The 72,089-nt window shown below is 35.8% G+C and overlaps 1 protein-coding gene, 3 long non-coding RNA genes and 1 pseudogene across 5 annotated transcripts; all 5 read left to right on the forward strand.

Moving 5' to 3' along the window:
• Window positions 1-2,256: 2,256 nt before the first annotated feature.
• Window positions 2,257-4,779, forward strand: LOC113287575. Its single transcript, XR_003330142.1, has 3 exons — window positions 2,257-3,526; window positions 4,277-4,330; window positions 4,542-4,779. It is a non-coding gene; the product is annotated as an uncharacterized LOC113287575 (long non-coding RNA).
• A 1,274-nt stretch (window positions 4,780-6,053) lies between these two features.
• LOC113285666 lies at window positions 6,054-8,449 on the forward strand. Its single transcript, XR_003328849.1, has 3 exons — window positions 6,054-7,120; window positions 7,871-7,924; window positions 8,130-8,449. It is a non-coding gene; the product is annotated as an uncharacterized LOC113285666 (long non-coding RNA).
• Window positions 8,450-23,761: 15,312 nt separating this feature from the next.
• Window positions 23,762-26,211, forward strand: LOC113287576. Its single transcript, XR_003330143.1, has 3 exons — window positions 23,762-24,958; window positions 25,709-25,762; window positions 25,974-26,211. It is a non-coding gene; the product is annotated as an uncharacterized LOC113287576 (long non-coding RNA).
• Window positions 26,212-39,411: 13,200 nt separating this feature from the next.
• LOC113287577 lies at window positions 39,412-45,474 on the forward strand (annotated as a pseudogene).
• Window positions 45,475-50,703: 5,229 nt separating this feature from the next.
• Window positions 50,704-53,266, forward strand: LOC113287578 (protein RICE SALT SENSITIVE 3-like). Of its 2 annotated transcripts, XM_026536365.1 has the most exons (7): window positions 50,704-51,146; window positions 51,270-51,320; window positions 51,444-51,575; window positions 51,705-51,810; window positions 51,930-51,971; window positions 52,069-52,125; window positions 52,285-53,266. In XM_026536365.1, the coding sequence occupies exons 1-7, from the start codon at window positions 51,016-51,018 to the stop codon at window positions 53,083-53,085; spliced, it is 1,320 nt and encodes a 439-aa protein (XP_026392150.1). In that variant the 5' UTR covers window positions 50,704-51,015; the 3' UTR covers window positions 53,086-53,266. The 2 variants fall into 2 exon arrangements, with proteins under 2 accessions (XP_026392150.1, XP_026392151.1); XM_026536366.1 differs by lacking the exons at window positions 50,704-51,146; window positions 51,270-51,320 and having other exon boundaries at window positions 51,465-51,586.
• Window positions 53,267-72,089: the final 18,823 nt, after the last annotated feature.

A 72,089-nucleotide genomic window follows, 5' to 3' on the forward strand; every position in this document is an offset into this window, starting at 1 on the left:
AGGATCATGCGATATATTAATCACAGTGTAGGGTATGGCCTCTCTTATATTTTTGATATTAACACTGATCTTACTGCCTATTCAGATGCAGATTGGGCAGGATGTGTGGAAGATAGAAAAAGTACATTAGGGGGTTTCTACTATGTAGGACTGAATCTTGTAGCTTGGCATAGCAAGAAACAAAATTCACAATCCCTCTCAACATGTAAAGCAGAATACATCGCTGCAGGTTCATGTTGTACTCAACTTCTATGGATGAAACAAATGCTTGCTGATTATGGAATCAACACTGGAATAATGAGAATTTTATACGACAACACCAGTGCAATTCACATAACAGAAAATCCAGTTGAGCACTCAAGGACTAAGCACATTGACATAAGGTACCATTTTATCCGAGATCTTATGAAAATGGTATCATTAATATGGAATTTGTGCCCTCGGAACAACAATTGGCTGGTATTCTCACTAAACCATTAGATACTACTACGTTTCAAAACCTACGACAGTCTATTGGTGTCGTTCTGGTTCATTAGTCTTCCATAACTATTTCCCCTGCTCTTATTTAGATCCTTTGGGCAATTGAGTTTGGAACTTCTTGAGGTGTTAAGTTTTCCACATTTGTTTCTAAGTAGATGTATCTTCTATGTATCTTAGTGTCTTCTTGAAATCCTTCTTTTCTTGTAAAAGTAAGGTCGCTCTTGTTGTTCTTTCTGGAATGACATCAAATGGGGGAGAGTTCTTTTGAACTTGCACTTAATTTCCATATCTTTATAGGGAGTGCGGTTGTGGAATATTTGAGGAGTTATCTTGCATCTTTATAAACTCCATGATGAATGCATTTAGCTTTGGCTTTATGATTGCATCAAAACAAAGTTGATATGTGCTTTTCTTTGGTCTTGAAGTGTCTCCATGATAATTTCATTAGGATCCCGTTTTCGTACCTTTGCCAATTTTATTGACAAAAAAGGGGAGAATTAATATGTAGTTCACACTACAAATACATATGGTTTTCGGATCATTATGTAAGGGGGAGTGGTTTTCGTGTTGAGACGAAGTATTGACTAAGGGGCAGTGGTACACATCACCATAGTATTGTTGTCGAAGTTGTGATATGAGAACTTTGATGTTGTGTAATAATACTATGACACTATATAACAATGATCGAGAGCTTTTGTTTTCTCATTGTTATGGCTGCGGAACTTCAACAACGATGATGCTAAACTTATAACCTTTGGAATCATTGGAGTACTTGGAAGTGACGAAGATTTCGAGTAATGTTGAAGCACCAAGGAGATCAAGTATGTGGACGAGAATCTACAAAGTTTTATCTTTTTTGTAATCCATATGATAGTTTTGCCACTAAAATTCACAAAGGGGGAGATTGTTAGAGCATTGTTCGGTCGAACTCGCATACGTTGCTATCTCAAGCATGTTTGTCAATATTAGTGATCAAAACTATATGTCTAGATTTCTAGTTTACTTATGACTAAGTCTCGGTCTAGGATAGTTAAGTGTAGTTGAGCTCCAGACTCCATCGCGATCATCTTACAAAGACGAAGAACTACTCGAGGAACCGGTGGAACTTCATCCGACTAAAAGATATGTGGAGACTTGAACTTATCTATCACTCAAAAGTATATTCTATCTCCTACTCTTAAGACAAAGTCGTATAAGTATGATAGTTTTCATACATACGCATTTGCTATTTCGAGACGAGTTTACTCGCCTATCTTTTTCTCGAAATATGTGTTGGTAATCTTTCGCTTTAACCATTTTCATCTTTACCCGTGACGAAAGTCATGATGACGTTTCAATCTTGAAAATAGATTTGATGAGGATAGTCATGAATAACGATTGTTATAACATTATATAAGAATATTTCAATGATTGAAATGTAGATTTGATGTAAAGACCCTTGAGCTCGTCAACGCTATTAGACTAGTCAAGTGACGAATTAGCCGATGATAACTCGATTACTTTAACACGAATGCTAATTATTATAAACTAATCTAACAACGATCTATATTTGAATTTAGTACCACTAGATAGATCTCGAAAAGTTAGGCGGAATGGTCTACTCGAACGGGTCGTTCGGATACCGGATGAAGAAGATATCTCCAGAACCATGTAAAGGGTAAAATAGTCATTTTATGATTTAGCCGACCCATCTGCCCTTATCCTTTTGAGGAGTGTCCCATTAACCATCTTTGGTGTTATCTAGACCACTTCGAGAAGATAAACTCTCGTATTTTCTCTTCTTCTTTATTCCTTTCTTCTTTGTTCTTCTTTATTCCTTTCTTCTTTCTTCCTCTTTCTTCTTCAACTTCTGTTCGTCGCTCCGGCGATTATGTGAGATGATTCTGAGGTCTAAATTGAAGAAAAACTTGGGGGAAACATTAATAATTAATTGCTAGTGGTGATCTGAGATCGGGAGAAGGAGTGGATGTTGCTGTAAATTGAAGATATGATTTCTGAAGTTAGAGTTTGTGTAGAATTGAGATGTGAATCGTGTTGCTGATAGATGAGTAAGAAGAGGGTTGTTGTTTAATTGCCATTATCGAGTTGTTCTTATGGTGAATCAAAGTTAGGGTTTTCATAATAAGTTCAAGGAAGAATTAGAAGATGAAGATGATGTAAAGGGGATTGAATTAATGATGGGTTTGTTCCTAATTAAAGTATGGCTGGATGTAGTGAAGTTAATTTGATGTTGGAGCTGTTCAAGGGGAAAATTAAGGAATTAGGGTTTCATGTTCTTCCCCAAATTGATAAAATAGGATTGAGAATTGATTTATGGTTCATGGGTTGAATCACAAATGAAGGAGAAGAATCTGAAGCCACTGTTTGAGGTAATCTCTTCTTACCAAATAGAATTGAATTGAATTTCATATTTTGGAGTGTGTTGAATTGCAAGCAATGAAACTGGTGCAAATATAATGAGATGGTGGTGATGTAGTTAAAGTTCAGTGATTGGTATACATTGAGAAGAAATAAGTGCAGATGTTAATGTAAATGGGTATGAGCAGATGATGGTGGTGTTAACTGAAATGGTAGTACTAGATATAAGCTGGGTCTGATGTGTATGAAGGTGACTGTGTATTGTTGAGGATGAGGTGTTGAAGTCAGTAATTAAAAAGAATGAGAGTTGGATTGTTGCTGATAGTGGTGACCTAATGGATTCCAGGATGTTGAGATGGAGATGCAATTGGTGTTAGTTTGTGAGATGATGAAGTTACAGATTGTGCAGGCATTAATGAAATGGAGGTGTTGATTGACCCGCATCTGAATTGTTGTGAGTATTATAGTTAGTGAATTAAAATGAGATAAAGATGGTAATATGATTGATTGTAGTGGTAGTGTTATAATGGGGACGCAGGTGATGCAAGTAAAGCTTCAGATGAATGTTAGGAGGTTACAGATAATGGTTTTGGGTGACTGCAATGGTTAGCTGGACTGAGGTTACAATTATAGATGGGTTGTAGGATTAATTAGTGTATCAAGTGCAGGCTTGCAACTGCTATTGCAGGTAATTTGTATTTGAATTTAAAGTGAGTTACAAATTTTATATGCTTTGAATGAATGATTGAAATGATTCAGATGAAATTGTATAATCCGGTAGAATTGATGTAATGAAGAAGAGGTTAGCATTGTTAAGTTAAGAGTCTTTGTGTTTGCTGTGTGGTCTGTAACCTATACAGTCTTTCTGACTGAACTGATCTAGACTGACTTAGATCCTTTTCTTTCTGACTTAGTTTAGCTGACTGAGTTGAACCATGTTGACTCACCGAGTTTCCTGTCTAGACCGAATTGACTCAGTTGACCAATTCCTGTTTGACTTTGACCTTGACTGTTGACCTGACCTTAGATGATGACTGTTAGATTGACCGTTAGAGACTGTCAATTGACCAGATGACCAGGCCTTAGATTAATGGGCCGGATTAATGGCTTGGGCTTAGGGGTAGTTTTACTAGTTTGATGATTTGGGCCTCTTGTGGTCCGAATTAGCCTTTGGCTTCTTCTAAAAAGTTGTAGTTATTCATAAGACTTGGATAATGGACTATGGAATCGACCTAATAGGAATAGTAAACTCTTAGTTATGTTAAAGGTAGAGAATGAGATATCATAATGGACTTAGAACCATTAGATAGTTCACTTAGCCTATAACTAAAGGTTTGTATGAAATTATGTTATGATTCTTGTGTGAGCCATCTTGGCTAGTTTCTTAGAGTTCTTATGTGATTAACAGTTAGTATGTATTAACAACGATTGATTCAAGGATGAACCAGTGGATCATGGATCTCGAGGTAGGCGTGGCTTGTCATCCAAAGAGGTGGGAATACTTTTGACTCTTTTGTGATCATTGTTGTTTTCTACTACTGAAGTTTATGTTTAACAAACTCATGCATTATCTGATTGTGTTTAGTGTTAAGGGAAAACAAGAATTGTTTTCAAATCATTTCCAATGATTGCATGAAAGTTAAATGTTATTCCTACGGGGAACCCCTTTTAGGGATTATGTGCTCACCCATTCCCACTTTCAGTTTCAGAGACAGATCAGAGTTGCGCAGCGAAAGCTTCGAGAAGTTGATTACGTTATTTAGATTGCTTCCGCTATGTTTATTTTGTGTTTATATTTTATTTGTAAATCAACTCACTATTGTATATGTATCATTTGAGAGGAGTTCTTGTATATATATTTCTGAGTGGGGTTAGTTTTGGATTAAGTTTTGTAGCAGATTTATAATTAAATGCTTAAGTTTATGATTTGGTTTCTTAGTGTCTCTTTATTTAGTTAATCTCTTGGATTAGTCAGCTGCTAGCTTTGGAGGCGCTACAAACTTGGTATCAGAGCTCACTATTAGATCTTACGTGGGAAAAGATAGAACTAGCCAGTGCCAGTTAGTGAAATAGATTAGTTTAGAACTGGGTTGGGTTGTGAGATAAATTTTAATCACTAAAAACTATCAATAACTAAAAGATTTGTTTGGTGTACTCATTTGTTTGCTTATTTTTGTATATATTTTATGAGATTTATCTTAGTAATTTAAGAGTTTGTTAATCCAGCACTGGGGAATAGTGAAGGTCGTGTTTTCTCTGTTCGTAGGAAGGCATTGTTGGGCTTGGCCAACCTTGACAAGGCAACTGCATTCAGAGACGACCGATCATAGAAGTTTAGTGTGATTTTTTGAAAACCGATAATTATAAATTCACTTAGAACTAAATTGGTAAGAATCTCTCTTGTAACTAGAGACAATCATCTTATAGATAAAAATGAGTGTAAAGATCCTAAAGATTAGAATTTATAATTTTCCATTATATAAATTAGTGCAAGAAACTTAGACTTCCCTACTTGATAGAACTTAAATCAGCATAATTGAACCTAGAGCTACAAATTTTAAATTTTAGTTGTAGAAAGCCATATAGGTTTGTGTTATGTTCTTGTTGTTTGTGCTTAGACAAGAGATATGATTATTCTTTAAGGTGGGGAGTTTTGAAGACCAGAAGGGTGATTCGATTTTCGAGGACGAAAATATATAAGGTGTGGAGAATGTAAAGACCCTTGAGATCGTCAAGGCTATTAGACTAGTCAAGTGACGAATTAGCCAATAATAACTCGATTAGTATAACACGAATGTTAATTATTAGAAACTAATCTAACAACGATCTAGATTTGAATTTAGTACCACTAGATAGATCTCGAAAAGTTAGGCGGAATGGTCTACTCGAACGGGTCGTTCGGATACCGGATGAAGAAGATATCTTCAGAACCATGTAAAGGGTAAAATAGTCATTTTGTGATTTAGCAGACCCACCTGCCCTTATCCTTTTGAGGAGTGTCCCATTAACCATTTTTGGTGTTATCTAGACCATTTCGAGAAGATAAACTCTCGTATTTTCTCTTCTTTTTTTTCTTCTTCAACTTTTGTTCGTCGCTCCGGCGATTATGTGAGATGATTCTGAGGTCGAAATTGAAGAGATACTTGGGGGAAACATTAGTAATTGATTGCTAGTGGTGATGTGAGATCGGGAGAAGAATGAGTGGATGTTGTAAATTGAAGATATGATTTCTGAAGTTAGAGTTTGTGTAGAATTGAGATGTGAATCGTGTTGCTGATAGATGAGTAAGAAGAGGGTTGTTGGTTAATTGCCGTTTTTGAGTTTTTCTGATGGTGAATCAAAGTTAGGGTTTTCATAAGAAGTTCAAGGAAGAATTAGAAGATGAAGATGATGTAAAGGGGATTGAATTAATAATGGGTTTGTTCCTAATTAAAGTATGGCTGGATGTAGTGAAGTTAATTTGATGTTGGAGCTGTTCAGGGGGAAAATTAAGGAATTAGGGTTTCATGTTCTTCCCCAAATTGATAAAATAGGATTGAGAATTAATTTAGGGTTCATGGGTTGAATCACAAATGAAGGAGAAGAATCTGAAGCCACTGTTTGAGGTAATCTCTTCTTACCAAATAGAATTGAATTGAATTTCATATTTTGGAGTGTGTTGAATTGCAAGCAATGAAACTGGTGCAAATATAATGAGATGGTGGTGATGTAGTTAAAGTTCAGTGATTGGTATACATTGAGAAGAAATAAGTGCAGCTGTTAATGTAAATGGGTATGAGCAGATGATGGTGGTGTTAACTGAAATGGTAGTACTAGATATAAGCTGGGTCTGATGTGTATGAAGGTGACTGTGTATTGTTGAGGATGAGGTGTTGAAGTCAGTAATTAAAAAGAATGAGAGTTGGACTGTTGCTGATAGTGGTGACCTAATGGATTCCAGGATGCTGAGATGGAGATGCAATTGGTGTTAGTTTGTGAGATGATGAAGTTACAGATTGTGCAGGCATTAATGAAATGAAGGTGTTGATTGACCCGCATCTGAATTGTTGTGAGTATTGTAGTTAGTGAATTAAAATGAGATAAAGATGGTAATATGATTGATTGTAGTGGTAGTGTTATAATGGGGACGCAGGTGATGCAAGTAAAGCTTCAGATGAATGTTAGGAGGTTACAGATAATGGTTTTGGGTGACTGCAATGGTTAGCTGGACTGAGGTTACAATTATAGATGGGTTGTAGGATTAATTAGTGTATCAAGTGCAGGCTTGCAACTGCTATTGCAGGTAATTTGTATTTGAATTTAAAGTGAGTTACAAATTTTATATGCTTTGAATGAATGATTGAAATGATTCAGATGAAATTGTATAATCCGGTAGAATTGATGTAATGAAGAAGAGGTTAGCATTGTTAAGTTAAGAGTCTTTGTGTTTGCTGTGTGGTCTGTAACCTATACAGTCTTTCTGACTGAACTGATCTAGACTGACTTAGATCCTTTTCTTTCTGACTTAGTTTAGCTGACTGAGTTGAACCATGTTGACTCACCGAGTTTCCTGTCTAGACCGAATTGACTCAGTTGACCAATTCCTGTTTGACTTTGACCTTGACTGTTGACCTGACCTTAGATGTTGACTGTTAGATTGACCGTTAGAGACTGTCAATTGACCAGATGACCAGGCCTTAGATTAATGGGCCGGATTAATGGCTTGGGCTTAGGGTTAGTTTTACTAGTTTGATGATTTGGACCTCTTGTGGTCCGAATTAGCCTTTGGCTTCTTCTAAAAAGTTGTAGATATTCATAAGACTTGGATAATGGATTATAGAATCGACCTAATAGGAATAATACACTCTTAGTTATGTTAAAGGTAGAGAATGATATATCATAATGGACTTAGAACGATTAGATAGTTCACTTAGCCTATAACTAGAGACTTGTATGAAATTATGTTATGATTCTTGTGTGAGCCATCTTGGCTAGTTTCTTAGACTTCTTATGTGATTAACAGTTAGTATGTATCAACAACGATCGATTCAAGGATGAACCAGTGGATCATGGATCTCGAGGTAGGCGTGGCTTGTCATCCAAAGAGGTGGGAATACTTTTGACTCTTTTGTGATCATTGTTGTTTTCTACTACTGAAGTTATGTTTAACAAACTCATGCATTATCTGATTGTGTTTAGTGTTAGGGAAAACAAGAATTGTTTTCAAATCATTTCCAATGATTGCATGAAAGTTAAATTATTCCTACGGGGAACCCCTTTTAGGGATTATGTGCTCCCATTCCCACTTTCAGTTTCAGAGACAGATCAGAGTTGCGCAGCGAAAGCTTCGAGAAGTTGATTACGTTATTTAGATTGCTTCGCTATGTTTATTTTGTGTTTATATTTTATTTGTAAATCAACTCACTATTGTATATGTATCATTTGAGAGGAGTTCTTGTATATAATTTCTGAGTGGGGTTAGTTTTGGATTAAGTTTTGTAGCAGATTTATAATTAAATGCTTAAGTTTATGATTTGGTTTCTTAGTGTCTCTTTATTTAGTTAATCTCTTGGATTAGTCAGCTGCTAGCTTTGGAGGCGCTACAAACTTGGTATCAGAGCTCACTATTAGATCTTACGTGGGAAAAGATAGAACTAGCCAGTGCCAGTTAGTGAAATAGATTAGTTTAGAACTGGGTTGGGTTGTGAGATAAATTTTAATCACTAAAAACTATCAATAACTAAAAGATTTGTTTGGTGTACTCATTTGTTTGCTTATTTTTGTATATATTTATGAGATTTATCTTAGTAATTTAAGAGTTTGTTAATCCAGCACTGGGGAATAGTGAAGGTCGTGTTTTCTCTGTTCGTAGGAAGGCATTGTTGGGCTTGGCCAACCTTGACAAGGCAACTGCATTCAGAGACGACCGATCATAGAAGTTTAGTGTGATTTTTTGAAAACCGATAATTATAAATTCACTTAGAACTAAATTGGTAAGAATCTCTCTTGTAACTAGAGACAATCATCTTATAGATAAAAATGAGTGTAAAGATCCTAAAGATTAGAATTTATAATTTTCCATTATATAAATTAGTGCAAGAAACTTAGACTTCCCTACTTGATAGAACTTAAATCAGCATAATTGAACCTAGAGCTACAAATTTTAAATTTTAGTTGTAGAAAGCCATATAGGTTTGTGTTATGTTCTTGTTGTTTGTGCTTAGACAAGAGATATGATTATTCTTTAAGGTGGGGAGTTTTGAAGACCAGAAGGGTGATTCGATTTTCGAGGACGAAAATATATAAGGTGTGGAGAATGTAAAGACCCTTGAGATCGTCAAGGCTATTAGACTAGTCAAGTGACGAATTAGCCAATAATAACTCGATTAGTATAACACGAATGTTAATTATTAGAAACTAATCTAACAACGATCTAGATTTGAATTTAGTACCACTAGATAGATCTCGAAAAGTTAGGCGGAATGGTCTACTCGAACGGGTCGTTCGGATACCGGATGAAGAAGATATCTTCAGAACCATGTAAAGGGTAAAATAGTCATTTTGTGATTTAGCAGACCCACCTGCCCTTATCCTTTTGAGGAGTGTCCCATTAACCATTTTTGGTGTTATCTAGACCATTTCGAGAAGATAAACTCTCGTATTTTCTCTTCTTTTTTTTCTTCTTCAACTTTTGTTCGTCGCTCCGGCGATTATGTGAGATGATTCTGAGGTCGAAATTGAAGAGATACTTGGGGGAAAATTAGTAATTGATTGCTAGTGGTGATGTGAGATCGGGAGAAGAAGGAGTGGATGTTGTTGTAAATTGAAGATATGATTTCTGAAGTTAGAGTTTGTGTAGAATTGAGATGTGAATCGTGTTGCTGATAGATGAGTAAGAAGAGGGTTGTTGGTTAATTGCCGTTTTTGAGTTTTTCTGATGGTGAATCAAAGTTAGGGTTTTCATAAGAAGTTCAAGGAAGAATTAGAAGATGAAGATGATGTAAAGGGGATTGAATTAATAATGGGTTTGTTCCTAATTAAAGTATGGCTGGATGTAGTGAAGTTAATTTGATGTTGGAGCTGTTCAGGGGGAAAATTAAGGAATTAGGGTTTCATGTTCTTCCCCAAATTGATAAAAAGGATTGAGAATTAATTTAGGGTTCATGGGTTGAATCACAAATGAAGGAGAAGAATCTGAAGCCACTGTTTGAGGTAATCTCTTCTTACCAAATAGAATTGAATTGAATTTCATATTTTGGAGTGTGTTGAATTGCAAGCAATGAAACTGGTGCAAATATAATGAGATGGTGGTGATGTAGTTAAAGTTCAGTGATTGGTATACATTGAGAAGAAATAAGTGCAGCTGTTAATGTAAATGGGTATGAGCAGATGATGGTGGTGTTAACTGAAATGGTAGTACTAGATATAAGCTGGGTCTGATGTGTATGAAGGTGACTGTGTATTGTTGAGGATGAGGTGTTGAAGTCAGTAATTAAAAAGAATGAGAGTTGGACTGTTGCTGATAGTGGTGACCTAATGGATTCCAGGATGCTGAGATGGAGATGCAATTGGTGTTAGTTTGTGAGATGATGAAGTTACAGATTGTGCAGGCATTAATGAAATGAAGGTGTTGATTGACCCGCATCTGAATTGTTGTGAGTATTGTAGTTAGTGAATTAAAATGAGATAAAGATGGTAATATGATTGATTGTAGTGGTAGTGTTATAATGGGGACGCAGGTGATGCAAGTAAAGCTTCAGATGAATGTTAGGAGGTTACAGATAATGGTTTTGGGTGACTGCAATGGTTAGCTGGACTGAGGTTACAATTATAGATGGGTTGTAGGATTAATTAGTGTATCAAGTGCAGGCTTGCAACTGCTATTGCAGGTAATTTGTATTTGAATTTAAAGTGAGTTACAAATTTTATATGCTTTGAATGAATGATTGAAATGATTCAGATGAAATTGTATAATCCGGTAGAATTGATGTAATGAAGAAGAGGTTAGCATTGTTAAGTTAAGAGTCTTTGTGTTTGCTGTGTGGTCTGTAACCTATACAGTCTTTCTGACTGAACTGATCTAGACTGACTTAGATCCTTTTCTTTCTGACTTAGTTTAGCTGACTGAGTTGAACCATGTTGACTCACCGAGTTTCCTGTCTAGACCGAATTGACTCAGTTGACCAATTCCTGTTTGACTTTGACCTTGACTGTTGACCTGACCTTAGATGTTGACTGTTAGATTGACCGTTAGAGACTGTCAATTGACCAGATGACCAGGCCTTAGATTAATGGGCCGGATTAATGGCTTGGGCTTAGGGTTAGTTTTACTAGTTTGATGATTTGGACCTCTTGTGGTCCGAATTAGCCTTTGGCTTCTTCTAAAAAGTTGTAGATATTCATAAGACTTGGATAATGGATTATAGAATCGACCTAATAGGAATAATACACTCTTAGTTATGTTAAAGGTAGAGAATGATATATCATAATGGACTTAGAACGATTAGATAGTTCACTTAGCCTATAACTAGAGACTTGTATGAAATTATGTTATGATTCTTGTGTGAGCCATCTTGGCTAGTTTCTTAGACTTCTTATGTGATTAACAGTTAGTATGTATCAACAACGATCGATTCAAGGATGAACCAGTGGATCATGGATCTCGAGGTAGGCGTGGCTTGTCATCAAAGAGGTGGGAATACTTTTGACTCTTTGTGATCATTGTTGTTTTCTACTACTGAAGTTTATGTTTAACAAACTCATGCATTATCTGATTGTGTTTAGTGTTAGGGAAAACAAGAATTGTTTTCAAATCATTTCCAATGATTGCATGAAAGTTAAATGTTATTCCTACGGGGAACCCCTTTTAGGGATTATGTGCTCACCCATTCCCACTTTCAGTTTCAGGACAGATCAGAGTTGCGCAGCGAAAGCTTCGAGAAGTTGATTACGTTATTTAGATTGCTTCCGCTATGTTTATTTTGTGTTTATATTTTATTTGTAAATCAACTCACTATTGTATATGTATCATTTGAGAGGAGTTCTTGTATATATATTTCTGAGTGGGGTTAGTTTTGGATTAAGTTTTGTAGCAGATTATAATTAAATGCTTAAGTTTATGATTTGGTTTCTTAGTGTCTCTTTATTTAGTTAATCTCTTGGATTAGTCAGCTGCTAGCTTTGGAGGCGCTACAAACTTGGTATCAGAGCTCACTATTAGATCTTACGTGGGAAAAGATAGAACTAGCCAGTGCCAGTTAGTGAAATAGATTAGTTTAGAACTGGGTTGGGTTGTGAGATAAATTTTAATCACTAAAAACTATCAATAACTAAAAGATTTGTTTGGTGTACTCATTTGTTTGCTTATTTTTGTATATATTTTATGAGATTTATCTTAGTAATTTAAGAGTTTGTTAATCCAGCACTGGGGAATAGTGAAGGTCGTGTTTCTCTGTTCGTAGGAAGGCATTGTTGGGCTTGGCCAACCTTGACAAGGCAACTGCATTCAGAGACGACCGATCATAGAAGTTTAGTGTGATTTTTTGAAAACCGATAATTATAAATTCACTTAGAACTAAATTGGTAAGAATCTCTCTTGTAACTAGAGACAATCATCTTATAGATAAAAATGAGTGTAAAGATCCTAAAGATTAGAATTTATAATTTTCCATTATATAAATTAGTGCAAGAAACTTAGACTTCCCTACTTGATAGAACTTAAATCAGCATAATTGAACCTAGAGCTACAAATTTTAAATTTTAGTTGTAGAAAGCCATATAGGTTTGTGTTATGTTCTTGTTGTTTGTGCTTAGACAAGAGATATGATTTTCTGTAGGTGGGGAGTTTTGAAGACCAGAAGGGATTCGATTTCGAGGACGAAAATATATAAGGTTTGTGGAGAATGTAAGACCCTTAGATCGTCAAGGCTATTAGACTAGTCAAGTGACGAATTAGCCAATAATAACTCGATTAGTATAACACGAATGGTAAGTATTAGAAACTAATCTAACAACGATCTAGATTTGAATTTAGTACCACTAATAGATCTCGAAAAGTTAGGCGAATGGTCTACTCGAACGGGTCGTTCGGATACCGGAAGAAGATATCTTCAGAACCATGTAAAGGGTAAAATAGTCATTTTGTGATTTAGCATACCCACCTGCCCTTATCCTTTTGAGGATGTCCCATTAACCATTTTTGGTGTTATCTAGACCATTTCGAGAAGATAAACCTCTCGTATTTTCTCTTCTTTTTTTTCTTCTTCAACTTTTGTTCGTCGCTCCGGCGATTATGTGAGATGATTCTGAGGTCGAATTGGAAGATACTTGGGGGAAACATTAGTAATTGATTGCTAGTGGTGATGTGAGATCGGGAGAAGAAGGAGTGGATGTTGTTGTAAATTGAAGATATGATTTCTGAAGTAGAGTTTGTAGAATTGAGATGTGAATCGTGTTGCTGATAGATGAGTAAGAGAGGGTTTGTTGGTTAATTGCCGTTTTTGAGTTTTTCTGATGGTGAATCAAAGTTAGGGTTTTCATAAGAAGTTCAGAAGAATTAGAAGATGAAGATGATGTAAAGGGGATTGAATTAATAATGGGTTTGTTCCTAATTAAAGTATGGCTGGATGTAGTGAAGTTAATTTGATGTTGGAGCTGTTCAGGGGGAAATTAAGGAATTAGGGTTTCATGTTCTTCCCCAATTGATAAAATAGTTGAGAATTAATTTTAGGGTTCATGGGTTGAATCACAAATGAAGGAGAGAATCTGAAGCCACTGTTTGAGGTAATCTCTTCTTACCAAATAGAATTGAATTGAATTTCATATTTTGGATGTGTTGAATTGCAAGCATGAAACTGGTGCAAATATAATGAGATGGTGGTGATGTAGTTAAAGTTCAGTGATTGGTATACATTGAGAAGAAATAAGTGCAGCTGTTAATGTAAATGGGTATGAGCAGATGATGGTGGTGTTAACTGAAATGGTAGTACTAATATAAGCTGGGTCTGATGTGTATGAAGGTGACTGTGTATTGTTGAGGATGAGGTGTTGAAGTCAGTAATTAAAAAGAATAGAGTTGGACTGTTGCTGATAGTGGTGACCTAATGGATTCCAGGATGCTGAGATGGAGATGCAATTGGTGTTCGTTTGTGAGATGATGAAGTTACAGATTGTGCAGGCATTAATGAAATGAAGGTGTTGATTGACCCGCATCTGAATTGTTGTGAGTATTGTAGTTAGTGAATAAATGAGATAAAGATGGTAATATGATTGATTGTAGTTAGTGTTATAATGGGGACGCAGGTGATTCAAGTAAAGCTTCAGATGAATGTTTAGGAGGTTACAGATAATGGTTTTGGGTGACTGCAATGGTTCGCTGACTGAGGTACATTATAGATGGGTTGTAGGATTAATTAGTGTATCAAGTGCAGGCTTGCAACTGCTATTGCAGGTAATTTGTATTTGAATTTAAAGTGAGTTACAAATTTTATATGCTTTGAATGAATGATTGAAATGATTCAGATGAAATTGTATAATCCGGTAGAATTGATGTAATGAAGAAGAGGTTAGCATTGTTAAGTTAAGAGTCTTTGTGTTTGCTGTGTGGTCTGTAACCTATACAGTCTTTCTGACTGAACTGATCTAGACTGACTTAGATCCTTTTCTTTCTGACTTAGTTTAGCTGACTGAGTTGAACCATGTTGACTCACCGAGTTTCCTGTCTAGACCGAATTGACTCAGTTGACCAATTCCTGTTTGACTTTGACCTTGACTGTTGACCTGACCTTAGATGTTGACTGTTAGATTGACCGTTAGAGACTGTCAATTGACCAGATGACCAGGCCTTAGATTAATGGGCCGGATTAATGGCTTGGGCTTAGGGTTAGTTTTACTAGTTTGATGATTTGGACCTCTTGTGGTCCGAATTAGCCTTTGGCTTCTTCTAAAAAGTTGTAGATATTCATAAGACTTGGATAATGGATTATAGAATCGACCTAATAGGAATAATACACTCTTAGTTATGTTAAAGGTAGAGAATGATATATCATAATGGACTTAGAACGATTAGATAGTTCACTTAGCCTATAACTAGAGACTTGTATGAAATTATGTTATGATTCTTGTGTGAGCCATCTTGGCTAGTTTCTTAGACTTCTTATGTGATTAACAGTTAGTATGTATCAACAACGATCGATTCAAGGATGAACCAGTGGATCATGGATCTCGAGGTAGGCGTGGCTTGTCATCAAAGAGGTGGGAATACTTTTGACTCTTTTGTGATCATTGTTGTTTTCTACTACTGAAGTGTATGTTTAACAAACTCATGCATTATCTGATTGTGTTTAGTGTTTAGGGAAAATAAGAATTGTTTTCAAATCATTTCCAATGATTCATGAAAGTTAAATGATATTCCTACGGGAACCCCTTTTAGGGATGATGTTCTCACATTCCCACTTTCAGTTTCAGGACAGATCAGAGTTGCGCAGCGAAAGCTTCGAGAAGTTGATTACGTTATTTAGATTGCTTCGCTATGTTTATTTTGTGTTTATATTTTATTTGTAAATCAACTCACTATTGTATATGTATCATTTGAGAGGAGTTCTTGTATATATATTTCTGAGCGGGGTTAGTTTTGGGTTAAGTTTTGTAGCAGATATATAATTGAATGCTTAAGTTTATGATTTGGTTTCTTTGTGCCTTTTTATTTAGTTAATCTCTTGGATTAGTCAGATGCTAGCTTTGGAGGCGCTACAAACTTGGTATCAGAGCTCACTATTAGATCTTACGTGGGAAAAGATAGAACTAGCCAGTGCCAGTTAGTGAAATAGATTAGTTTAGAACTGGGTTGGGTTGTGAGATAAATTTTAATCACTAAAAACTATCAATAACTAAAAGATTTGTTTGGTGTACTCATTTGTTTGCTTATTTTTGTATATATTTTATGAGATTTATCTTAGTAATTTAAGAGTTTGTTAATCCAGCACTGGGGAATAGTGAAGGTCGTGTTTTCTCTGTTCGTAGGAAGGCATTGTTGGGCTTGGCCAACCTTGACAAGGCAACTGCATTCAGAGACGACCGATCATAGAAGTTTAGTGTGATTTTTTGAAAACCGATAATTATAAATTCACTTAGAACTAAATTGGTAAGAATCTCTCTTGTAACTAGAGACAATCATCTTATAGATAAAAATGAGTGTAAAGATCCTAAAGATTAGAATTTATAATTTTCCATTATATAAATTAGTGCAAGAAACTTAGACTTCCCTACTTGATAGAACTTAAATCAGCATAATTGAACCTAGAGCTACAAATTTTAAATTTTAGTTGTAGAAAGCCATATAGGTTTGTGTTATGTTCTTGTTGTTTGTGCTTAGACAAGAGATATGATTATTCTTTAAGGTGGGGAGTTTTGAAGACCAGAAGGGTGATTCGATTTTCGAGGACGAAAATATATAAGGTGTGGAGAATGTAAAGACCCTTGAGATCGTCAAGGCTATTAGACTAGTCAAGTGACGAATTAGCCAATAATAACTCGATTAGTATAACACGAATGTTAATTATTAGAAACTAATCTAACAACGATCTAGATTTGAATTTAGTACCACTAGATAGATCTCGAAAAGTTAGGCGGAATGGTCTACTCGAACGGGTCGTTCGGATACCGGATGAAGAAGATATCTTCAGAACCATGTAAAGGGTAAAATAGTCATTTTGTGATTTAGCAGACCCACCTGCCCTTATCCTTTTGAGGAGTGTCCCATTAACCATTTTTGGTGTTATCTAGACCATTTCGAGAAGATAAACTCTCGTATTTTCTCTTCTTTTTTTTCTTCTTCAACTTTTGTTCGTCGCTCCGGCGATTATGTGAGATGATTCTGAGGTCGAAATTGAAGAGATACTTGGGGGAAACATTAGTAATTGATTGCTAGTGGTGATGTGAGATCGGGAGAAGAAGGAGTGGATGTTGTTGTAAATTGAAGATATGATTTCTGAAGTTAGAGTTTGTGTAGAATTGAGATGTGAATCGTGTTGCTGATAGATGAGTAAGAAGAGGGTTGTTGGTTAATTGCCGTTTTTGAGTTTTTCTGATGGTGAATCAAAGTTAGGGTTTTCATAAGAAGTTCAAGGAAGAATTAGAAGATGAAGATGATGTAAAGGGGATTGAATTAATAATGGGTTTGTTCCTAATTAAAGTATGGCTGGATGTAGTGAAGTTAATTTGATGTTGGAGCTGTTCAGGGGGAAAATTAAGGAATTAGGGTTTCATGTTCTTCCCCAAATTGATAAAATAGGATTGAGAATTAATTTAGGGTTCATGGGTTGAATCACAAATGAAGGAGAAGAATCTGAAGCCACTGTTTGAGGTAATCTCTTCTTACCAAATAGAATTGAATTGAATTTCATATTTTGGAGTGTGTTGAATTGCAAGCAATGAAACTGGTGCAAATATAATGAGATGGTGGTGATGTAGTTAAAGTTCAGTGATTGGTATACATTGAGAAGAAATAAGTGCAGCTGTTAATGTAAATGGGTATGAGCAGATGATGGTGGTGTTAACTGAAATGGTAGTACTAGATATAAGCTGGGTCTGATGTGTATGAAGGTGACTGTGTATTGTTGAGGATGAGGTGTTGAAGTCAGTAATTAAAAAGAATGAGAGTTGGACTGTTGCTGATAGTGGTGACCTAATGGATTCCAGGATGCTGAGATGGAGATGCAATTGGTGTTAGTTTGTGAGATGATGAAGTTACAGATTGTGCAGGCATTAATGAAATGAAGGTGTTGATTGACCCGCATCTGAATTGTTGTGAGTATTGTAGTTAGTGAATTAAAATGAGATAAAGATGGTAATATGATTGATTGTAGTGGTAGTGTTATAATGGGGACGCAGGTGATGCAAGTAAAGCTTCAGATGAATGTTAGGAGGTTACAGATAATGGTTTTGGGTGACTGCAATGGTTAGCTGGACTGAGGTTACAATTATAGATGGGTTGTAGGATTAATTAGTGTATCAAGTGCAGGCTTGCAACTGCTATTGCAGGTAATTTGTATTTGAATTTAAAGTGAGTTACAAATTTTATATGCTTTGAATGAATGATTGAAATGATTCAGATGAAATTGTATAATCCGGTAGAATTGATGTAATGAAGAAGAGGTTAGCATTGTTAAGTTAAGAGTCTTTGTGTTTGCTGTGTGGTCTGTAACCTATACAGTCTTTCTGACTGAACTGATCTAGACTGACTTAGATCCTTTTCTTTCTGACTTAGTTTAGCTGACTGAGTTGAACCATGTTGACTCACCGAGTTTCCTGTCTAGACCGAATTGACTCAGTTGACCAATTCCTGTTTGACTTTGACCTTGACTGTTGACCTGACCTTAGATGTTGACTGTTAGATTGACCGTTAGAGACTGTCAATTGACCAGATGACCAGGCCTTAGATTAATGGGCCGGATTAATGGCTTGGGCTTAGGGTTAGTTTTACTAGTTTGATGATTTGGACCTCTTGTGGTCCGAATTAGCCTTTGGCTTCTTCTAAAAAGTTGTAGATATTCATAAGACTTGGATAATGGATTATAGAATCGACCTAATAGGAATAATACACTCTTAGTTATGTTAAAGGTAGAGAATGATATATCATAATGGACTTAGAACGATTAGATAGTTCACTTAGCCTATAACTAGAGACTTGTATGAAATTATGTTATGATTCTTGTATGAGCCATCTTGGCTAGTTTCTTAGACTTCTTATGTGATTAACAGTTAGTATGTATCAACAACGATCGATTCAAGGATGAACCAGTGGATCATGGATCTCGAGGTAGGCGTGGCTTGTCATCAAAAGAGGTGGGAATACTTTTGACTCTTTTGTGATCATTGTTGTTTTCTACTACTGAAGTGTATGTTTAACAAACTCATGCATTATCTGACTGTGTTTAGTGTTTAGGGAAAATAAGAATTGTTTTCAAATCATTTCCAATGATTTCATGAAAGTTAAATGATATTCCTACGGGACACCCCTTTTAGGGATGATGTTCTCACTCATTCCCACTTTCAGTTTCAGAGGCAGATCAGAGTTGCGCAGCGAAAGCTTCGAGAAGTTGATTACGTTATTTAGATTGCTTCCGTATGTTTTATTTGTGTTTATATTTTATTTTAAATCAACTCACTATTGTATATGTATCATTTGAGAGGAGTTCTTGTATATATATTTCTGAGTGGGGTTAGTTTTGGATTAAGTTTTGTAGCAGATATAATTGAATGCTTAAGTTTATGATTTGGTTTCTTGTCCTTTTTTTAGTTAATCTCTTGGATTAGTCAGCTGCTAGCTTTGGAGGCGCTACAAACTTGGTATCAGAGCTCACTATTAGATCTTACGTGGGAAAATGAACTAGCCAGTGCCAGTTAGTGAAATAGATTAGTTTAGAACTGGGTTGGGTTGTGAGATAAATTTTTCACTAAAACTATCAATACTAAAAGATTTGTTGGTGTACTCATTTGTTTGCTTATTTTTGTATATATTTATGAGATTTATCTTAGTAATTTAAGAGTTTGTTAATCCAGCACTGGGGAATAGTGAAGGTGTTTTCTCTGTTCGTAGGAAGGCATTGTTGGGCTTGGCCAACCTTGACAAGGCAACTGCATTCAGAGACGACCGATCATAGAATTTAGTGTGATTTTTTGAAAACCGATAATTATAAATTCACTTAGAACTAAATTGGTAAGAATCTCTCTTGTAACTAGAGACAATCATCTTATAGATAAAATGAGTGTAAAGATCCTAAAGATTAGAATTTATAATTTTCCATTATAAATTAGTGCAAGAAACTTAGACTTCCCTACTTGATAGAACTTAAATCAGCATAATTGAACCTAGAGCTACAAATTTTAAATTTAGTTGTAGAAAGCCATATAGGTTTGTGTGTTATGTTCTTGTTGTTTGTGCTTAGACAAGAGTATGATTATTCTTTAAGGGGGGAGTTTTGAAGACCAGAAGGGTGAATTCGATTTTCGAGGACGAAATATATAAGGTGTGGAGAAGTAAAGACCCTGAGATCGTCAAGGCTATTAGACGAGGCAGTGACGAATTAGCCAATAATAACGCATTAGTATAACACGAATGTTAAGAAACTAATCTAACAACGATCTAGATTTGAATTTAGTACCACGAATGATCTCGAAAAGTTAGGCGAATGGTCTACTCAACGGGGTTCGGATACCGGATGCAGAAGAGATCTTCAGAACCATGTAAAGGGTAAAATAGTCATTTTGTGATTAGCAGACCCCCTGCCCTTATCCTTTTGAGGATGTCCCATTAACCATTTTTTGGGGGTGCGAACCATTTCGAGAAGATAAACTCTCGTATCTCTTCTTTTTTCTTCTTCAACTGTGCGGCGCGCCGGCGATTAGTAGATGATTCGGAGGTCGAAATTGAAGAGAGCTTGGGGGAAACAGTATTGATTGCTAGTGGTGATGTGGAGATCGGGAGAAGGAGTGGATGTTGTTGTAATTGAGATATGATGTCTGAAGTTAGAGTTTGTGTAGAATTGAGAGTGATCGGTTGCTGATAGATGAGTAAGAAGAGGGTTGTTGGTTAATTGCCGTTTTGAGTTTTTCTGATGGTGAATCAAAGTTAGGGTTTTCATAAGAATTCAAGGAAGAATTAGAAGATGAAGATGATGTAAAGGGGATTGAATTAAGAATGGGTTTGTTCCTAATTAAAGTATGGCTGGATGTAGTGAAGTTAATTTGATGTTGGAGCTGTTCAGGGGGAAAATTAACGGAATTAGGGTAGGGTTTCATAGCTTCCACAATTGAAAATTGTAAAATGAGATGTTGAATTTTTAGGGTTCATGGGTTGAATCACAAATGAAGGAGAAGAATCTGAAGCCACTGTGATATAGTCTCTTCTTACCAATAGAATTGAATTGAATTTCATATTTTGGAGTGTGTTGAATTGCAAGCAATGAACTGGTGCAAAATATAATGAGATGGTGGTGATGTAGTTAAAGTTCAGTGATTGGTATACATTGAGAAGAAATAAGTGCAGCTGTTAATGTAATGGGTATGAGCAGATGATGGTGGTGTTAACTGAAATGGTAGTACTAGATATAAGCTGGGTCTGATGTGTATGAAGGTGACTGTGTATTGTTGAGGATGAGGTGTTGAAGTCAGTAATTAAAAAGAATGAGAGTTGGACGTTGCTGATAGTGGTGACCTAATGGATTCCAGGATGCTGAGATGGAGATGCAATTGGTGTTAGTTTTGTGAGATGATGAAGTTACAGATTGTGCAGCATTAATGAAATGAAGGTGTTGATTGACCCGCATCTGAATTGTTGTGAGTATTGTAGTTAGTGAATTAAAATGAGATAAAGATGGTAATATGATTGATTGTAGTGGTAGTGTTATAATGGGGACGCAGGTGATGCAAGTAAAGCTTCAGATGAATGTTAGGAGGTTACAGATAATGGTTTTGGGTGACTGCAATGGTTAGCTGGACTGAGGTTACAATTATAGATGGGTTTAGGATTAATTAGTGTATCAAGTGCAGGCTTGCAACTGCTATTGCAGGTAATTTGTATTTGAATTTAAAGTGAGTTACAAATTTTATATGCTTTGAATGAATGATTGAAATGATTCAGATGAATTGTATAATCCGGTAGAATTGATGTAATGAAAAGAGGTTAGCATTGTTAAGTTAAGTCTTTTGTTTGCTGTGTGGTCTGTAACCTATACAGTCTTTCTGACTGAACTGATCTAGACTGACTTAGATCCTTTTCTTTCTGACTTAGTTTAGCTGACTGAGTTGAACCATGTTGACTCACCGAGTTTCCTGTCTAGACCGAATTGACTCAGTTGACCAATTCCTGTTTGACTTTGACCTTGACTGTTGACCTGACCTTAGATGTTGACTGTTAGATTGACCGTTAGAGACTGTCAATTGACCAGATGACCAGGCCTTAGATTTGGGCCGGATTAATGGCTTGGGCTTAGGGTTAGTTTACTAGTTTGATGATTTGGACCTCTTGTGGTCCGAATTAGCCTTTGGCTTCTTCTAAAAAGTTGTAGATATTCATAAGACTTGGATAATGGATTATAGAATCGACCTAAAGGAATAATACACTCTTAGTTATGTTAAAGGTGAGAATGATATCATAATGGACTTAGAACGATTAGATAGTTCACTTAGCCTATAACTAGAGACTTGTATGAAATTATGTTATGATTCTTGTGTGAGCCATCTTGGCTAGTTTTCTTAGACTTCTTATGTGATTAACAGTTAGTATGTATCAACAACGATCGATTCAAGGATGAACCAGTGGATCATGGATCTCGAGGTAGGCGTGCTTGTCATCCAAAGAGGTGGGAATCTTTTGACTCTTTTGTGATCATTGTTGTTTTCTACACTGAAGTTTATGTTTAACAAACTCATGCATTATCTGATTGTGTTTAGTGTTAGGGAAAACAAGAATTGTTTTCAAATCATTTCCAATGATTGCATGAAAGTTAAATGTTATTCCTACGGGGAACCCCTTTTAGGGATTATGTGCTCACCCATTCCCACTTTCAGTTTCAGACAGATCAGAGTTGCGCAGCGAAAGCTCGAGAAGTTGATTACGTTATTTAGATTGCTTCCGCTATGTTTATTTTGTGTTTATATTTTATTTGTAAATCAACTCACTATTGTATATGTATCATTTGAGAGGATTCTTGTATATATTTCTGAGTGGGGTTAGTTTTGGATTAAGTTTTGTAGCAGATTTATAATTAATGCTTAAGTTTATGATTTGGTTTCTTAGTGCCTTTTATTTAGTTAATCTCTTGGATTAGTCAGCTGCTAGCTTTGGAGGCGCTACAAACTTGGTATCAGAGCTCACTATTAGATCTTACGTGGGAAAAGATAGAACTAGCCAGTGCCAGTTAGTGAAATAGATTAGTTTAGAACTGGGTTGGGTTGTGAGATAAATTTTAATCACTAAAAACTATCAATAACTAAAAGATTTGTTTGGTGTACTCATTTGTTTGCTTATTTTTGTATATATTTTATGAGATTATCTTAGTAATTTAAGAGTTTGTTAATCCAGCACTGGGGAATAGTGAAGGTCGTGTTTTCTCTGTTCGTAGGAAGGCATTGTTGGGCTTGGCCAACCTTGACAAGGCAACTGCATTCAGAGACGACCGATCATAGAAGTTTAGTGTGATTTTTTGAAAACCGATAATTATAAATTCACTTAGAACTAAATTGGTAAGAATCTCTCTTGTAACTAGAGACAATCATCTTATAGATAAAAATGAGTGTAAAGATCCTAAAGATTAGAATTATAATTTTCCATTATATAAATTAGTGCAAGAAACTTAGACTTCCCTACTTGATAGAACTTAAATCAGCATAATTGAACCTAGAGCTACAAATTTTAAATTTTAGTTGTAGAAAGCCATATAGGTTTGTGTTATGTTCTTGTTGTTTGTGCTTAGACAAGAGATATGATTATTCTTTAAGGTGGGGAGTTTTGAAGACCAGAAGGGTGATTCGATTTTCGAGGACGAAAATATATAAGGTGTGGAGAATGTAAAGACCCTTGAGATCGTCAAGGCTATTAGACTAGTCAAGTGACGAATTAGCCAATAATAACTCGATTAGTATAACACGAATGTTAATTATTAGAAACTAATCTAACAACGATCTAGATTTGAATTTAGTACCACTAGATAGATCTCGAAAAGTTAGGCGGAATGGTCTACTCGAACGGGTCGTTCGGATACCGGATGAAGAAGATATCTTCAGAACCATGTAAAGGGTAAAATAGTCATTTTGTGATTTAGCAGACCCACCTGCCCTTATCCTTTTGAGGAGTGTCCCATTAACCATTTTTGGTGTTATCTAGACCATTTCGAGAAGATAAACTCTCGTATTTTCTCTTCTTTTTTTTCTTCTTCAACTTTTGTTCGTCGCTCCGGCGATTATGTGAGATGATTCTGAGGTCGAAATTGAAGAGATACTTGGGGGAAACATTAGTAATTGATTGCTAGTGGTGATGTGAGATCGGGAGAAGAAGGAGTGGATGTTGTTGTAAATTGAAGATATGATTTCTGAAGTTAGAGTTTGTGTAGAATTGAGATGTGAATCGTGTTGCTGATAGATGAGTAAGAAGAGGGTTGTTGGTTAATTGCCGTTTTTGAGTTTTTCTGATGGTGAATCAAAGTTAGGGTTTTCATAAGAAGTTCAAGGAAGAATTAGAAGATGAAGATGATGTAAAGGGGATTGAATTAATAATGGGTTTGTTCCTAATTAAAGTATGGCTGGATGTAGTGAAGTTAATTTGATGTTGGAGCTGTTCAGGGGGAAAATTAAGGAATTAGGGTTTCATGTTCTTCCCCAAATTGATAAAATAGGATTGAGAATTAATTTAGGGTTCATGGGTTGAATCACAAATGAAGGAGAAGAATCTGAAGCCACTGTTTGAGGTAATCTCTTCTTACCAAATAGAATTGAATTGAATTTCATATTTTGGAGTGTGTTGAATTGCAAGCAATGAAACTGGTGCAAATATAATGAGATGGTGGTGATGTAGTTAAAGTTCAGTGATTGGTATACATTGAGAAGAAATAAGTGCAGCTGTTAATGTAAATGGGTATGAGCAGATGATGGTGGTGTTAACTGAAATGGTAGTACTAGATATAAGCTGGGTCTGATGTGTATGAAGGTGACTGTGTATTGTTGAGGATGAGGTGTTGAAGTCAGTAATTAAAAAGAATGAGAGTTGGACTGTTGCTGATAGTGGTGACCTAATGGATTCCAGGATGCTGAGATGGAGATGCAATTGGTGTTAGTTTGTGAGATGATGAAGTTACAGATTGTGCAGGCATTAATGAAATGAAGGTGTTGATTGACCCGCATCTGAATTGTTGTGAGTATTGTAGTTAGTGAATTAAAATGAGATAAAGATGGTAATATGATTGATTGTAGTGGTAGTGTTATAATGGGGACGCAGGTGATGCAAGTAAAGCTTCAGATGAATGTTAGGAGGTTACAGATAATGGTTTTGGGTGACTGCAATGGTTAGCTGGACTGAGGTTACAATTATAGATGGGTTGTAGGATTAATTAGTGTATCAAGTGCAGGCTTGCAACTGCTATTGCAGGTAATTTGTATTTGAATTTAAAGTGAGTTACAAATTTTATATGCTTTGAATGAATGATTGAAATGATTCAGATGAAATTGTATAATCCGGTAGAATTGATGTAATGAAGAAGAGGTTAGCATTGTTAAGTTAAGAGTCTTTGTGTTTGCTGTGTGGTCTGTAACCTATACAGTCTTTCTGACTGAACTGATCTAGACTGACTTAGATCCTTTTCTTTCTGACTTAGTTTAGCTGACTGAGTTGAACCATGTTGACTCACCGAGTTTCCTGTCTAGACCGAATTGACTCAGTTGACCAATTCCTGTTTGACTTTGACCTTGACTGTTGACCTGACCTTAGATGTTGACTGTTAGATTGACCGTTAGAGACTGTCAATTGACCAGATGACCAGGCCTTAGATTAATGGGCCGGATTAATGGCTTGGGCTTAGGGTTAGTTTTACTAGTTTGATGATTTGGACCTCTTGTGGTCCGAATTAGCCTTTGGCTTCTTCTAAAAAGTTGTAGATATTCATAAGACTTGGATAATGGATTATAGAATCGACCTAATAGGAATAATACACTCTTAGTTATGTTAAAGGTAGAGAATGATATATCATAATGGACTTAGAACGATTAGATAGTTCACTTAGCCTATAACTAGAGACTTGTATGAAATTATGTTATGATTCTTGTGTGAGCCATCTTGGCTAGTTTCTTAGACTTCTTATGTGATTAACAGTTAGTATGTATCAACAACGATCGATTCAAGGATGAACCAGTGGATCATGGATCTCGAGGTAGGCGTGGCTTGTCATCCAAAGAGGTGGGAATACTTTTGACTCTTTTGTGATCATTGTTGTTTTCTACTACTGAAGTTTATGTTTAACAAACTCATGCATTATCTGATTGTGTTTAGTGTTAAGGGAAAACAAGAATTGTTTTCAAATCATTTCCAATGATTGCATGAAAGTTAAATGTTATTCCTACGGGGAACCCCTTTTAGGGATTATGTGCTCACCCATTCCCACTTTCAGTTTCAGAGACAGATCAGAGTTGCGCAGCGAAAGCTTCGAGAAGTTGATTACGTTATTTAGATTGCTTCCGCTATGTTTATTTTGTGTTTATATTTTATTTGTAAATCAACTCACTATTGTATATGTATCATTTGAGAGGAGTTCTTGTATATATATTTCTGAGTGGGGTTAGTTTTGGATTAAGTTTTGTAGCAGATTTATAATTAAATGCTTAAGTTTATGATTTGGTTTCTTAGTGTCTCTTTATTTAGTTAATCTCTTGGATTAGTCAGCTGCTAGCTTTGGAGGCGCTACAAACTTGGTATCAGAGCTCACTATTAGATCTTACGTGGGAAAAGATAGAACTAGCCAGTGCCAGTTAGTGAAATAGATTAGTTTAGAACTGGGTTGGGTTGTGAGATAAATTTTAATCACTAAAAACTATCAATAACTAAAAGATTTGTTTGGTGTACTCATTTGTTTGCTTATTTTTGTATATATTTTATGAGATTTATCTTAGTAATTTAAGAGTTTGTTAATCCAGCACTGGGGAATAGTGAAGGTCGTGTTTTCTCTGTTCGTAGGAAGGCATTGTTGGGCTTGGCCAACCTTGACAAGGCAACTGCATTCAGAGACGACCGATCATAGAAGTTTAGTGTGATTTTTTGAAAACCGATAATTATAAATTCACTTAGAACTAAATTGGTAAGAATCTCTCTTGTAACTAGAGACAATCATCTTATAGATAAAAATGAGTGTAAAGATCCTAAAGATTAGAATTTATAATTTTCCATTATATAAATTAGTGCAAGAAACTTAGACTTCCCTACTTGATAGAACTTAAATCAGCATAATTGAACCTAGAGCTACAAATTTTAAATTTTAGTTGTAGAAAGCCATATAGGTTTGTGTTATGTTCTTGTTGTTTGTGCTTAGACAAGAGATATGATTATTCTTTAAGGTGGGGAGTTTTGAAGACCAGAAGGGTGATTCGATTTTCGAGGACGAAAATATATAAGGTGTGGAGAATGTAAAGACCCTTGAGATCGTCAAGGCTATTAGACTAGTCAAGTGACGAATTAGCCAATAATAACTCGATTAGTATAACACGAATGTTAATTATTAGAAACTAATCTAACAACGATCTAGATTTGAATTTAGTACCACTAGATAGATCTCGAAAAGTTAGGCGGAATGGTCTACTCGAACGGGTCGTTCGGATACCGGATGAAGAAGATATCTTCAGAACCATGTAAAGGGTAAAATAGTCATTTTGTGATTTAGCAGACCCACCTGCCCTTATCCTTTTGAGGAGTGTCCCATTAACCATTTTTGGTGTTATCTAGACCATTTCGAGAAGATAAACTCTCGTATTTTCTCTTCTTTTTTTTCTTCTTCAACTTTTGTTCGTCGCTCCGGCGATTATGTGAGATGATTCTGAGGTCGAAATTGAAGAGATACTTGGGGGAAATATTAGTAATTGATTGCTAGTGGTGATGTGAGATCGGGAGAAGAATGAGTGGATGTTGTTGTAAATTGAAGATATGATTTCTGAAGTTAGAGTTTGTGTAGAATTGAGATGTGAATCGTGTTGCTGATAGATGAGTAAGAAGAGGGTTGTTGGTTAATTGCCGTTTTTGAGTTTTTCTGATGGTGAATCAAAGTTAGGGTTTTCATAAGAAGTTCAAGGAAGAATTAGAAGATGAAGATGATGTAAAGGGGATTGAATTAATAATGGGTTTGTTCCTAATTAAAGTATGGCTGGATGTAGTGAAGTTAATTTGATGTTGGAGCTGTTCAGGGGGAAAATTAAGGAATTAGGGTTTCATGTTCTTCCCCAAATTGATAAAATAGGATTGAGAATTAATTTAGGGTTCATGGGTTGAATCACAAATGAAGGAGAAGAATCTGAAGCCACTGTTTGAGGTAATCTCTTCTTACCAAATAGAATTGAATTGAATTTCATATTTTGGAGTGTGTTGAATTGCAAGCAATGAAACTGGTGCAAATATAATGAGATGGTGGTGATGTAGTTAAAGTTCAGTGATTGGTATACATTGAGAAGAAATAAGTGCAGCTGTTAATGTAAATGGGTATGAGCAGATGATGGTGGTGTTAACTGAAATGGTAGTACTAGATATAAGCTGGGTCTGATGTGTATGAAGGTGACTGTGTATTGTTGAGGATGAGGTGTTGAAGTCAGTAATTAAAAAGAATGAGAGTTGGACTGTTGCTGATAGTGGTGACCTAATGGATTCCAGGATGCTGAGATGGAGATGCAATTGGTGTTAGTTTGTGAGATGATGAAGTTACAGATTGTGCAGGCATTAATGAAATGAAGGTGTTGATTGACCCGCATCTGAATTGTTGTGAGTATTGTAGTTAGTGAATTAAAATGAGATAAAGATGGTAATATGATTGATTGTAGTGGTAGTGTTATAATGGGGACGCAGGTGATGCAAGTAAAGCTTCAGATGAATGTTAGGAGGTTACAGATAATGGTTTTGGGTGACTGCAATGGTTAGCTGGACTGAGGTTACAATTATAGATGGGTTGTAGGATTAATTAGTGTATCAAGTGCAGGCTTGCAACTGCTATTGCAGGTAATTTGTATTTGAATTTAAAGTGAGTTACAAATTTTATATGCTTTGAATGAATGATTGAAATGATTCAGATGAAATTGTATAATCCGGTAGAATTGATGTAATGAAGAAGAGGTTAGCATTGTTAAGTTAAGAGTCTTTGTGTTTGCTGTGTGGTCTGTAACCTATACAGTCTTTCTGACTGAACTGATCTAGACTGACTTAGATCCTTTTCTTTCTGACTTAGTTTAGCTGACTGAGTTGAACCATGTTGACTCACCGAGTTTCCTGTCTAGACCGAATTGACTCAGTTGACCAATTCCTGTTTGACTTTGACCTTGACTGTTGACCTGACCTTAGATGTTGACTGTTAGATTGACCGTTAGAGACTGTCAATTGACCAGATGACCAGGCCTTAGATTAATGGGCCGGATTAATGGCTTGGGCTTAGGGTTAGTTTTACTAGTTTGATGATTTGGACCTCTTGTGGTCCGAATTAGCCTTTGGCTTCTTCTAAAAAGTTGTAGATATTCATAAGACTTGGATAATGGATTATAGAATCGACCTAATAGGAATAATACACTCTTAGTTATGTTAAAGGTAGAGAATGAGATATCATAATGGACTTAGAACGATTAGATAGTTCACTTAGCCTATAACTAGAGACTTGTATGAAATTATGTTATGATTCTTGTGTGAGCCATCTTGGCTAGTTTCTTAGACTTCTTATGTGATTAACAGTTAGTATGTATCAACAACGATCGATTCAAGGATGAACCAGTGGATCATGGATCTCGAGGTAGGCGTGGCTTGTCATCAAAAGAGGTGGGAATACTTTTGACTCTTTTGTGATCATTGTTGTTTTCTACTACTGAAGTGTATGTTTAACAAACTCATGCATTATCTGACTGTGTTTAGTGTTTAGGGAAAATAAGAATTGTTTTCAAATCATTTCCAATGATTGCATGAAAGTTAAATGATATTCCTACGGGGCACCCCTTTTAGGGATGATGTTCTCACCATTCCCACTTTCAGTTTCAGAGGCAGATCAGAGTTGCGCAGCGAAAGCTTCGAGAAGTTGATTACGTTATTTAGATTGCTTCGCTATGTTTATTTTGTGTTTATATTTTATTTGTAAATCAACTCACTATTGTATATGTATCATTTGAGAGGAGTTCTTGTATATATATTTCTGAGCGGGGTTAGTTTTGGGTTAAGTTTTGTAGCAGATATATAATTGAATGCTTAAGTTTATGATTTGGTTTCTTTGTGCCTTTTTATTTAGTTAATCTCTTGGATTAGTCAGATGCTAGCTTTGGAGGCGCTACAAACTTGGTATCAGAGCTCACTATTAGGTCTTATATGGGAAAAGATAGAATTAGCCAGTGCCAGTTAGTGAAATAGATTAGTTTAGAACTGGGTTGGGTTGTGAGATAAATCTTAATCACTAAAAACTATCAATAACTAAAAGATTTGTTTTGGCATATTCATTTGTTTGCTTATTTTTGTATATATTTTATGAAATAAATTTTTTTAGGTGACACAAGCTATGATAGAAGTTTAGTGATTTATCTTAGTAATTTAAGAGTTTGTTAATCCATCACTGGGGAATGGTGAAGGTCGTGTTTTCTCTGTTCGTAGGAAGGCATTTTTGGGCTTGGCCAACCTTGACAGGGCAACTGCATTCAGAGATGACCGATCATAGAATTTTAGTGTGATTTTTAGAAAACGATAATTATAAATTCATTTAGAACTAAATTCGTAGGAATCTCGCTTGTAACTAGAGACAATCATCTTATAGATAAAAATGATGCAAAGAGCCTAAAGATTAAAATTTATAATTTTCCATTATATAAATTTGTGTAAGAAACTTAGACTTCCCTACTTGATAGAATCAGCATAATTGAACCTAAAGCTACAAATTTTAAATTTTAGTTGTAGAAAGCGATATAGGTTTGTGTTATGTTCTTGTTGTTTGTGCTTAGAAAAGAGATATGATTATTTTTTAAGGTGGGGAGTTTTGAAGACCAGAAGGGTGATTCGATTTTCGAGGACGAAAATATATAAGGTGGGGAGAATGTAAAGACCCTTGAACTCGTCAACGCTATTAGACTGGTCAAGTGACGAATTAGCCGATAATAACTCGATTAGTATAACACGAACGTTAATTATTAGAAACTAATCTAACAACGATCTAGATTTGAATTTAGTACCACTAGATAGATCTCGAAAAGTTAGGCGGAATGGTCTACTCGAACAAGTCGTTCGGATACCGGATGAAAAAGATATCTTCAGAACCATGTAAAGGGTAAAATAATCATTTTATGATTTAGCCGATCCACCTGCCCTTATCCTTTTGAGGAGTGTCCCATTAACCATCTTTGGTGTTATCTAGACCATTTCGAGAAGATAAACTCTCGTATTTTCTCTTCTTCCTTATTCCTTTCTTCTTTCTTCTTCTTCTTTCTTCCTCTTTCTTCCTTTTCTTCTTCAACTTCTGTTCGTCGCTCCGGCGATTATGTGAGATGATACTGAGGTCGAAATTGAAGAGAAACTTGGGGGAAAACATTAGTAATTGATTTCTAGTGGTGATGTGAGCTCGGGAGAAGAAGGAGTGGATGCTGCTGTAAATTGAAGATATGATTTCTGAAGTTAGAGTTTGTGTAGAATTGAGATGTGAATCGTGTTTCTGATAGATGAGTAAGAAGAGGGTTGTTGTTTAATTGCCGTTTTTGAGTTTTTCTGATGGTGAATCAAAGTTAGGGTTTTCATGAGAAGTTCAAGGAATAATTAGAAGATGAAGATGATGTAAAGGGGATTGAATTAATGATGGGTTTGTTCCTAATTAAAGTATGGCTGGATGTGGTGAAGTTAATTTGATGTTGGAGCTGTTCAGCGGGAAAATTAAGGAAGTAAGGTTTCATGTTCTTCCCCAAATTGATAAAAGAGGATTGAGAATTAATTTAGGGTTCATGGGTTGAATCACAAATGAAGGAGAAGAATCTGAAGCCACTGTTTGAGGTAATCTCTTTTTACCAAATAGAATTGAATTGAATTTCATATTTTGGAGTGTGTTGAATTGCAAGCAATGGAACTGGTGCAAATATAATGAGATGGTGGTGATGTAGTTAAAGTTCAGTGATTGGTATACATTGAGAAGAAATAAGTGCAGCTGTTAATGTAAATGGGTATGAGCAGATGATAGTGGTGTTAACTGAAATGGTAATACTAGATATAAGCTGGGCCTGATGTGTATTAAGGTGACTGTGTATTGTTGAAGATGAGGTGTTGAAGTCAGTAATTAAAAAGAATGAGAGTTGGACTGTTGCTGACAGTGGTGACCTAATGGATTCCAGGATGCTGATATGGAGATGCAATTGGTGTTAGTTTGTGAGATGATGAAGTTACAGATTGTGCAGACAGTAATGAAATAGAGGTGTTGATTGACCCGCATCTGAATTGTTATGAGTATTGTAGTTAGTGACTTAAGATGAGATAAAGATGGTAATATGATTGATTGTAGTGGTCGTGTTATAATGGGGATGCATGTGATGCAAGTAAAGCTTCAGATGAATGTTAAGAGGTTACAGATAATGGTTTTGGGTGACTGCAATGGTTAGATGGACTGAGGTTACAATTGTAGATGGGTTGTAGGATTAATTAGTGTATCAAGTGCAGGGTTGCAACTGCTATTGCAGTTAATTTGTATTTGAAATTAAAATGAGTTACAAATTTTATATGCTTTGAATGAATGATTGAAATGATTCAGATGAAATTGTATAATCTGGTAGAATTAATGTAATGAAGAAGAGGTTAGCATTGTTGAGTTAAGAGTCTCTGTGTTTGTTGTGTGGTCTGTAACCTATTCAGTCTTTCTGACTGAACTGACCTAGATTGAATTAGATCCTTTTCTGTCTGACTCAGTTTAGCTGACTGAGTTGAACCATGTTGACTCACCGAGTTTCATGTCTAGACCGAATCGACACAGTAGACCAATTCATGTTTGACTTTGACCTTGACTGTTGACCTGATCTTAGACGTTGACTGTTAGATTAACCGCTAGAGACTGTCAATTGACCAGATGGACCAGGCCTTATATTAATGGGTCGGATTAATGGCTTGGGCTTAGGGTTAGTTTTACTAGTTTGATGATTTGGTCCTTTTGTGGTCCGAATTAGCCTTTGGCTTCTTTTAAAAAGTTGTAGATATTCATAAGACTTGGATAATGGACTATAGAATCGACCTAATAGGAATAGTAAACTCTTAGTTATGTTAAAGGTAGAGAATGAGATATCATAATGGACTTAGAACCATTAGATAGTTTACTTAGCCTATAACTAGAGACTTGTATGAAATTATGTTATGATTCTTGTGTGGGCCATCTTGGCTAGTTTCTTAGACTTCTTATGTGATTAACGGTTAGTATGTATTAACAACGATCGATTCAAGGATGAACCAGTGGATCATGGATCTCGAGGTAGGCGTGGCTTGTCATCAAAAGAGGTGGGAATACTTTTGACTCTTTTGTGATCATTGTTGTTTTCTACTGCTGAAGTTTATGTTTAACAAACTCATGCATTATCTGATTGTGTTTAGTGTTTAGGGAAAACAAGAATTGTTTTCAAATCATTTCCAATGATTGCACGAAAGTTAAATGCTATTTCTACGGGGGACCCTTTTTAGGGATAATGTGCTCACCCATTCCCACTTTCAGTTTCAGAGACAGATCAGAATTGCGCAGCGAAATCTTCGAGAAGTTGATTACGTTATTTAGATTGCTTCCGCTATGTTTTTTCGTGTTTATATTTTATTTGTAAATCAACTCACTATTGTATATGTATCATTTGAGAGGAGTTCTTGCATATATATTTCTGAGAGGGGTTAGTTTTGGGTTAAGTTTTGTAGCAGATTTATAATTGAATGCTTACGTTTATGATTAGGTTTCTTAGTGCCTCTTTATTTAGTTAATCTTTTGGATTAGTCAGCTGCTAGCTTTGGAGGCGCTACAGTTGAGATTACCATCTATGGATATAAGTATATATAGTGTGTTCATACATTAGTGTATAAATCCATGTGTCGGAAGTCAAGTGCGTTCATATGTGTGCATGCGGTATTGGTGAAGGAGACGGGTTGAGTACGCGTACCCGTACGCGTAACCACGGAAGTTTTCATACCGAAAATTTCTGCTGGAGTTTGTAAGTTTTCAAACTAGTAAACCAGTCACCTTAGGTGCGCGTACTCACGGAAGTTTTCGAACCGAAAATTTCTACTGAGTTTGTAAACTCAAATCCGGTAGCTAAGGTACGCATACCCGTACGCGTACTCAAGCTGGTGATATCTCAAATCGGTAGTTCATGAACTTAAAAGAGTAAATTATAAGGAATGTAATATTTACAAACCGTGGCTATATTGTTCATGAATTGATTCAAGTGGATCAAACCGATTTTATTTCAATTGTGTCTATGAATAAAGACCTAAGCAATTGAAGAACTCTTCAACTAGTTCTTATGAGTCATTTGAACTAGTTATGAGAAAGATGAATACGGTTAACACGAAAGTGCTCATATGGCTAACCATTGGTTAACTATTTGTGAACCAACTAAGTGTACACGTTTAGGTACGGTTACTCAAACCTAAATCAATACATTTCATGTGTGTGTGTGACAAGCTAAGTTTCGATCTAACGGTTGAAAGATATTAGCTTGGTTGAATCAGGTTTTTCATCTAACGGTGAATGTTGAATGCTTTGTTACCAAGGTAACTTAGATTGCAAACCCTGATTTGAAAACTCTATAAAGGAGATATATAGCATCTGGAAAAACTAATCCCCACACCTCCTGTGTGATACTAGTTGGTTTGCTAGAGTCGATTCTCCTTTAATCTTAGGTTTCTTCTCGAGACCCTGTAGGCTAACGACTGAAAGACTTCATTGGGATTGTGAAGCCAGGCAAAACTACTTTTCTTGTAGTTGAGCGATCTGATCTTGCAATTTTCTATCGTACGAGTTCAATTGAATAATTGGCTTGAGATTATATATCCGATAGGGCAAGATAAAAAGAAATCACAAACATCTTCGTCTCATCGTTTGTGATTCCACAATATCTAGTTTCGCTACCATGCGATTTAGAATATTGTGAGGTGATTGATAATACTAGGCTGTTATTCGGGAATATAATTCCGGTTTATCAATTAGTTCTTGTTCACCTTGATTTATCAAAAGACGGAACAAAAACTCTTGGGTATTTCTTTGGGAGACAAATTTATTCAATTATATAGACTTTTCTGTGTGAGACAGATTTGTTTATCAAGTCTTCGACTTTGAGTTGTAGAAACTCTTAGTTGTGGGTGAGATCAGCTAAGGGAATCAAGTGCATAGTATCCTGTTGGGATCAGAGACGTAATGAGCGTAACTGTACCTTGAATCAGTGTGAGATTGATTAGGGTTCAACTACATTCCAGACCGAAGTTAGTTTGTAGTAGGCTAGTGTCTGTAGCGGCTTAATATAGTGTGGTGTGCAATTTGGACTAGGTCCCGGGATTTTTCTGCATTTGTGGTTACCTCGTTAAAAAAACTTCTGTGGTTTGTGTTATTTCTATTCCGCATTATATTTTGTTATAGAATTGAAATATCACAGATTGTGTGTTGTATCGATCAATTGTGAAATCCAACCTTTGGTTGTTGATTGGAAATTGATTGATCCTTGGATATTGGTCTTTGGTACCATCCAAGTTTTGATCCTTGTATTTGATAAAGACTCGCAGGTTTCTATTTGCTTGAGTAAAGATCAAATCAAGAGATTGAGATATTAACTCGTTGATATACTTTTCTCTAGATTGAGTCTGACTGTCTAGTTGATTCTCTAGAAAGTATATTGGAGTTAGTCCATACAGATTGCTAATCGAAATATAGGGTGAGGTTGTTGTACCCCCGCATTTTCACAAGTCAAATGGATACCCGTACGATGTCAATATGGTTCCCAAAAAAAAAACTGTAAAATGACCCTTTTTAAGGGAAAAAGAACACAACACAATTTTGCTACATGAAAATTTTCTTTCCAAATTTTTGGCTCAATAAATTTTATATTCTCATAAGAAAAATTTAGAGCACAAAAGTAGCACAAAAATCAAAAATACCATTCAAGATTAAAAAGTAAACACTCCAACCAAAACAATACTTAGGCAAAGCTGTCTGTAGACAATAGTTTAGCTATGAACGATAAGAAAATAGCTCAACTAATTAGAGAGCGTTTTACCAATACGTATACCTGATTAATAACAAATCTTACTCAACAGGTTTTTTATGAGTAAGCATTCAACCCTTGTGATTAATTAGCACAAGTATGAGCTTTATGCTCATCAAATGAATATCTTTCATGGTTAATCCTCTTTTTACTTCTAATTCTTGGAGGAAACCCTTTTTGATGTGAAAAAATATCATAAAACTTATTGTCATCAAAATAAGAGACCAAGTTTGAATCCTTACCAGAAAAAGTTTGTATGGAGGATTTTGACAGCCTGTTGATAAGATCCTTGTATCCTTCAATTATCAGATTAAGGTTGTCCTTCATATCTCCATCGTTGTTTCCACCTACTGGTACTTTTCTCACATCTTGAACATCATCCTTCACTTTAAGTTGACGAGGACTTTTCTGAAATCTCCTTGATCGATTTGTATTAACACTACAATTAGTTCGAACATTCGATGAGCATCTTGAACTGACTTTCCTGAAAGAATTCACAGGGTGAGTCCTAAAACCGATAGGTTTAGACATCCGAATGTCAGTTACACCTTTGAGTATTAAGTCTAAGGTGTGCTGAAGTCGACCAAAGTAATTGTCATTGAGCTTCAGTTTGCTTTTCCGTTTAACATGTACTTTTCAATCACAAAAAAGAAATACTTTCTGATCACCGGAGTGATTAGAGAGTGTAGCATTAGTAACATCGTTATAAGATTTCTTCCTTCCATGAAATGTGGTAATTCCTTGATCAGTGGAAGAACCAAGCGCCTCCTTAGCGATAGGAAGGGTTTACAGTTTACCTTCTGAAGTTGGTTTCATTAGAGAAACATGATTAGAACTAACCATGTTTTCTAAAATCACAGCAGATTCAGAAGCAATTGGTATGACTGACTCCACAGAACGACGTTTATCTTGAATAGATAGATTACTCAATAGTCGTTCTATTTCAAGGGCATCTTCCTTGAGTTTAGCCTCGAGTAAGATTTGGGAGGAACAAATTACAACATTTTCCTCACGAAGAACCCTTAATTGGGAATCACGATCTTTTACCATACTAACCATTATATTGACTTTGTGTTTCAGCCTATTGATTCTAACTGACTGGATTCTAACAAGTTTTAGAATCGGTGCACTCTCTTAGGATGATTCCCTTTCTACTTCAGAATCAGATTCGCCAGTAAGATAATCAAGGTAACACATATCAATACAAGTCTGTTTCGTAGGAACAGAATGTTCATTTACATATGAGATTGAAAGTCTTTATCCTTAATAGATTTCATAGAAACTGAATTTTTGTCCCTAGTGATGCGTTTTTCAGAGATAGCGTTTCTGTCCACAGAGTCAGATTGCTACAAACACAGAATTATGAGGTCTTAAACTTTTTTTGTCTGCTCTGATACCAATTATATAAATGTATTTGTTCATGAGTATGTAAACATACACAAACGATTTTAGAACTTAACCCACTCAGGTATGCAAACGGGAACGCATACCTAAGTTCCCAAACTTGGTCTTGTTCGCCAGTTTGAAAATGGGTATGCATATTGTCATTCATGACCGAACTCGGTTGAATTAGTACGCACACGGGTATGCATACTATAGTTCCCCGACTTCGACCGTTGAATCAGTACGCATACAGGTGTGCATACTAAATTCTCGGACTCGGAATACACATGCAACAATTAGCATACAAGTACACTGTGCTATTTCCAATCAAAGGTTAATTGTTCTAAACTCCTATTTCAATCAGTGAAACATTCTTGGAAGACGAGAATAGCTGTCTCACACAAACTATTATCTTCAAAGCATTTTTTCAAGTGATCGAATGATCAATACGAAACATTCTGAGTCGACATCAAATGACTGTCTCACAGAAATCATGTAAGATGTTACAGGCGATGTTCACATGATCAATCTTTTGAATTTCGTCAAGAATAAAAGATGAACTTGGTTAAGGCGAAAGCTTACCAACACATATTTCGAGAAATATGTAAGCGAGTTAAACTCAGATCGAAATATCAAATGTGTATAATGTAAAGTATATATAGCTATACGACTTTTGTCTCAATAAGAGATAGAATAGAAATAGACTTATGAGTGATAGATGATTTCAAGTCTCCACATACCTTTTGTTGATGAAGTTCCACAAGCTCCCTTTAATTAGTAGTTATTCGTCTTCAATCGATGAACGCCATGAAGTCTAAAGCTCAACTATACATTCTATCCTAATCCGAGACATAACTATAAGTAGATTAGAAATCAAGACTTATAGTTTTGACAACTAAACTTGAGATAGCAAAGCTTGCGAGTTCGACCGAGCAGTGCTCTAACAGTTTTTTTTCATGATTTTAATAACAAAATGAAGGATGGTTCGGGTTATTTTTGATCAACATAATTCTACATATCGAGGATAAGTTAAGAAGATTTAGATTTTTCCTCGAGTTGTAGAGATGTGTGTGCAGCGAAATCAAAATTATTATATACTATTTCAGATTAAAGGGCATTAATCGGGATTTTATCTTTCCACTTTAACACCCCTTAGCATAATTTTCAGATGAAGATAGTGGTTTTAAGGGCAAACCATGTTTTCATGTACCACAAAACAATTGTGTTCTTCAATGAAGATCACTTGCACAAGTGAATTTCCGTAGCTCTATCCGGAGTCTGGACATGCTTTATACTTAACTCGACTTAACACCAGTGTTAGGGTCAGTTAGGCCCAACACAACAAGTGGGGAACTGCAATAACTAGGGGTGTGCAGCAAAACCGAAACCGTGGATTTCACCCGCAACCGTCCGCAAAATTGCGGGTGAAAACCAATCCGCAAGAGTCTATGGGCCGGACACGGGTGAATTCTCAAAATCCACAAGGTTTAGCAGTTTGGTTGCGGTTGGTTTTGTAAATCCGCGGATTCACCCGCAATCATAGGGTAGTAAGGGAATTTAATAAAATTAGTAAGGATACTATTGGAAGTTTTAGTTTTAAAACCTAAATCGATAATTCAAAAGAGAAGCCTCCAATAAAAATGCATATACCTCACTGGCTTTGTAAGATCTTCAAAACGAATTGTATATCCAACTTCATCTCCGAGAGTTACACCCATCCCTTCAGCTACCCTAGCAGCAACAGACTGAATCAAAAAAGCAAATACAAAATGTTGATTTCAAACATAACCAGTCAAGACCAACAGTTGAATTACAACATTCTGCATTAGGGTAGTAAAAAGACAAACCTGAACGGACAATCGTCTTGGTTGTGTACAAGCAATAACCCTTCGTTAAGAAACTGAGGGATTTGAGTAGTTTTACCACTGCCAGTTTCACCAACAATAATGCTAGTAGCATGATTTTCAACTAGGTAAAAAATGTGAGTACAATATTTATACACTGGTAGTCTTTGTCTTTGCTTCTCAATGCTGTTTATGGCAAATCAAAATTCAAAGTTAACTAGCTAGTAATTTAACCAATTAAAACAACGATACCTATGAGATGGAAAGAGAATCAACGATACCTATGAGATGGTGTTGATGACACAAAGATGATTCCACCTTCTTCATCGTCTATGAGTTGAGGTCTCCCTGTTCCTGGTTTCCAAAACCTAGACATTCCTACTACTTTTTAAAAAAAAAATCTTGACTAAAATCACGGTTAATCCGCATCCGGCCGTACAATTTTCAGATCCGCAGAGGTCAAATTCGTGGATGATTAGGCCGGTCAAGGTTCAATTTTCTAAATCCGCAACTTTAACAGTTTGGTTACGTGTGACCCCTAATCCGCAACCGTCCGTACGATTGCACACCCCCAGCAATAACAACAAGAACATGTAAAAGCGGGGAAATAGTGGACTATTTATTCTTCTCGTCGTCCTCAAAATGTTGCAAATTTTATGTTTCTATTGCTTTTTTACAACACACTCTCTCTTTAACCTAATCGGCGTTGTAGAGAGAAGAAGTAAAAGAGACATGCTCGTTACCACTGAACCTTCATCGTCTAACGATAACGGATTTGAAGAAGTACCAGACGAGGATCCAAAAGAAGAACCAGACGAATCTGATGGCAATGGGGACGATGATGAAGAAGATAAAATGGATTCTGGGCAAAATGGTTAGTTTCATTTTGTTCTGTTATTAAAATCATTGTTTATCTGTTGTATGATATCTACCGGGTTTTTTTTTTCTGAGCAGAAATTTGTTATTGCTTGTGTTACTTATACATTTAGGGGTTTGAAATTTGTGACTTAATTGAATAAAATTGCAAAAATTTCTGATAAAAATTATTATTCGGATCTCTTAATTATATAGATCTCTGGAAAGAATTATACACCCCATCATTATTGAATCCATATTTAACATATGATCTAAAAGTCTATGATTGAATCCATGGTAGAGTTTTGAGTTTTAGTTAGCTGGGTATTTTATTTTTTTCAGACGGTACTTAATAAATAGTATACATACTTTCACCCGAGTTATATAGTTATTTATTTTACTCTAGAAAAGAATCAGAAATCAAGAGTTTGGATTTGGGTTAAGGACTCCAAAAATTGGAGGTTGCACTGGGAGCTACACTAGTTCATATGGGCTCACCAAGGCAGATATGACGAGGTTCAAGTTGTATCTGACTTGACATCACTTGCTTACATTTAGATGCTGCATGATGATGATGATGGTACCAGGACTTGATCCCAAACCTACTAGATGGTTGATCGCGGTAACAACCACTGATGTATTGGGGAGTTGGTGCGAACATTTCTGATAAGTTGGACAGATTTCTTTCCTAGATGCTTGAGGCACAATTTTCTGCTTGGGGTAATTTGGCGGGTAGATTAAACTAAACAGCTAGCTCTAAACTTTCACAAGGTTTCTTAGCAAATTTAGATGTTTGGAACTGTCTTTGAAGGGGACGCTTCTTTCTTGAGTTGTATGTTGGGGCGCAATTGAGGAATTTTTATGGAATGAGTCTTGGGAATAGCATTTCAGTCGTTCCTCATTATCGTTTTCTAGTAGAAAACAAAGAGTTTTTGTTTGAGGAACATCTAGGTTCAGTCGTTCCGCTGCGGTTTAAGACATTATGGCAGATTTGTCCAGGAGAAAAATTGGGACCTTTAACCCCTTTTCTAATCTTAATAGTTCACATGTCTGTTGGTAAAGGACTCTTTAAGTCTGCTCAAAGTTGAGCTTTTTATGTCAGTCGACAAAGTTTTGGATAGGTGCTTACGTCAAACGAATATGGTCGATATGATTCTTTTTGGAAATAGGGTGGATACATTTGCGTCGATAGACATTCTAAGAAAATTTCAACTGCTCACAATTAACACTAAGCTGGGAAGAATATTGGGGTATAATGGATCATATTGCCTTTTAGTTTTGACCTGCATGTGTTTTATTCGGAATATATTAGCGCAAGTAAAGGAAGGTAGTTAAGTTTCGGGAACTACCGAACTAGTGGAGGAGAGTGTAAATAGTGGCGACATCTCTGTGTTGAATAGGTCAAAACTTGATTGAATAATTGAAATTTAATAATAAGCTGTAATTTAAGCAACTTGCTTCATTTTGGGATCTCTAATTATTTTAATTCAACTCTTTATCTAAAAAATTAAGGATAATAATGGGTGTTGGAGAAGGACATCACATGGGAGAGAATTGGGGGAATGGTGATGAAAACCAAAAATGAGACGGTCGATCAATTGTATTCTGATTACTCGGTTTACTTCTGTTTCCTGATACATGTTTTGATTAGTTGATTGTACCTTGGCTGAGCAATTTTATTGTCTTGGAATGTTTCATATGTTCCCGGTTAGGTGTACACGTGTTTAATAGTTTGAAGCTGAACCTTTTCAGTTTCGATTGTTAATTTTGGTCTGTTAATTGGGGATTCTGAAACCTTCTGGTAAGGTGTCATAGTTCTTCAATTATCCATACATCATTCATGTCTGAAAGAGAGTTGGTATTCTTCTTTTATCATGTTGAAAAGATTTATAACCTTTTCGTTAAAATGTGTTGGGTTTTCAGCTTAGAAAATCTCTCTCATATTGAGATTTTAGATCTAGTGCTTGTATAGCTTCTTGATCACGACGGCATTAGCGGAACAAAAGACGAAATTAGTAACCAACTTTGTACACCTACAAACTGATGCTAAGACAAGCTCAACTGTCACTTAGATCAGCAAGGCTCTGTATTTTCCAAGCACATGTGTTAACCACAATTCTCACTTGTCTCAAATCTCATTTCATTCTTAACCCTGTCATAACTTTTAGTTTTGGTTTCTTTTGTGCTTGTGCTGGCTAATTTTGACGCCTCATATTATATGGTGGGTTGTCCATGTTAAACCCCTGGAGGTGTAACTTATGGGTAAAATTAGATTTATTGCGGTTTTACTTGCCTAATAAAAGTATTCAAGGAATGGTTGGCATTCTCGAAAAACTTTAATAAACCAAAACTATTATCTCAGTAATGTTATTTTGATAAAAATGAGTTGCTATAATTTTTTGGGTGCTTTTATAAGTACTCAATGGTTGATTTAGAAGTGATTATTTCTTCAGTTCAATCCATCAACGTCACATATATTTGTTTGAAATTTTTTAAATGTATGACTTGGAAATAGCTAACCGAGAATAGCTTGGGCGGAAACCATCTCTTCAAACTCTGGAAATATTATCATTCGATAGCACTTTTATTGTGTTATTGCTAATGTTAATAATAAAAAAGATGCTTATTCACAAGAAAGATTTTAGATGCTTCTCTGGGTAAGACATATTTTCTTGAACTTTACTTCGGATCTCTATATCAGGACTAGCTAGAGATTTTCCGTAGGAAGCTTCTTTTTATTTCCTTTCATGATTTTTCCTATTCTGCTATGTAGATTCTAGCCAAGAAGTCGAGTTTAAGGGACACGATGAAGACCTTGAACTAGGGAAATCAAAAGGGGGTGCTTTTGAAGTAAATGTAGCAGGATGTTTTGCGCATGATCATGTTGATGAGATGCCAAGATTACAAGGTAAGACAAGTGAGGGACTCTCCAAGGTTCAAAAATTGGAGAAACGTCTAGTGTCACTTAAAGATAATGGGATTTCGTCCGTTGTTAATAATAAAGGTGTTGGTGCTCAACTAGGAAAAGAAGCATCTAAGGAGGCTCGTGAAAGTTTAGTGAAGCATGATGGTGATGCAACTCACTTAAACAATAAATTCTTGCCCTCTAATGAGAAAGAGGTAGCTAGCAATTTCTTGGTTAGAAATCGTTCTGGATATAAGCTGTTAAGTAATGTGCAAGTAAGCTCTGAGGAAAAAAACAGTCAATCAGGGGATACCGCCAATCCAAGGTCATCAAGGTAGTGGTCTCATATCACTTTAAACCTGAGTTTGATTTTCTCCAGTACGCTATTTTGCACCCTCAACTATTATAGTGTATAGATTAGTTTCTAATACGTCGACTTTTCAGTCTAATCACTCCACAGATACAACCTAGGAGTCAATCCTCTAGCGTTGAGCCCGAGGACAAGAACAAAATACCTGCAACAGCATGCAAGATTTTTGCCAAGGGTCGGTGCACCAAGAGGGATTCATGTAGGATTGCTCATAAAAAAGATAGTGTTCTCAATACTAGCAACATGGCTAAGGATGATGATGAAGTTGTTGAAAGTTTAAAAGGTGGACTGCGGGTCGATGCAGGTACTTTTAGATCGCTTTGGCATCATGCATGTGGAGTTCTTCTCTAGCGAAACTCTCTAACTGGGTCACTTTGTATCAGGTTTAAGGCAAATTGCTAAAAAGTCTAAATTTTCATCTCCTGAGTCGATGTCTTCGGCAGTTGTTGGTTACCCTTCCTTGTGCTCACATTTTTCTTCCGAAAGGAACCTACTCGAGGAGCATGAAGAAAGCCAAAGGTCAGGTAAGACTTCCGAAGATCATAAACAATTGCCTTTGACAAGGGATGATCCGAGCCTCATATCGGTAGACTATGTGGGTGATGAGACTAAGAAACGAAATATCTCTCTTGAAAAGTGCTCCATTGATGCTTCACCAGATGTTCGACGTGCTCTTCAAAAATCCATCAATCCTCGGATTGATGATCCAACTATTTCTTCATCAAGTTTGATCCCTTGGAATTCCTATCTTGAAGAAGACTACAAGCAGTCTTCTCAAGTTCCTTCGCTTAGTAGTAACCGTCATGTTAACCCTTCCTTATTAGTAATAACATAGTTCCTTCTCAACTTGTGAGCGGATATGGATTGGTGCAAAATAACATAGTTCCGAATCATAGTCTTTTATCAAGTAATGCTGGTGCACCTTCAAGCATTTATGGCAAGCATACCTCTTTTGCTTATGGTAAGTGTGGTGCTGAAACCAGTGCGCATCAGAATCTAAATAGTAATCCTGTGTGCTTTGATGGCCATGCTTCTCCAGGTTTTTATAATTCGTTGAACTCAAGATCCGAACATTTTCTCCCTTCTATGGGCATGACGTCGCTGCAGCGGCCTTTTGAATCCTCTAGAATTTCACCTTCTCAAGGGTCCTCTCCTATGAGACATTACACGTTATTTAATACTGGTCAGGGAAATTTTTCTTCCAGATCCACCTCTGTACCTAAAACCCTCTCTTCGCTTTTCTATTCTAGGCCTGAACCAGACAATCTGCCTTCATGTATTGCCACAGTCGATCGAATAGACTATATTAGATATGCTCGCGAGTATAACTGGGAACCTTCTGTTCCATTTCAACCATCTCTCTGTCTTCCGTCAAACTTAAAATCATCTCCTGAAAGTCAATACGACCCTCTTCTTGATAGCATTGAGTTACCTAATGTAGGTGATAGGTCCTTACAATCTTCTTCCTTGACTGAAGGTGTCGTCGTCCAAAATACATCACAAATAAATGCTGATTCTGTCGGCCTTGACCAGCATACAGAGAGTGTTTTTTTAGACAACAGCAAATGCAATCATAGTCCACCCAAGGATGCACCTTCAAGTGAAGCTACAAGAGATTTTGTCGCTGAGAAACAAACTAACATTCTTGTGCCAAAAGATGAGAAGCCTTTAAAACATGATCATGCTGTAATTGCTTCAAATGCCAAGGAAGTACGCCTTGATCGTAGTCATGGGCAAATAGATGGGTATAAGCAGAAGAAAGAAACTAAAGCACAGAAAGTTTTTCGTGTTTCACTTGTTGATTTTGTTAAAGAATTGGTTAGGCCATATTGGCTTGAAGGCCAGGTTAGCAAGGACATGCACAATGTGATTGTAAAGAAAGCAGTTGAGAAGGTCCTTAGCACATTGCAGCCGCATCAAATTCCTAGCACCCCTCAGTTTGTTGATCAGTATCTTCTCACGTCCCTTCCTAAACTTAAAAAGCTTGTTGAGGTGAGCATCTGAAGATTTGTAGGATGCCCAATTTCTGACTTCAGGCTATGCTCAGTTTCCTGTATGTGATGGTGTTCTTGTTTGTATTTGCAGGGATATGTTAGTAAATATGTGAAATCTGAGCTGCAACGGAAGTAATGGAGTCTGTATATATGCCTTGACATGATACTGGCATGATTTTTAAGTACTAGGTTGTGCTTCTACCTTGTAGGGTGGTAGTCATGCCGTCTGTTGTTTCAGGTGGGATGACTTAGATGAACACAACTTATATGTAACTGAGGAAGTAATTGCTTCTCAGATTAATGTTAATCATTATGTCCCAGATCATTTGATCATTTCTAGCTTGCTCAGTTTTTTGTTACGAAGTACTCATTCTGTAGGGCATTTCTTCATGCTTTCTTTCCTCCATGGAAATATTAGCCATTGTTCCTTGCATCATCTCAGCTTGAACACTCTTAGTTTTCTGTTGGAAAGGACTGAAGATTTCAGAGTTGGCTGAAAAAGAGCAGCACTTTGAACTTATATTTATGCCATTATTCTGGAGGATCATAATTGTGGCAATAAACATCATTTGAAAGTAGTACAGTAATGTGGTAACGGTTCTACATGTTTTAGCATTTATATTAACTGTTACAACAATTTCAGAATTTTGGCAGACTGTTCTTGAAAGAACTGCTCTGACAAATTGATTTAACATTTACATTGTTTTGTTGGCAGTATGAGACCACGAGTGTCACACTGTAGTTATTTGGATTTAGCTGGAGCGTAAGCAACTCTCCGTCGATGAACAAACTCTCCTCTTTTATTTTGTGAAAGGTATGGAACTTCAGAGTCAAGGGCTCTTTGTTAACTCCCAAAGTAGCTGTTTACATTTCCTTTTCTTTCTTTTTTTCTTTTCTCTGTGTGTGCGTTACCCCATACTAAATTCCCATTTCAGCATTGCGTATAAAGATCAGTTCGAAAGGCTTACAGCAGTAGGTAAAATTTCAGCGCTTTTAGTAATTCCTCTTGTTAATTAGCATACATCAAATGTCACAATATCACATCTAGTTATTTGGCCCAGTGGTATTCCACTATTTGAAATGTATCAAATAACGAAAGTAGAGGTGAAATACACATGCAGATATCCTGTGTTTTGGGACTTTATCAGGAGTGCTGGATATCCTACTGATTGTACACAAGGTTGCAGCTTTCTTGTGAGTTTCCGTTCTAGATTGTTCAAAACATTGTAGGGTCATACAATTCAAGGTTTTGTGACTGAATTCCTAGATTAGTTTTTTTTTTTTGGGCGTGTCATTCATGAACCTGCAAGGAATTGGTTCAAAAATTGTTTCACATCATGTCGCATGTCTTTTCTTTTCTGGCAAGACACATTATTCTCTTTTTGATTTGTACATCACTTCGTCCTTGTGTTGTTTTTCAGTTTAGGGGGGTTTGTACATAGGGTCACTAATACTTCAATACTTGCATGCCTTGAGGCCAATTTTGTTCACCAAGGTGAACAAAACCTCAGTAAGGGATTGTGGTTGCAACTTCCAACATCCTAATTCCTGAGGACTTACTTTAAGAAATGGAGCTCACACTATACAGTCTCTGGTTGCCCACATAAGTAGGTTGACACTTGGCAGAGCTCTTCCTAGATGAAGTGATTTGACTTCATCAAAGCTACTGACTAGATGAGAGTTGCAGGTAAATTTGATAATTGTATTTACATCTAATAGCCCTAAAGCAATCTTGTAATCCATGTTATGATGGTACTGTTAGGCGGAATAATAGGCACTAGATGGGTTTAGTGCAGAGAGCTCAGCAAACTGCTCATGCATGTGGTTAGGGTGAGGGTGTAAGCAATGTCACCTACCCAATTGGCCAGATGGGTGTGGCCAAGTCAATGTTTTCTCTATTCACGTTTCCACACTTTGTATTAGTAGGCTAGCTTTCGTTGAGCTATAATCTTAACATATACCATTCATAAATCTCTATCTTTGCTGAGCAATCAAAGATATATATATAAAAAAAAAACACATCTACCCAACCTATTACCATCGCAAGCTTTTATTAGATCGTCTCCTTGCGATGGTACATTCTTTCACTGTAGATGTACCAATTATGTGATAGCTTTGCAGAAGATACTATAGAACAAATGAACGGACAAATAGTATTTATGGTGGTTAGTTTACATTTGAAACATTTGATTGAGATGTGCATTGGATGCTTATTTTTCAGGATGGTGAAAGCTGAAGGAACTATCCTTACCTTTTTTTTTCCTCATAAAGGGTTTGGCTTTAGAAAGAGATGTTACTTTTTTGACAGACAAACAGGCAAAATTAGGAAATGTTAGGTTAACTTCTTTCCCTTAGCTGAGACAGAAATCCATCATAGTGATGGTATTTGCCGTAATAATAAGATAATGAGTGCATTTCTATATATGTCCATAGCCTTTCCGTCCAAGAAAAACCCTCATCCTTTTGGGCGAAATTGAATGCCCATGGATATTCTGTTAGGGTCTTATTTTGAGTGAGATGCACCCCATTGTTTGACCATAAGTGCAAGCAATCGAATGATCAATCTCTTCAAGTTTCCTCCCGAGTCATTTTTTAGTCATGTCTTTAGTTAGCGTGAGTTTATTATGAGCAATGGATAGGACAAATCAAATGCACATGATCATGGTCAAACTTTATCAACTAAAATTCAGTTAGACATTGGTATAACTTATCTCAAACTTATGATTAACAATAGTAGTTAACTGTAAAAGGTTGTTATTAACGATGTGTCAAGCAGAAAAAAGGTTGTGTGATCTAAAGGGTTTAGAGTGGTCCTGCGCAGATTAGTATATAATTTGGTTCTGACATTTCGTACGATCTTATTAGTTTCTGTATATAAAGGTACTTAACAAAAAGAGAAAATACTGCTCTATCACGTGCGCAACTGATATTGTCTAACCCGGCCAGGCCAGAGACCAAATTAGTGAGTGTTCATCAGTGTGCGCGTACTCTGGCCTGAATAGCTTGAACCGCTACTCTATGCCGATTTACGGCTGCTCAAGTTCATTGTTAGACATTGGTGATTGGTGTTAGAGCGCACAGAACAAAAAAGACTGACTACCAACTGCCAAATTTACTAGGAGGCTTGAAGTCGATGAACTGAACGCAGTCGAAAGTAATCTGCATGTTTTGTGGTCGGGGTGTAATAAAACGGTAGTCGTCAAAATGAGTCCCCCTTATTGATGAACAGGTCTATAATTTGAATGGCTGACGGAGCATGTCCAAAGAAATGGGTGCAACACACCGCAATTCATGCGCACACTCCCCCTCTCATTTTCTCCTCTTCTCTGGTTTTCCTTCTCTCGTCCTTGCATTTTTTAAATAATGGGCAAGAATGCACCGCCCCATTGCCACTCACGTGTGATCTTTCTCTCTTTTCTTCTCAGCTTTGTTTCTCGCTTTCACTTTCAACTTAATCCTTTTTAACTTCCTTAAACAGATAGTAATCACCGACAAAGTTCGTAGTTATGTTATTTTGACATTTCTGTGCTTTTCTATAAATCTTTTATGTCTGACATTACCAAATTTGATTTTAAAATCAATATAAAAAAAATAGTATTGAATACGAATCTCAACTACAGACTCATACGCTGTCTTTTGACCAGTAAAAGATTCTATGTATGACAATACTACTTTATGATAATAAGCTTCTTCTTTTGTTTTCTTAATGCAATTTTCTTTTGTTTTCAAATGTGATTGTTAAGGCTTTTTAGTGTGATGGTCAATGACTTAATGTGATATGCTTCAAAAAAAAAAAAAAAAAAAAAAAAAAAAAAAAAAAAAAAAAGACTTAATGGACGTTTAAAGTTAAACCTAACCTAGCTAGCTAGGAATCTTGTTTACCAGGGATTGTTTTTCTATGTCTCACATCCAACCTGGGTTGCACGGACGCTCCATTTTCGGAACCGTGTCCGCGTCAGACACGAGACGTTGACACGACGCATGTCCGACGCATCAATTTGTGCGTCCTGCGGGCGTCTGGTTACATCAATAATTCGGATTTGACTTTTCGTTTTCAGTTAAACTTCTTCCTTTATTTGTACTATTATTAACTACATGAAGAAAGACAATCATTTAGATCAATTATTTAGATTTTTATTAGGGTTTTGTTATTGGAAATGACATCATATATATCTTTAGTTGGGTATATGTTGTTCTAAGAATGCGTTTTGATTGTGCCATGTGTTTAATAGTGATTAATTGCTTGACCTTCGACGTGTATTAACAAACGATATCTTTTTTCCCTTTGAAATTTATACACATGTAGCATCATTTTCTAATTTTTAGAATAGAAACAACTTACTTTGTTGTATAAATATATGATTATATGTATAAATAAAATATGTATATACGTGTCCGCGTCCTTGTTTTCTGAGAATTTTGTATTGTCCGTGTCCGCGTCGTGTCGTGTCCGCTTCTATGCAACCCAGCACCCAACTCAATCCAATGGGTAGGGAAATCCAGACATTGGACACACAGATTTTCTCAAATCTCTTCACAGACAGTTATTGAGGCATGAATTCTGAGAAAATAATGCCAAAAATACCAAGATAGCGTACAAGTTGATTCTTTTTAAAAGTTGTCTCAATTATGAAGAATATAAATGAAAAATCATGTCCCTTATTCAATCTTTCTACAGAAGTTCATTTTTGCTTTCTTCTTGAACTGTCCGATTCGTATAGGACAGAAAGATCACACGCATCCCTCTTTCATGACTAACTCGGCTTAATTATACCTTTTAATCCTTAGTTTTCCGAATCAAAAGAGATTAGTAGTGGTGTTTGATGGTCCTAGTTGCATGCTCAAAGAAGGACAGGCCTCATATCTTTTGGGCGAAGCGTGGGACATTGGCTTGTGTAAACAAAGCCATAGGTTACTTGATCCAATAGCCGCTCCCACCACCACCATTACCAATTTGATCTGCAATAGTAGGATCCTGTCCACCAGATCTTAGGGTCCCCCCACACATACACGGGATAACAAAACAGAGGGTGTTTTTCCTATAGAAATGTGGAAATGTTTAGGCGAAGGGTTGGGCGCTGTTTTGGCTTGGTGGGGAATTTATGTATGACTCCCTCCGTTTCAAAAGAATAGACAGGTTTATGTGTAAATTTCTTGAAACTGAGGGAGTACTATATTTCTTGATTACCAAGCAAGCAAGCATTATCAGTAGTACCAGGGAAAAAAGAAAAGGGGGGTCATTAATGGAAAAAAGATGAAAGTATGAGAAAATAAGCCAAACAAATCAGTCTCTGTTGTTGATGAGTAAACAAAAGAACAAAGGGTTAAACCACAGTTGTAATGCTTTGCAATCAGGTGGTTAGAAATCTACAGATTCAGTCTCCCTCCTACATACACATATTGTGGACCCAACAACTTTAATCCACGTCGCATATATTAAGTAAGGGTAGGGCAGGACCATTGCGAGCAGAAACAAGTATTAAATGAAGGCAGTTTGTATGACATCATTTCCTTCCTTGTTTTACGAATTTGATGATCACAAAAGATAAACAAACCCCTAGACATCATCTCTCTCTCTGTGCCACACACACACACGCTCGCTCGCTCACGCATACATACACTCATTCTCTCCTGGTCTTTCCCTTTCTCTCTTCTCTTTTTTCTTTTACTTTTTTCTTCTTTAAGAATCCCTCAGACTCAGACTATACATTACACACCTGCAGTCAGTGCATAGTTAGGATAAAGAAAAGAAAGAAAGTCACAGAAGTTATGTTGTGTGTCTGAGAGAAGAGTATTTGCTGAAGAAGAGATAAAAAAGAAAGGGGAAGTTCATCAGTTAGAAATTCAAGTGATTTTGAGTGAGAGAGTGAGAGTGAGAAAGAGAGAGACATGGTGGGCTCAGGAGTATCAGATAGGAGCAAAGAAGCTGTTGGGATGATGGCACTTCATGAGGCTCTAAGAAGTGTTTGTCTTAATACAGACTGGACTTACTCCGTTTTCTGGACAATAAGACCTCGCCCGTACTGTTTCACTACTCTCTCTTCTTCCATATTCCTTGATTATACTGTTTCAACTAAACTTGATGTGTCCTTACTTCCTTGACAATTTTACTTAAATTTGTTTTTATTTTTCTGAAAATATAGGAGAAGCAGAGGTGGTAATGGCTGCAAAGTGGGCGATGATAATGGTAGCTTGTAAGTTTTCTCTCTCTTTGGAGTGTCTGAACAGAGGGAACACAAATAGGCAAACCAAAGACATGTTTTAAGAGTGATTTTGAAAGTGGGTTTTTGAACTTTGGTACTATTTTGTTTTTCTAGGATGTTGATGTGGGAAGATGGGTTTTGCCGAGGGAGTTCAGTAGCTGAGTGTCTTGAACAAATTGATGGAGAAGATCCAGTGAGGAAAGCTTTCAGCAAAATGTCCATTCAGTTGTACAACTATGGAGAAGGGTGGGTACTGGGTAGGTGTTATTTTTTAATTTTTCATAATTATAAAATGTGTTTTTACGGATTTTTGAAGATAAAATAAAAAAGAAAACTTATCACTTTCATGTGTGATTTGATTGATTGATTTATTAGGCTGATGGGAAAGGTTGCTTCTGATAAATGTCATAAATGGGTTTTCAAAGAACCTTCTGAATGTGAACCTAACATCTCTAACTATTGGCAGAGTTCTTTTGATGCTGTAAGTAATTACTCCGCAGTTGGGTTGCATTTTCTGGTCCACGTTTTAGCCTTTTCGATTTATTACTAGGTTTTTACAATCTAACATTAATTTTATGAATGTTTTTGGTCTCATTACAGATTCCTCCTGAATGGACTGATCAGTTTAACTCAGGTATTCAGGTCAGTGTTGAATCATAACATTCTGTTTGACCTCGATAAATTTCTGATTTTTCATAAATTTTTAGTTTGGTTTGATTTATGCTGTTTTCATTAACAGACAATAGCTGTTATACAAGCTGGTCATGGTCTCTTACAGCTAGGTTCTTGCAAGATAGTAAGTGCTTTCAGTTTTAATCTTTCTCCTTCAATATGTGTAGATTTATTAGTATGATTTACTTGTCGGACTGTACGGGTAAAATACTTTTGAAATTTATAGGAACTGATCTGGATTTTTGATTCTTGTGTGCACATTGGACGTGATATTTATCCTCAGATAGCCGAAGACTTGCACTTTGTACTCAGAATGCGACATACTTTTGAATCCCTTGGTTATCAGTCTGGGTTTTATCTATCCCAACTATTCTCTTCAACTAGGAATTCATCGTCGTCTTCTATTCCTATGAAGCAATGTGGTACTCCAATTCGCCCTCCACCGCCTATTTTCAATTGGAGCCAAAGGCCACTCCCATCTGTCGCTTCGCAGCATTACCAAAACATGACGAGACTCGGATTACCACAGAACAAAGATGAAACCCATCACTTTATGCTCCCAAATACCTCTGATGCACAAATGGAGGATATGATGGCCGAACACGAAGCTGACATAAAATGGCCTAATGGGTTATCTTTCTTCAATGCTCTCACTGGACGAGCTGATGATGCAAAACTTTTATTTGGGGCAGATGGGGTTGGAAACAAATCAAACCAACAGCAACAGCATCACCATCCCAATCTTGGAGGGAAGAATTCAAATTCAGCAATAAATCTTTCTAGCAAGGCGGATGAAACCAAGGGAAATTCGGAAACTTCAAATTCACATAGCCGCCATGGAAACAGAAGCGAAAACAATCCGAGCGGTGAAAATGTGAATGACTACTTGAGCTTAGAGAGCCATGGTCACAATGTTAAAAAGATGGAGAAAAATTTCAAGAGGAGTTTTACGTTGCCTGCAAGAATGGCCACATCATCTTCTTCATCTTCAATGGATCAACACCATCCACATCATCCAGTAGATTATAATAGAAACCCTGAAGCTGGTATGTACTCGGATTTCATTGACAATTTCCTAGAGTAGTTAGTGATATGCTAGAAAGAAAAACCGTGTACTAGAGTGAAGGGATTGTGAAAGTTGTATCTAATAGCGAACAAGGTTTCGCTTTTTCATCTACTGCTCATATTCCTTTGCTTTAAGTTGGAGCTTGTTTTCTGGTTCGACCCTCTTTGTTGCTTATCAATTTTGCTTTCTTTTGACTCAATTCTTTGATTCTTCGTTGTTCCTCAAGCTTTTTTTTGTTTTTTTTGTTTCTGTGTTTCTTGAAACAAGCTATGGATTTTACAAACAGCCAGAAGAAATTCAACCTTAAGGTGTACCACAACTTCTTCAGTATGCCTAGATGTCTTAAGAATATGTATGTTCAGTTGTAAATTATAAGAAAATGAACCCCCTAAAGTTTGTTCCATTATCTTGATTAGTTTGAGCGTTTAACGTAACTGCCTTTGCTCCAGTCGAAAGGGATTTTCTTTTGCTGGCTCAAGTTTGGTACCATGATAAAACTACCATGTTAGTTGTAGTAGGACAAAATACCAGTTAAAAGTTGCGGGTAAAATTCTCAATAAGTCTTACTGCTTTTCTCGTTGATCATCCAAGGTATTTATACAATTACAGACCTGTTTCTCAAGACATTCAAGGTATTTATACATTCAATTCTTGTTTCTCAACACATTTGATTCCTAATATGATTCAAATAAGCTAAAACACATCTCTTAAATATAGTCTCTTATAGACTCCTATTATATCTCCTAATATCCTCCACCAAGATGGAACATGGAGATCTCGAATGCCTATCTTGGACAAAAGAAAGTTAAACTGAGCTTTTCCCAACGCTTTTGTGAAAATGTTCGCCAATTACACCGTTGTAGGAGCATATGGTGATACAATCTTCCCTGCTATTGCATCTCTGATAAGATTATCTACTTCTATATGTTTTGTTCTTTCGTGAAATACTGGATTTAGAGCAATGTATAATGCTGACTGACTATCACAAAAGAGGTTCATCTCATGAGTACGATGAACCCATAAATCACCAAGTAATTGTTTCAACCACTTTAATTCACACGTCACTGCTGCCATAGATCTGTATTCTACTTCTGCTAACGAACGAGAAACTGTATGCTGCTTCTCAGTTTTCCAAGATACAGGCGAGAAACCAAGAAGCACAAGCCAACCTGTTAATGAACGTCTTATTAATGGACAACTCGCCTAATCTGAATCACACCATCCTTTTAAACAAAGGACACCGTCAGAACGCAATAGGATTCCTTGTCCATGTCTCTTCTTCAAATATTTAACCACACGAAGCGCTGTTTCCCAATGTTCTACTCTTGGATGTTGCATAAATTGTGATAAAATATGCACCGAGTATGCAAAGTTTGGTCTTGTTAATGACAAATAAATCTGACGACTTACCAATCGTCTATGTTTTTTTTCCATATCATCTATTATCTTGCCTTTTGCTAATGCCAGGTGATGATTTGTTTCTATTGGGAATTCTGCAGGCTTTCCTCCTAATAACCCAATCTCCGTGATAATATCAAGTGCATATTTCCTCTGACATATGTTGAACCCTTGCTTACTACGTGCAACCTCTAGGCCTAGGAAATGTAGTTCCCAAGATCTTTTATTTAAAACATTGACCCAAATAAGTTTTAAAGTTGTGAAGTGCAACCAAATCATTGCCTTCCACAATAAAATCATCCACATAAACCAAGACATTAAGCTGCATATTTCCTTTCGTTGTTGTAAAGAGAGAATAATCTGAATATGACTGTTTAAAGCCATAATTCTTCAAAGTCGTTGATAACTTCGTAAACCAACACCGGGGTGCCTGTTTTAGACCATACAACGACTTCTTCATTCTACAAACCATATTAGGATTTACCTTAGAAAATCCCGAAGGTATCTTCATATACACTTCTTCTTCAAAATCACCATGAATAAATGCATTGCGTATATCCATTTGATGTACTTTCCAGTTCTTAACTGCTGCAGCTGCCAGAAAAGTGCGAACTATCGTCTTCTTTTCCACTAGTGCAAATGTCTCATTTAATCTAATTCTTCAACTTGATGATTCTAAAATATCACCAATCTTGCTTTCAAACGTATCAAATTTCCATTTTCACCACTCTGTATGAATCCACTTGCTCTCTAATGCCTTCTTTACAAGTGGTAACTCCTCCAATTCCCACGTTCCTTGTTCTTCCAGTGCTCGTATTTATTCATTCATGGCTTTCTGCCAACCTGGATGTTTTATAGCTTCCTTGAAGCTCTTAGGTTCACTTCTAGCAGTTAAAGCTGCAAGATATTTTCTGTGTACGGCAGAAAAACAGTCACAACTAACATAATATGTTACAGGATACGGAGTACCCGAGGCCTATGATTGTGTAGATTGAATTGAAGATGGACTAATTTCTCGTACTGTTTGAGTCCGCTGGAAGGAATTTTCTGACGCTTGCCTTTACCCATCTCACTGATGTTATTATCTACCACAACCTCTGCTGGTGTATTACTTCCACTGTCACATTAAAAGGAGGTGAAATTTCTGCTCATTCTCTTCTGTTTGTTCTTGTATACTTTCCTCTATTATTTCTGCTTCACATCCAAAATTGGACTGCGGTTCATTACTACTTTGTTTGTATTGTTGTTGTTTACCATGTTGATGTTCAAAAACATGTCTAGGTGATGAAAACTCCTCCATGTCCTCATGTACTTGTTGGAGTTGTGTTGTTGTCGCTCCATCTAATCTAGTTCCGTTTGTAGGTAAGGTACTCAAGTTCTTTGACTGCTGATTTGCTGGTACACTCAAGTTATTGGCACGAATAATGTTGGTGCGCCATTGCTTATGCCACCTATGCCAGATGCAAAACCACCTTGACCACCAGTCCAGCCACCTCTTCCATATCCTCTTCCCCCACGAGGTCTATCTCCCTACCATTCAGGATACCCGATCAAATTAATAACATCCTTATTCAGAATGTCCCTCTCAATTACAATGTATGCAAAATTTTACACTAGTATCATGATTACTGGTGTTTCCTCTTTAATCGGTTTGTACCTTAAAGGCCATGACATTTTCTTGGACATCTTTAGATAGTGAAGATTCTCCCATCTTCAAACATTTAGCATTCACTATTTTCCAGTATGTACTTTCAATGAATAATAATGGATTTCTCCCAACAATTGTTCACGAATCGACCCACACATGTTGTCTAAACAATTCAAAAAATAATGAAGGTAAGGTAATCTTCTTTTCCCAGAGTAGTGATTTGTTGTCGCAATATTACAAGTGCAGTTACCACACTTGCATTGTGGTATTTTCATATATGTCACATGTTCATCCCATATCTTGTTTAGTCTCCCATAATACACAACTACACTATCATATTTTCTTTGTTTGCACTCTCTCAGAGAGGGTTTGAGTTAACAAATTCTGGTTTCGCTAATAACACAAAATCTACCCTTCAAGTGTGTCCAGAAAAAATTGGCATCATTATAATCTTCCAGTGCTGATCGAATAGAAGAATCTAGTGTATTGTTAATCCAAGAGACAATCATTGAATGGGAAACAATTCCATTCCTCCAACTATTCAGAGTCTTCACTCTTCAGGTTCCTTTACATCGCCTTCAACAAAGCCAAATTTACGCTTTGCTTTCAATGATCATCGAATGGCTCTAGCCCATTCATCATAATTAGTTCCTCTTAATATGATCTGGGTAATAGTAATTCCAGTACCATCACTTGATCATAGATGATACACTTTTTCTTTACCACTGTGATGATGTACCGAATAATTCCCTTTCTTTCCTCCTTGGTATGCTATTTCTTTTTCTTCCTTCGCCGCTTAAAGAAAATTTGAAAAAAGATTTAGGGTTTGAACCAGGATCTTGAGACCATGAAAAATTCTCAATAAGTTTATCTTCTTTTCCCATCAATCATTCAATGTATTTATACAATTACAGACTTGTTTCTCAAGACATTCAATTCTTGTTTCTCAAGATATTCGATTCCTAATATAACTCAAATAAGCTAAAATGCGTATCTCCTAAATATAATCTCCTATAAAATCCTAATAAATATGTATGCTCAGTTATAAATTATAAGAAAATGGATCTCCTATAGTTCCATTATCTTGATTAGTTTGAACGTTTCATATAACCAGCTTTCCTCCAGTCGAAAGGGATTTTATTCCGCTGGATCAAGTTCGGTACCATGGTAAAACTACCATGTTAGTTTGTAGTAGGACAAAATACTAGTTAAAAGTTTCCGGTAAAATCAACATCTTGACTAATTGGCATGGGAAACCAGATATATCAACAAATCTATACCACCTGACAACATTTTTTACTAGCAAACCACCTGAAGTATCTTTTGGGGACTAAAAAACCCCGATTCTAAGTGGCCAATCCCTTTACCTGTCCACACAACCATAAGAGAAGATCAATGTCTCTAATACGGAGGTAGTCAGTTAGGATTTGTGGAGATTTCCGGAAAAATACAAAATCTATTGTTATTGAAACAAGATTTTTTTTCAAAATTTCTGAAAAATACCTATTATTTGATAAAGAGTTTCTGAAAATCTACCAAATCCTCAGTTATTATTGGGTGTAAAGATTTGGATTTTTTAGAGACTTCGAGAGATTTTTTTAGTTGAAATAGGCTTGAATATGTGATATTTTGTGAGACTTTTTTCCAAAGAATCTGTAAATAAAAAATGTGCAAAATTATTAAAATTTTTTTGATAGAACTACAAAGAAAAGGAAATGACACATTTTCGTCTATCTTAAACATATTAGTTAGTAAAAACATTAAATTCTTTTTAGTGATCAAAAATATTTTGTCATTTGATTGGTGTTTTTTTTTTACTACGATGAAAACTCTATACGAATCATTAAGAGTCTTCAAAATTTAAAAACTTAATACAAATACTCTCAAGCAACAAGTTTCTCAAAATCTCTATAAATCCTAATCGACTATCCCCTTGTAAAACTAGTATGAAATATGTTTTGACTTTTTCGATTTTGTAGTTAGTACTGGAGCAGAAGTATCATTGGTGGCACTAGAACCAAACCAATGAAATTATCTTCCGAATTGTAAAACTGGAAGAAAAATTTCGTGGCTATGCTCCAACAAATCCATGATCGAGACGTTAGAATTGGAAATTATTTGAGGTTACGCTCCCATAAATCCCTGATCTTAGAGCCCAATCTCTTTACATATCCACGCAACGACAAGAGAAAATAAGTCTGTAGGTAAAACTAGTATAAAAATGTTGTAACTTTTTTGTGTGGATTTTGCTGGAACAAGATCACCGCTAGCTGCACAACCAAAACTAAACAAAGAATTCAAGAGTTGCATGGAATTTTCTTTAAATGAATTTTCTTAAAACGTGTATTGACTAGGTATATCTAAAGTAATGTTTATCCACCTGCGAAGCCAGTCACATCTATCATGTTGAAAATGGGAATAATTCAAAAGGCATGGTGAACCTTTTTAGTATGATATGAATCACCTATCATGGATAATTCAATAGATCTCTGGCTTTTGTCGAGGTTTTATGCGCTCAGTTTTTGTAGGAACGTTTAGATTTGTAAGAAGAACATATCCCCTATATTAGCTTCAAATATGTTACTATTTAGGATTTATTAAAAAAAACACGCCAGTCTCGGACTAAGAATCGAACACGGTAGTTGAGTATCAGAATTCATCAATCGAATTTTAAGATTGAAGACTAAAGAACAATGGAGATATCTACGAGGACTTCATCAACAAAGGTATGTGAAAACTGGCTATCCTATTTACTCATATTTTCTAGCATTCTATCTACTGAGATAATGTCGTATGACTTTAATATTATAATGAAAATTGCAAAGAAGAAATTTTGAGTTCAAGCTAGTACTTTATAAATCTCGAATTATATTTCCAACAATGGAAGTTCTAAAAGTAACTTAATTATAGCATAATAGGTTGAGAACAATTTATAGTTCAACATGTTATAATTGCGTCAGAAGTTCATAGGAGACATCAGGTTATATACATGTTCACGAACTGATTTGGTCAGTACACGAATTGTGAGCTTATTGATAATATAAATAAATATGTTATTAACTCATGTACATAAACTGGTTTGGCCAGTTCGCTAACTGGTTGATTTTAAGAGGTTTCTAGATTCTTTTTGAACTTGAGTACACGAACTGCATGATTTGGACAATTTGCGCATTTATATATATGTATATATATATATATATATATATATATCAGTTCCTGAACTTTGGGAAGAAAAATTGTTCACAAACTGTTTTGCACAGTTCACTGGATGGTTTAGTATTTGAGAGTTATTGAACTCCATGATTGCTTGATTGTTTACGAACAAATTAACCGTTATTCTTGAGCTAACCATTTGATGCGCAGAAATTATATCAATTGATACACGGGTGTACATTCTTTTTTGTATTTCAAGGAAAACTTTTCACATGCCTGCATGATCAAACTATATTGAGAATTTAAGCTTACTTGGTGTCAAAGTAATTTGTAAACATGGAATGATTCTAAGCTACCTAGCATTATAAATTGAGGACTTTCTGCAAACTGGAATCTTAATCCTGACACTTCTGAGTCTTAGTTGCGTCTATAGTCGCCCTATAAATACCTAAGTTTTCATGTGAAACTATATTAGGTTACGATTTTTGAAGTCTTCACTAAGGGATTCGTAAATTCTAGTCAAACTATCTTTTACCTGATAGTACTTGATGTCCGAATCTTTTTCTTGATTATCGCAGTTCTTGTCTATTCTAAAGTCCGTCTCTTTTGATACACGGCTATTCAAGAACTATTGATCGGGGAATAAGACTAAGAGCTATTACAAAGTTCTCTTCATCTCATACTTTTTAAGTCTCATATGTTATATTGTTGTGAAGTAAAATCGATTAGGAATCTGTCTAACCTTTTAAAGAGAGTAAGTTATCCTAAATTTTAAGGTTTGCTTAATATCTTCTTTATCCTTGTATATCTCTTATAAGCAAACAGATTTCTATTATGGTATTACGTTGATTGTATTTTTCTGAAGGAAATCAAAAGGCTACTTGTTAAAGGCAGAATATCTAAAACTCTTCATTGTGGCTGAAGCAACTCATAGACCTGTAAAGGACGTCAACTAGGAGGATCAAGTGGGTAGGGTCTTACGAGATCCAAGAGAAGTAAGGAGCACGATTGAAGCTGAATTTCTCGGAGGGTCGATTCAGTCTCAATTACGTTCCAGACTGAAGTATATGCTAATGTTTGTAACAACTTAATATAGTGTAGTATTCAAACAGGACTAGGTCCGAGATTTTTATACAAAGTTGTAGTTTCCTCATTTACAAAATTTCTAGAATCTTGTGTTATTTCTTTTCTGCATTATATTGTTTATCTCTGTAATTGAAATACCACAAGTTGTACGTTAATTAACCTGGATCGTTTTGATGCTCAAACTTCGTAGAACTTACAAGACTTGTTCTTGTGAATTTGCGTCTCGGAATATGGATTGCAAGATTTCTTGTTATAATCCGTTTAGTGCATAATTCGGTTACGCAGTAAGTTATTCTTGGATATTGATGTAAGTACAAGGATCTAGTCTGTTGATCTATACTTATTGATCGTAGAAGGAATTGTCCATACAGGTTTACGAATGTAAAAGTTGGTAGTGTACTAGGTACCTTCTCCTTTTCACCCCTTTCATTTTAGCGATAATACATGGGATTTTTTCCAAGATTCTCTTACCATTTTGATTTTACTATCAATTTTCTATTTAGTAAAGATTAAGAGAGGGGATCCATTCCCACTATTATTCTTGCACAATGTCAGACGCTATTTTTTTTTTATAAAAACCAAACGTTGATGAGTTTGAAGCTAATATGTTGGAAATATACCTTTTTTTTTATGCAAAGAAAATTTTTATTACTGATGAATTCGAGTTACAAAAATACCGTCCTCCAGAATTGCATTGGCTGCAAGACTGGTGTATTGAAGGCCAAAGTCTTGATATTCTGAATTTCCTAGCATGCCAAGCAATCTTGTCTGCTGGCTTATTACGTTTCCCATTTATAAATTTGCAATACCATAAGGGGTTATTGCTTGACGTATTTTGATATCTAAAATCATAAATTGATTTTAAAAGTTCTATATGTCTACCAAAAATGACTGCATTCGAAATACCAAAACCTCATTATCTACCAATCTTAATTTCAATGTTGAGAATTTGTTTCAAAATAGTAAATAGTAATATTATACGTCTCAGAATGTGCTCATTTTTTTGTAGGAACATATAACTTTGTAAGAGGAATATATTTCAAAACATTTGCTCCAATTTTTTTATCGTTTAGGTTTTATAACAAAATAACATCTAAAATGTGCGAACGTATCCTACATTATAATAAAACAATCATAATTTTATCGGAAAGTTTTCACTTTTCGTGTACCGTGCTTAGTTTGGATAGATGGAATTAGGTCTAGGTTTTATGATGTATATTGTTTCCATAAACTAAAATTTTAACCCAATGACTACTGGATTCTTGGTCAAATTGACTTACCATATATCTACTTGATACGAAATCTTTACCCCCGACAGAATATTTTTCCTGGATACAAAAGAAATCTCCTTCATTGAATATAAAACCATTCCTAACTTCAAGAAGTTATCGAATTAAAATAGCTATAACTAATGTTTTTGTTTGAGTTTAAGCATCTTAATCAAGATCTATGAAGTTCCCAATGTGATAATTCTAAAAAACTTTTGACTAATATATTTCTCAATTGTAGTACAATTTCATCTGCGATGCTTTGAACATAATATCTGATTCTTACGATATAGACAACATGTTGCATTTTAATTAAAAATTAATTCCTAATGATAAATTAAATTAAAACCATTCACACTGATACTCCTTTCTTGGTAATCATAAAATAATTAAACTGTTTTGGATCAACAGTAGGTATAAATAAACATTTTGGTTATTATAATCAACTGTTATTTAGGGTTTCAAGTAGTAATTATATTAGATTATCACAGAGACAGTAATACAGTATAGAGAATAGTATTTGGTGGTTGTTGGAATCTTTGCTTAATATTCTGGACTTTTTAATCGTACTTAATTTAGGATCCGCATAAACTGATGCTTCAAAAGAGTTGATTCTTGAATCTTGACTTGGATTTAAATCATTGCTCTCTCTCAAGTACAGTATATATCATAAACTGAACGCTCCGCTTTTATACCACTAATTATGATCCCAAAACCTCCGCAAGCAGGCTTTATCGGGCTTCAGTCGAAGCTTCAAGGCTTCGTGCAATAAGCCAATAATAACGATGTCAGATGATAACTAGGCCTTTCTAAAGCCAACATGGGCCTGGCAGTAGCTTGTGGTGTGTAGAATGACACTAGTATGGGGGGTGAGCATTTGAGACCGAATCTGCGGATTCGATCATGCTCATCCGTTTATTTGCGGGTGGTTATCCGGATTGTACATTGATCAATTGGATGCGTATGTGATTTGTCGGATCCAACGGCTTTTGGATTGGATGCACATGTTGTCTTAAAAATCCATCCGTTAGACAGCCAGACCCATTATATTGAATATATAGAATCTTCATAAAATACGAGTTCATAAAATACGAGTATAGAACATTAGTTACGTAAGAACCTTTATACATTCATCTTTCATTTTTTTTATCATTTGTTTGCACTGAATTTTCAAGGCTTCAAATTTGGGAGACAGAAAGAAAAAAAATAATAACTGCATTTTACCCTTTCTAATAACGATTTATTTATTTATTTTTTTAAAAAAGGCGCCGCAAAGGCTATTATTAACAAAATAATCAAATACAAGGTACAACATCAATGGAGGGTAACTTAGCAACAAGTTTTGCCCCCCACCTTTCTGAATGGAAAGACCTAATCTATAAAACAAAGATTTTCCTATTTTATGATTAGGATCATAATTGGAGATACAATTTCTCAATCTTTTCAATAAAACCACGGTGTCACTACCAAGTTCACCAAGGGTGGAGAATGCAAGAACCCCAAAACCATAACCATGAGTGGAACACATATCTAAATATTTTGTGCATTTACGTGAAATAACACTCGAAATGGCAGTACTAGGAACAAAAGCACGACCACTAAAACCTGAAAAAGGGGAAACCTCAGTAACATCGAAACAAACATCCCTTCCATTCATCCAATTATAAACAAGTAAATCCGCAGGCTTCAAAGTTTTACCCTCCTCCGATATGAAACCCAAATCAACCTTATTCCTAGTAACAACCCCATCTTTTTATAAAATATCAGCCACAACATCTCTAACAAAATCATGTTGGAATTTGACCCCAACCTCACTAGCACAATGAAGTGCATGGTCACCAAATACATCCATTTTCCTTTTACAACAAGCACAAAACTCAATAGTACTAAAAATTGGTATACCAAGTCTGTAACATACAACTGCCCTAAACTGGCGAGGCCCCAAAGATTGGTTAAGCCCAATGGTGGGTACCGCCTTGAGATAATCCTGGGCATGTTTAAGTTTATTACATTGCCAAAGTATAGCATCACGGTCTGACATAGAAAATTTGGATGGAAGGTCACGCTTAACAACGTCAAAATACTTTATTGCCAAAGTTTTCATGGGACAGGGGGCAATAGTGTTGATGTTGAAGAAAGACAAACCACAAACATGTATGAAATTAGACATCGCTTGTTGGAAACCAAGGATTGGACTGGAGTCGGATTGGAGTTTGAGAATAATATCTTGCAGATTCCTCGTTTGCATACAAGAAACAAGATAACAAAAATGACTTGTATCTGCCATCATGTAAACACCAAGTCCTCCATCTTTCATAGGAAGAGTTGCGATACGTTGCTGAAGAGGTCCAAATCCTGCGCCATCACCTGTAACTATGTGTTGCAGAAATTGCATTAGAGGCTGGTCATAGCAGGAACTTATCTGTTGAAGGGCATAAGGATTAGTTGTTCTCAAATTAAAGTAAAGTTTTGAAACACCAGAACAACTACGAAGCAGTAACAGTTCACATTGCGGGTCTTGTAAATGTTTAACAGACTCCATAAGATGAATAGTTTTATCAATCTTACTCTTCACCAGGTCACAACAAAATTGTAAATTAAGATTTACTGGACCTCCTAACAACTTAACACCTTGATCAATTGTAAATAAATCTTAACGATTTATTATTATTATTATTATGCTTATCAATTGTAGCACATGGAAAAATAAACCGTTGGATCATCTGCATCCGATTCGTTTATCCGTGCATCCATTGGAGACAGATTTGTTGGATGTTGTATCGGATGCTAATGCTAAATTTGGATTTTTGTTAAAGGTAGAGCAAAAAGTGATCCGAGAAGTGCAAAAATCGTATTCGACTCATTAAAAAGGAATTATTCAATACCATTTTCAAACTTGTAAGAAACCACCCTTACTAGGAACATCTAACAAACACACAAAACTCACACCCATCTCTAGAAACTCCACCAGCACCGTCTATTCTACCACAAACATTGATACAACCACCACCATCACTTTCTTAAACATCTGCATGTACCCTAACTTTGGAGATGTCTTCTCTTTCTAATATTTCCAGACAACAAGAAGCTCTTTCGCAAAACCCAACAATTCCAAAATCTAAATATTTGAATATGAAATTAAACTGGAACTTCATGGAAATTGTTTAAGCAAACAATATTTTTTTTCTTCTCTTTTACCTAATTACTTTCCCACAAATCTTGTAAACAATTATTTTTTTTGCTTAAGTGGAGGAGAACGGAGACGGGCCAACAATCGGCGGGGTTCAGAAAATATCAAACTGTTCTTGAAAATATTGAGCTTTCATTCTACAAGTAGTAATCAAGTTAATGGGTTTTTCCATATTCCAAATTTTTATATGTTGATTGATTCACATAATGGTTATTAGCTCCTATATAATCACCGACCAAGATATCCCCTATCACAAATTTAAAAACCAGCGATGCCTGAATTAGAAAGAACACATTTTAAATATCTCGATGATGAGAATATCATTCAGTAAGATTAAGAAGCAATTGAAAGTCTTGAAGAATTGTTTTTTTTATGTTTATTTGGCGATTGTTTTTGTTTTTCAATTGCTGATGGTAATGGACATGGTGTATGTACTTGGCTAGTGAATGGAGTCTGACTCCGACATGAATCTAATAAGGGTAATATGGTACGGATTAGAATAAAATATTGGATAACTCATAGTTAAAGAGTCGACTACGATTTTTGCACTCCTCAGATCGCTTTTTGCTCTCCCTCTAACAAAAATCCTAAACTTGAAACCCTATATATATTCGATTTGATGTGGATGATGTTAAAACCGGTCTAATCCCGACCAAGATCATTTCTAGTGAATAATGCATAGTTAGTAACCTTATTCCACATGTATAATATTTTTGACAAGAGGTTTGGGCAACACCACTAGTTTTCACAACCCTCTTCCCAACATTCATATTTAAGACTAGTTGTTTGACGCTGGGTTAGTAATTGGTCTAAGTACTATGTTACCCTTTGATTTACAAATTCGGGCATATATCTAACTCTACTAAAATAATATTAAAATGATAGATTTTTTATTTAAGCATAATAATTATATCATGACATGAACTTCGTTTTTTATTAAGAGAGATATATTTAGTAGAGTCCTATGAATAGAAATATAGGTTTTTGATTTAGGCGTAATAATTACATCATAACATGAACTTGGTTTTTGATTAAGAGAGATCTATTTAGTAGAAGTCATATGAATAGCTGAAAAAGAGAGGATACCAAGTATACCACGAAGTTTTTCGGTCGCCAACCTGTAAAGACAAAACCTAATGCAATCACAAGCAGGTCAAGGTAAAGATCCTTGTAGAAGATTGTATATAGAGTTTTTGTCATTCTCTTCCATAATAAATATGTATATACTAAAGGTGTGCAGACCTGATTGTGTAGAAGTGTTGTTGGACGATTTTAAAGATTAATATCATGGATCAATCTAGTCGTATATGAATTAAGAGGATCCAAATTCTAGCAAGTATGAAACTTGCAATCTATCTTGCAAGATATGAATTCAATAAGAATCTTTTTTTTTAATCTCAAATAATAAGGACTTAAACTATCTAGATTGATTACGTACTATTTGTGCTATTTCTATTATAAAGATAAACACTATAATGCGTAAAAGAAAAAAGACATCAAATTTTTTGTTAACGAGGAAAACTGCACCTGTAGAAAACCCTGAGACCTCATCCAAGTTCCTGAAAAAGCAGGGGTCTAACAACCATACCCAATATTTCATTTCGGAAATCTGTATGGACAAACTCCAATATAATTCCAAGAAAATCAACTAGAAAATCAGACTCAATCAATGGAAATATATCCAAGAGTTGTATCTCAATTTCTCAATACAATCTGCAATCGAACAGAAAGAGTTCTATGAGCCTGATTGATATGAGAAATAGCTTGAACGATACCAAAGACCAACGTTGAAGTGTCAATCAATTTATATCAACAATCAAAGGTTGGATTATCTAATTGATTGAACTACGCACAACCTGTGATATTTCAATTATATAAAAAATATAATACGGAAAAGAAATAACACATACACCAGAAAGTTTGTTAACGAGGAAACCGCAAATGCAGAAAAACCGCGGGACCTAGTCCAGATTTGAACACCACACTGTATTAAGCCGTTACAGACTCTAGCCTGCTCTAAGTTAACTTCGGACTGGAATGTGGTTGGTCCCTAACCAATCTCACACTGATTAAGGTACAGTCGCGTTCCTTACGCCTCTGAATCCCAGCATGAATCTACGCACTATCAGGTAAAAGATAGTCAAACAGGGCTACATGAATCCCTAAGTGAAGTGTCCCTAGGTGAAAATTAGGGGTTTGAAAAGTTTACCCGTGCCAATTCGTGAAAATTGTAGGTTCAAGAATCTATCCATGGCTAATCTTCCGAGTGACAAATATGATGTCCACCCATAAAATATGGATTGGGTCTGGTAAAGTTTGCAGATTTGGATATTTTTTCCCCATACCTACTGAAATATTACAAGAGTAAGTGTGCCTTGTTTTAAGAATTTTTTTGGCGTTGCAGAGTGACAAAACAAGCAAACTAAATGGAACCAGAAGCACAAAGAGCTTTGGAACCATCAATTAGGTTTAGGAACTATGGATAAAATCTATATATTTTTTGTTTATTTTTCTTTAGAAAAAAAATCCCTCTTTCTCTTAAAAAAAGAAAAAGAAAAGAAAAAAACCCTCTCATACCTGAACACGTTAACTTGGGGAGTTTTCCCCCCTTTCAAAAAAACGGATCTACAATTCGTTCACAGAAAACCTTCAATTCCTAGGCTAATATTTCGATTTCCACCGGCCATACAAGTACAACTATGATTTAATTTATTTTTTGTTGTGATCTCCATCCAAATTCATGGGTTTAGTATTGTCATCAAGGTTTTTGTGTTTTGTCTATAATATTTAATTTAATGTTTTTTTTTCATTCTGTGTTGTTCTTCCCAGAAGGATTTCTACCAGTGATTTCTTCGTTGTATTTATCGATTTATCTATCCTAGTCGACATGTATCCTTTTATTGAATTTTTTCATTTCATTATGAAGCACATCTAATCTTCCATGAGAATATCTAAGGCCATTCTTTATGACTTGGTTTTGTCAGTTATCTGATTACTCATATTAATCTAATCACATCCATCATAATCCTAATTTAAATTAGAACTTACCCCATCTATATGCTAAAATATTTTATATGTACCCATGCATCTGTTCTATGGGCAATCCTCTTTTTATCCAACCCCTCTTTGCCTCAGATCCATAGTTTTTCATCCCTTTTAGCTCATTTTTGAGTATGTTTTTAGTTATTCTGGTTTGTTTGTTTGGTTTTTCCATGGCATGGCTTCTACATGTTGTTTGTCTTTCTGTTAACCCAGTTAAATATCTAAATGAACTTATATTTTGATAGGAATCTTTCTTCATGTATTTTGTGCCTTGTTTAAGTTAATTGTTAAGGTGGTTTTTCAATTTTTTGTATGGTGAAATGCATCCCATCTTGTTTAGATTTAGAACATGTAAGTTGGTTTTTGCTGGTTTATGATTTTTTTTTAGCTATTTCCATGTTCTTAATCCTTCTGATGAGTTGGTGGGACCTACTTATCAATCTGAATGAGGATCTGTGAAAAGTTATTTTAATCTTTACCCTGAGTATTTATACGAGTAACTATGAGGGTTTCTTAAATCAGAGAACATCGTCATAACAGATCTAAGGCAACCATTTAGGAAAGGAGTCAGGTTAGATGATTACTTTCAATGGATAATTCTTACCATAATACAAGCGACCAAGATTATGTTTTATGACAACCCTTAATACTGTTCACTCTCAAGTTTCAGTGAAACATCATGAAGAATATTCAGCATCAATAAGGCCCATCCTTGTTTCTTCACGCTTATAGCTTCCATCTTCAAGAATAACTAGTTCACCAAGAGAGTCTTCACAACAAGCAGCAAACAATCAGCTCACGGAACATTCACCAGGACAATGGGATTCAAGAAACTCAAGTGGATTTTTTTATTTATTTTTGAAATGAAAATATTGTGCGGCAATTCTATGTGTGCACTTTACAGGACGGTGGAATAACACCTGAAAAAGAGGGGGTATAACAACCACACCCAATATTTCGTTAGGAAATCTGTATGGACTAACTCCAATATACTTCCAAGAGAATTAACTAGACAGTCAGACTCAATCAAGGAAATATATCCAAGAGTTTTATTTCAGTTTCACAATGTAATCCGCAAATCATACAGACAGAATACGTGAGCCTGATTATTATGAGAAACAACTTGAACGGTACCAAAGACTAATGTTCAAGTATCAATCAATTTCAATCAACAACCAAAGGTTGGATTTACTAATTGATTGAAATACGCACAACCTGTGATATTTCAATTATATAAACAAATATGATGCGGAAAAGAAATAACATAGACACCAGAAGTTTTGTTAACGAGGAAACCGCAAATACAAAAAAAACCCGGGACCTAGTCCAGATTTGAACACCACACTGTATTAAGCCGCTACAGACACTAGCCTACTACAAGTTAACTTCAGACTGGAATGTAGTTGAGACCAAACCAAGCCTCACACCGATTAAGGTACAGTCGCGTTCCTTACGCCTCTGAATCCCAATAGGAATCTACCCACTTGATTTCCTTAGATGATCTCACCCACAACTAAGAGTTGCTACGACCCAAAGTCGAAGACTTTATAAACAAATCTGTCTCCCACAGAAAATTCTATTCTGATAGATAAATCGGTCTCCCACAGAAATACCTATGAAGTTTTTGTTTCGTCTTTTGATAAATCAAGGTGAACAGGAACCAATTGATAATCCGGTCTTATATTCCCCAAGAACAAATTAGAAATATCAATCACCTTACAGTAACTTAACTATATGGTAATGTTAGATCACTGCTTGATCAAACTCACAAGTATTTCTATCTCAAGCTTGTTTGTCAAGTTTAGTGATCAAAACTATAAGTCTTGAGTTCTAGTATACTTATAGCTATGTCTTGGACTAAGATAGATTGTGTAGTTGAGATTTAGACTTCACGGCATTCATCAATTGAAGAAGAAGAACTACTAAGGAGAGCTTGTGGAACTTCATCAACAAAAGGTATGTGGAGACTGAAACTCATCTATAACTCGGAAAGTCTATTTCTACTCTATCTCCTATATTGAGACAAAAGTCGTATAGCTATATAGTACTCGATTATACACATTTGATATTTCGAGTTGAGTTTAACTCGCTTACATATTTCTCGAAAATGTGTTGGTAAGCTTTCGCTTTAACCAAGTTCATCTTATGTTCTTGACGAAATTCAAAAGATGATCATATGAAAATCGCCTTGTAACATCTCATTTGATGTAGACTCGGAATGTTTGGTATTGATTATGTCAATCACATGAAAATAGCTTTGATGCTAATAGTTTGTGAAAACAACTATTGTCATCCTCTAAGAATGTTTCAATGATTGAAATAAAGTTTCAAACACTTAACCATAATTGGATTATAGACATAGTATGCGTACTTTCATATATGTTTATCCAAGACCGGTATAGTATGCATACCCGTTGTGTACTGGCAAGGTCAGGCAAAGTCCGAGAACCTTGGTATGCGTACCCGTACACGTACTGGCGAACTCAGTTGAAGTCCTGGAACTATTGTATGCTTACACGTATGCATACTAAATTCAACTGATATTTTGGATGTGTGATAGTATGTGTTAGAGAACTGCTCGGTCGAACTCGCAAGCGTTGCTATCTCAAGCTTGTTGTCAAGTTTAGTTACCAAAACTATAAGTCTTGATTTCTAGTCTACTTATAGATAAGTATCAGATTAGGATAGAAAGTGTAGTTAAGCATTAGACTTCACGACGTGAAAACGAAGAACTACTAAGGGGAGCTTCTGGAACTTCATCAACAAAAGGTATGTGAAAACTTGAACTCATCTATCACTCAAAAGTCTATCTACTCTATTTCCTATTTGAGACAAAAGTCGTATAGCTATATAGACTTAAATTATACACACTTGATATTTCGAGCTAAGTTTAACTCGCTTACATATTTCTCGAAATATGTGTTGGTAAGCTTTTTCTTTAACCAAGTTCATCTTATATTTTTGGCGAAAGTCAAAAGATGATCATGTGAAAATCGCCTTGTAACATCTTACATGATTTGTGTGAGACATTCATTTGATGTAGATTCGGAATGTTTCGTATTGATCATTCGATCACTTGAAAATTGCTTTGAAGCTAATAGTTTGTGTGAAACGGCTATTCCCGTCTTCCAAGAATGTTTCAATGATTGAAATGGAGTTTAGAACACTTAACCATGATTGGATAAAGCATAGTATACGTACTTCCATATATGTAATCCAAGTCCGGGAACCATAGTATGCATACCCGTATGCGTACTGGCGAACCCAAATTGAGTCAGGGTACTTAGGTATGTGTACCCTTTGCATACTTGAGTAGATTATGTTCTAAAATCAGTTTTTTCATGAACAAATACATTTATATAATAAAGAATACAATCTTTTGCAAACCGTCGCTATAATGTTCAAGAATTTGATTCATGTGAATCAAAATCGGTTTTGCTTCAATTGTGTCTTACTTCTATGAGAATATAAACAATTGAACAACTCTAGAACTAGTTTCATTTGAGTCATTTGAACTAGTTATGGTTTAGATGGATTTTGTTGATATGAAAGTATTCATATGGCTAACTTCGGTTAACTATTGTTGAGCCAACAAGGTGCACACGTTTAGGTACGGTTATTCATATCTAAATGAACTCACTTTTCATTTATGTGTAACAAGCTATGTTCGATCTAACGGTCGAAAGATATTAGCTTGAGTCTAATCAAGTTTTCATCTAACGGTGAATATTTAATGTTTTGTTACCAAGGTAGCATTGATTGCAAACCCTGATTTGAAGACTATTTAAAGGAGAACTCTAGCAAATGGGAAACCTAATCCCTACACCTCCTGTGTGATACTAGTTGCGACTAGAGTCGGTTCTACTTTAACCTTAGGTTTTTCACGAAACCCTGTAGGTTAACGACTTGAAGACTTCATTGGGATTGTGAATCCAGACCCAACTATTTTCTCTGTAGTTGTGTGTTCTGGTCTTGCACCATAGTATTGTTGTCAAAGTTGTGATACAATTGGACTTTGATGCTGTGTAATAATACTATGACACTGTATAACAGTAATTGAGAGCAACTGTCTTCTCATTGTTATGGCTACGGGTCTTCAACAACTATGATGCTGAGTTGAACACGTTCAGAATCACTGGAGTACTTGGAAGTGACGAAGATTTCTTGTAATGTTGAAGAACCAAGGAGATCAAGCATTCGGATGAGAAGCTACAAAGTTTATTTATTTTATAATTCA

Source organism: Papaver somniferum, chromosome 6 (genome assembly GCF_003573695.1).
Source record: "Papaver somniferum cultivar HN1 chromosome 6, ASM357369v1, whole genome shotgun sequence".
Taxonomy (NCBI): Eukaryota; Viridiplantae; Streptophyta; class Magnoliopsida; order Ranunculales; family Papaveraceae; genus Papaver; species Papaver somniferum.

Coding starts and splice junctions, on each gene's coding strand:
- LOC113287578 (XM_026536365.1), top strand. CDS start 51,016: ATGGTGGGCTCAGGAGTATCAGATAGGAGCAAAGAAGCTGTTGGGATG. Junction 51,147..51,269: donor TGGACAATAAGACCTCGCCC/GTACTGTTTCAC, acceptor CTGAAAATATAG/GAGAAGCAGAGGTGGTAATG. Junction 51,576..51,704: donor TTGTACAACTATGGAGAAGG/GTGGGTACTGGG, acceptor TTGATTTATTAG/GCTGATGGGAAAGGTTGCTT.